Raw genomic sequence first — 72089 nt, 5'->3', positions numbered from 1 at the left:
TGCAACAGTCAAAGCCCTGAGTGCTCACTGGGAGGATAAGGACCCAACATAGGTGCAGCTATTCTCTTTCCCGTGCTTTCTGTCAGCATTGCTAATACATCACAACACTTTTTCCTACTGAGTCAGAATCTCCCATCAACGTTTGGAATTGGCATGGGATACAGAACTGATTGGTCATTCCTATGAAGCCTTAATGCCTGAGGCCCAAATACACCACGCTCTCTTCTTCCTGACTGAGAACACAAGACGAAAGTGCAGAGAGATGACACCCCACAGTGAAATACCCACTTCTTAGTCAACACACACATACACAGCGCAATGCTGGCTCCAATATTTGTTTGTCACATCTGAGTTCATTTTACCGTGAAAAGCAAAGCAAATGTTCAGGGAAATGTTGGCAACAGTACTATTTCTGATAAATCAAAGTGTCTGAAAAGATGTGTAAAAGGGTTTTGGAGAGAACAAAGGCTTTGGGACCAAGGAGCCAATGTTAAAGTTAGGTCTGGAACTGCTGTGAATGGGTACACTGTGTAACAGGATCAATTCCTTAACTGTTCTATGTTTTTCTCTCAAATAGGCTCATTAGAAGACCTTTTTTATTTTCAGTTGGATAAATCCTTTCCTTAGGCTTTGATAAGTCTGCTTATAGAGAACTCAAATTTTGAAATTGAAAGGTCTCCCTTCTTAGTTCCTGGCAAAACGAAGCATTTGTGGGTATGATCACAGGTTGTTTCTGGGCAATCATGATGTCAGCAGACCTACATGAACAGAAGTTGATCTACACATTTCAAGCATCTCCATTTGCATATGGAAAACTAGTTCTTTTATTCAGTCCTGGTGTGAGTTTTCTGGGCATGAGATGACCCGCTCTATTACTTTACTAAGGTCATTTCATGGGAAGGAGCCCTTGCCAGTTACCAAGCTGGATGAAAGGAGCAGCTCTTTGCTGTGTGTCAACTGGGAATATAACCAAACAAAGACTTATGTATAAACATGCTTTTTAATTAAAATAAAAAACATGTTTTATATGAAAAATATTATCAAAGTCTTAGATTTTCACCAACCTAATTTGCAAAGAGGCAATTTACAATCTTTATGTTAATAAATATTTAAGTTCTAGAAGCAACGAAGCTCATAAAAAATATGTTAAGAACTAAAGAAGCAAAAATTCTTTTTCTGAACCTGGAGATTGTTGTTTCTATTTGCCTTAAGGGTTTGGCATTCTGATCCAACACAAGAGACAGATCTTCTATAAAGTGGATCTTTAATTTGGACCAAGGAGATTATAGGTCTTCTTATTAAGTGCTGAACTTTTATTGGCCATCTTTTATTTCAGTGTTGAATAACTAATAGTGCCCTTGTAGTTTATAAAACACTCGTTTTTGCATTTTATGTCTCTCATTTGCTCCTCATATGATAGTTTTAGCAATATCAACACCAGTCCTCTGAGGACATATGAAAACCCAAGTGGCCTGACCAGGTGGTGGTGCAGTGGATAGAGCATTGGACTGGGATGTGGAGGACCCAGGTTCAAAACCCCAAAGTCGCTGGCTTGAATGCAGGCTCCTCTGGCTTGAGCATAGGCTCACCAGCTTGAGTGTGGGGTCTCTGGCTTGAGTGTGGATCATAGACATGACCCCATGGTCACTGGCTTGGGCTTAAGGTCGCTGGCTTGAAGCCCAAGGTCGCTGGCTTAAGCAAGCGGTCATTTGCTCTGCTGTAGCCCCCTGGTCAAGGCACATATGAGAAAGCAATCAATGAACAACTAAGGAGACTAAGGAGCCACAATGAAGAATTGATGCTTCTCATCTCTTTCTTCCTTCCTGTCTGTCTGTCTGTCTGTCTCTCTCTCTCTCTGTCACGAAAGAAAGAAAGAAAGAAAGAAAGAAAGAAAGAAAGAAAGAAAGAAAGAAAGAAAGAAAGAAAGACAAAAGGAGAAAACCCAAATGGGTTAAGCCATTTGGCCAAGACCAAATAGCTAAAAAGAATAAGGCTTGAACCCAGATAAGCTGATTCCTAAAATGGTGTTCTTTGCTGCCACATGCCCAAGTGAATGTAAGATAGTGATGTAAGACAGAGATTCTGTTTTTCCTGAAGCTAGAATAAGGGATTTTATTACCCACTAGAAATGTCTGAGGTTAGGAAAAAAACCAAGGTGGAATCAATATGAGAAATATGAGAATCAAATAGAGAGAAACACATCCAAAGGGACCAAAGATGCGAAGTTTGGTATTGGGTAGAGGAGACATCAAAACAAAAACTGTTGAGAATAAGCAAGACAACTGATTTGCATATCAGCTGGTATTTGCAGTGTACCTTGAAAACTAGTTTTGTGATGCCTGAGTTAGTGGTTAGTTTAAGAGTCCAGAGAAGAGAGGGCAATGTATAATCTCCCCATGCTGGTGGAGGGAATGTCTAAGACCCTTCCACGCTGCACTTGTGCAAACTCTCTGGCTTTGCTGCAATGGACTGGTGGCATTTGTGAGAAACTAAACAGGTCAAGGGCTGCTACTTGGAGCTGAGTGACAGGGACAACGTATCTTAATTTCTTGTTTCCAATAATTCAGAATGTCATAGCACTTAAATTCTAGTTGACATAGGAATGGAAACATCTCTATCCAGGATGGAGATGTTTAAAAATGAAGGGAGCATGTAAGCTTCTGGTAGAAGACAAAGCCAAGTAGTAAAGAGAAGTCACTGCCAAAGCATGAAACAAAAGGATTGACAAATCCATGCAGCTGACCCATGGAGAGAGTCAGCCTGTGACTAGCTCAATAACAGGGCTGCAGAACAGGGCCTGAGCTGGAGCTTGTTCATCATAACAGTGATGGCTATAATTTAGTGTACACTTATCTGTGTTTCAGCATGTAGACAATGACTTATAAATAGGCTTTCATTAATCTTCAAAGTATTAGGAACTGGTTATTTTTTCCCTGACCAGTTGGCCCAGTGGTAGAGTGGTTTGTGGATGTCCTGGGTTTGATTCCTGGTCAGGGCACACAGGAGAAGCACTCATCTGCTTCTCCATCCTTCCCCCTCTCGCTTCTCTCTCTTGTCCTCCTGCAGCATGGTTCAATTGGAGCAACTTGGCCCTGGGCACTGAAGATGGCTCTATGTCTTCCACGTTAGGTGGTAAGAAAAGCTTGGTCATGGAGCAATGAAGCAACACCCCACATGGGCAGAGCATCGCCCCTAGTGGGCTTGCCAGGTGGATCTCAGTCAGGGTGCATGCAGGAGTTTGTCTCTCTGCCTCCCTCCTCTCACTGAATAAAAGAACAAACAAACCTGGTTATCTTTAAGGATATTTTTGTAGGTGAAAAAAATATAATTCAGAGAGATTCAGTGACTTATTCAAAGCCAGACAACTAGTAAGAAGCACAACAGATTTGAGCCAGGAGCCTGGCACCAAAGCCTATACACTAAGCTAGAACACCAAACATTCTCATTACACATTCTGGTTACACAGTACGTTGCTTATGGTAAACCACACGTGATAACTTTGCTTCAAGTATTCTTGAGTCATGTTAAAACATTGTGCCAAATATTTTATTTATGTTTATATATTGCTCTACTGGTTTTTAGCACCACTGGCAATGATTATGACCTCCTCTCCTTTCATCCTGAGCTCTAAGGACCTTCATTTAGTAGCTGACAACTCCCTGAGTACCGGTGTCTAGCTAGCTTGTATAATTTTAGGAAATTTTATTGACCTCATAGTGCATCAGTGACCTCAGTGAGCATCACAGGAACAGGCAGGTCAATGTTTCAAGCACAGCTCTAAGGAGAAACATTCACAAAGATTTATATAGGCCATTGTCCATATTGTAACATCCTTCATATTTCTTTTTGATTCATTCTACTCCTTCCACATCCCATGAAAAGCAACTCAGGATGAAGACAGAGGAGAAAGAGCAGGCTTGCAGATGCAACCTTAATGGACAGTTTGAAGATGGCTATCTTTGGGAGTGTTATTTTGACCTGTGAGTGTTCTTACGGATACTAGGCATCACACTCTGGTAAAGCCCTAAATGAACCTGCTTGTTTTCTCCACATTGGAGCCAAAGGTATATTGCTTCACTAATTTTCCAGAAAACTCCAGAATTACAAAAATGGTAAGTGATTTCTAACTACCCCCAACTAAATGATGGCTGAAATATATTCTAAGACGAAGAGGATTTGGACATCATCAAAAATGAAAGGTTTTGCATTGAACAAAGGAAAGGGGACTGTAAACCAACATGTCCTATGACCCCTAAACTCAGTTTCTATTAGAGCTCACTCCAGTTCTTCTTGCTGAACTCCAAATTTTCCTAACAGTAATATACTTATGGTTTAAAGGGTGGTTATTAGAGTGTAGACAGTGTTTTAGTATCATTCAGTGTTTTTAGTTTTAAGCAAGAGAAACAGGATCTGTCTGATTGAAGCAGAAAAGTAATTCATAAAATAAATATTTAGAAGTTATTAGAAAAGCTGGTGAATTAGACTCAGAAAAAAAGAAAAAACAAGTTTTGTGAGTACGCTGCTGCCATGATGACTACAGGTCACACTAGAGTTCGTGTTATCTGTGGTCACAGGATCTTCAGTACAGTTCCCGACCAGCCAGTGAATGGATTCTCCCTAGGCCATACTTTTTTGCGTCACTGCTTCCTGGTTTGAATTTCCACGTGGGTAGATATGATGGACCAACCTAGACTGCATGTTCGTATTTTAGCTGCAAAGGAGGCTGGGGAAATTATCATGGGGCCCCATTGGTTTACAGAGGGGAAGATTGGCTTTGTTTCTCTTCAAAATTTATAAGGTTGAAAATTTCCTAATCATGGGGTTGGAGATGTTATGATTCTGGCTACCCAAAAGTGTAATACTTTTTGTCTATGCCTCCTCTAACTTTTTTGATGATATTGTCTTCTTCAAACTCTGAAACAGCCTTATGTTTTAAAGACCACTACTTGCATGTTTCATTTATTTCAGGTTTAAAAAAAATTTTCTAAGTTTCAAAATTATTTTAATGCCATTCTTAAAAATCTATTCAAAGATGTTTTCTGAGCAATATACATGATGCTAAGTTAATTTCCCAACCCAATAAACTTTATTTTCCTTTCTGGGTCATTTCTTTTTAGCTCAATCAGTCAAAAAAAGAAAAAGATCCATACTTGCTAAAATAAAATTTAAACAAACAAACAACAAGCAAGCAGATAAAATTGGCAAGATAGAAAGTAGTTAAATATCTACTATGCAGATCTCTTGTTTTGAATGTGTAGTAAAAAATAAACAAATTCAATAGAAATTCCAGAAAGAAATTACTCAGAATAACAGTCTATGCTCTTAAATAATCCCCAGAAGAATCGTTCAGAATAGATTACTCTTTGTTAAATCTCATGAAATCTTTTTAGGATCAAAATGATGGTTACATCTTGATGGAGTCCCTGATTTTTTGTGCATAACTATCTATACTTTGAAATGGAAATCTGTTTCTCATGTGGAATTAAAATTAATATGCATTTCTGTTATGTATACATATTGTTTTTCTCCTGTAAGATTCATAGTTGTATAGATCTTAACTGTGTAGAATTTCTCATACATAAGACAAACAAATGACTGAGTTAAAATATAGTTAGTAAAATTTATTCATCAAAACTTATAGTTAAGGTAGTGAATTGAACACATTCATTTCCACTATTTCCTGAAGCCCTACTTAAAAAAATACAAAAAAAAAAAATTAAAATATAATCTTAAGAGGAGGAATAGAATTGAAAAAGAGAGGACCATAAAAAATTTTGGGAAGCTAGAGGGCACATGTATGAGTTTCTGACCTAGAAAGACAGAAATACCTGAAATAAATCAAGCAGGAGTGAGGTCAGTTAACGGCAAACTGATCTATTTGCATTGCAGAACTCTAAGAAGGTTCAAGAGTGAGAGCAACTTTGAGATGGGAACACAGACAAAACAAATATGTATATACAAAGACTGGTACATGAGGCAATATGCAATTGAAATTGCTAAGTCATGGTGAAATAGGAGACTGGGGTTTCTGGTATGTATGCTAATATTTTAAAAATTGCTATGGCCATATCATTAAACACACGCTAAATAACAAACCTGCTTATATTCCCAGGTTAAAAACATTACCCTGTGAGTTAATGGATTAGTCTAATAGAAAAGACCACAGGTACTAACATTTGGGGTCCCCAACAGAATGGCTAGATCCTGACTAATCACCCTATAATGAAGTCTACTACACACCAAGTTCCTTGCATGCTCATTATTTTCAGCCTGTATTTTAAGATTGTTATTATTATATGAACCACCAAAGATCTCTGGGCATTAGATAAATGTTGCTGTTTTTCTTGAATAAGTTATAGAAAAGGGGAACTGAGAGAAAACAGAAATAATTTAAAGAGTAAAGGAAAATATTTTAAAAGATGACTTTACATTCTCAGAGATATTCATGAAAATATATTTCTATATCATGGTGACAAATATGCTTCCGGGTACTAGAGTTAGAACATTTAACAAAATAGACAAAGACCACTCTTTTGAGGAGCTTCTATAATGTACTGTACTACATCCCACTACATCCTAGTCAATGCACTACAATCATATTACACAGTGATAAGATCAGTGAAGATAATAAAGGAAATGAAAGGAAAAGGAGGGATGAAGCAGATGACAGTGGGCAAGGAGGGCTGTTTCAGATAGTATTTCATATAAATGGTGTTTAAAGTTGTGGGAGCAAAAAAGTAAACAAGTCAGTCAGTAAACAAGGAGAGCATATGACTAGAAAAGAGAAGAGATATGAGGGCTGAGTCCCGTTTCAAATAGTTTATTTAAATATTTAACGCTATTAGACAAGGAAAAAAAATTTAAACAAATAGTTAAATGTTTTAAATAGTTAAAACATGTGGAGGTTGAAAAGAGAAGCAAAGGATATAGAGGAGGAGAGATTGCATCCAGGAAAAGAAAAGAATCTGCGGAGCATTAAAGTCCCTTCAGAAAGGACGCCTGACAGTCAAAAATTGGTGCAGAAATAAAAAGAGCATTAAAGGTTCGGGAGATAAAGTTGAGGAAGTCTCTGAGAAAGGAGAACCAAAGATGAGAGAGAGAGAGAAACAGAAAATAGGAAAGGAAAAGGAAAGATAAGAAATATAGAAAAATTAGATCAGTGGTTCCATTGTCCAAATGGTAGGAGGTTCAAAAAAAAAAAATTAGAAGGGAAGGAAATAAATAAAGAAAGAAGACAATAAAACTGCCCAGCAGTGAAAGACACAAGTTTGCAGATTGGAGGGGTATTCTGGGTCCCCAGCACAATGAATGGATAAAAATCAACATATGTTGAAACAGAAGAATCACGAAATAGCACTATACTCTTATAATTTAGAATAGTGGAGATATGTACTAAAAGAAATATCTAAAACTTATTATTTAAAAAAAAGATTTTATTTATTGATTTTAGAGAGATGGGAGAAGAGAAAGACAGAGGGAGTGAGAAGCATCCACATGTGCCTTGACCGGGCAAACCCGTGGATTCCAACTGGTGACCTCAGCATTTCAGGTTGACGCTCTATCCACTGCACCACCACAGGTCAAGCTAAAAGTATTTCTTAAAAATTGTTTTCTCTGGAGAGTAAGAATCAGTGTGTGGGGGAAGGCATTCAGGTAACTATGCTTTTTATTATAAGCTTTGTAATACTATTTACTTTTAAAATGATGAATGTTAAAAATAAGCACAAAAAGAAATATTCAGTTTGTTGCAATTGCTCAGTGTATTTTAAGTGCAATACAATGTAAATACAGGTCAGAAAACAGCACATGCTGAAATTCATTTTTCTTTATATCTATATTAGTACAAAAATATAGAAGTTTAAAATTTTAAATAGTTATTAATTCTGAGTAATGAAATTCCCAATGCTGTTTGTTTTTTTTCTTTAGAGGCTTCTGAATATTTTGAACATCATTTTAATTACTGGAAGTTCCCAGGTTATGAACGAGAGAGGTTCTGTAGGTTTGTTCTTAAGCTGAATTTGTATGTAAGTTGCAACAGTACATTTACCTATTAAATGCAACTTAGACAGATGTTTGTCTTAACATAGTATTTATTTTTACCTTCCTGTGTTTATAAAAACTTAAGTATTTTCAAACCTATAGAACCTATCTTGTTTGTAACCTAGGGACTTTCTGTATATTTATAAATAGGATGAATAATAAAGCTATTTCAAATAAAATATTTGTCAGATGGCTGATGTTTTCATTATAGTTCATAACTTGACAAAGATATTTACATGTTTAAGATTATTTGTGGCCAGGAAGACAAGATGGCGCTGGAGTAGGCGGACGTACCAACATCCACCTTCCAGAACCAAAGTGGATTACAAAATAATTTTAAGAACTATCATCTGGTAAAACTAACTTTGGTCTAAACTAAGAGGACTCTTCAACCAAGCCACACCGAGACTGCTTAGTGTATCCCAAGGTTCTCTTTACCAAGCCACAGTCGCAGAGCTCCAGGGAAAAGCAACCTGGTCTCATCTCTCCAGGCAGAGGAGAACAGAAGCTCCATCTCCACACATGCTGCAGATGGCTTTTCCAGTCTACCTGAACCATTACCAGCTAGAAGCAGCAGTCATTGGGACTTGGATGTGAGCTGCAAAGTATAGAATTGTGACAACAATTCCAGTGCCATGCGGACTTTTCCTGGATGTGGACTTTTCCTGGACTCCTGCCCCCTGTGACAGTTTCTAACAGACTGAACTGGGGTTGGGTTGCATTTTTCAGGGATTTGGCATGGAGTTGGGGCCAACTTGGACTTGGTGAACATGTTAAGGAACACTACTCTTCTACTCTTTTATGGATTCTTGTTGTATTGGCCAAGAATTTGCTTAAAGGCTTTAATCACTGTAAAAAAAAATAGAAGACTGGATAAAGAAGATGTGGCACATATACACCATGGTATACTATTCAGCCATAAGAAATGATGACATCAGATCACTTACAACAAAATGGTGGGATCTTGATAACATTATATGGAGTGAAATAAGTAAATCAGAAAAAAACAAGAATTGCAGGATTCCATACATTGGTGGGACATAAAAACGAGACTAGCCCTGGCCGGTTGGCTCAGCGGTAGAGCGTCGGCCTAGCATACGGAGGACCCGGGTTCGATTCCCGGCCAGGGCACACAGGAGAAGCACCCATTTGCTTCTCCACCCCTCCGCTGCGCTTTCCTCTCTGTCTCTCTCTTCCCCTCCCGCAGCCAAGGCTCCATTGGAGCAAAGATGGCCCGGGCGCTGGGGATGGCTCTGTGGCCTCTGCCTCAGGTGCTAGAGTGGCTCTGGTCGCAACATGGCAACGCCCAGGATGGGCAGAGCATCGCCCCCTGGTGGGCAGAGCGTCACCCCTGGTGGGCGTGCCGGGTGGATCCTGGTCGGGAGCATGCGGGAGTCTGTCTGACTGTCTCTCCCTGTTTCCAGCTTCAGAAAAATGAAAAAAAAAAAAAAAACGAGACTAAGAGACATGGACAAGAGAGTGGTGGTTATAGGGGGCGGGGGGAGGGAAGGAGGGAGAGGAGGAGGGGTGGAGGAGGGGCACAAAGAAAACTAGATAGAAGGTGATGGAGGATAATCTGACTTTGGGTGATGGGTATGCAAGAGAATTGAATGACAAGATAACCTGGGCATGTTTTCTTTGAATATATGTACCCTGATTTATTGATGTCACCCCATTAAAATTAATAAAAATTTATTTATAAAAACAAACAAACAAAAAAACAAGAAGCAGGCCAGATTTGGCATGCAGGTAATACTTTGCAAATATCACATTCCAACATTCCATTCCAATAACTATTCCTTCCTTGTATGCCAAAAATAAATACTCTCCTGACCTCCAACATCCTAGTTTATTTTTGTTTATAATTTTCATTCAATATAATAAAATATAAAATGATTAATAAAAGTAAAAAAAAAAGATTATTTGTGGCCTTGGCTGGTTGGCTCAGTATTAGAGCATCAGCCCAGCATGTGGAAGTCCTGGGTTTGATACCTGGTCAGGGCACACAGGAGATGTGACCATCTGCTTCTCCATCCCTGCCCCCCTCTTTTCCTCTCATGCAGGGCTCAAATGGTTCAAGCAAAGTTGGCCCCAGGCTCTGAGGATGGCTCCATGGCCTCAGCCTCAGGAGGTAAAATAACTTGATTGCCGAGCAATGGAGCAGTGGCCCCAGATGGGCAGAGCATGGCCTTGTAGGTGCTTACCAGTGGATCCCCATCAGGATGCATGTGAGAGTCTGTCTTTGCCTCCCCACCTCTCACTTAATTTAAAAAAAAGATTCTTTGTTAGTTAAAATGCACTTTAAATCAAAGCCATAATCTGCAACATGCTCTTTAGCTATATATTTTTTTCAGTATATATATATATATATATAGAGAGAGATTTTTCTCTTTATATGCCATTAATTAATTAACTACACATTAATTACTAATTTTATATTACTAGTTATATATATATATATACACACACACACACACAAATAGAAAATATCTATATATATACTGAAAAGATAAAGACCATGTTGGATATTCGACATAAGCTTGTCAAGTTGAAGAACTATAACTGAAACAATTCTTCTTCTTCTACAGGTGAAAGGAATGGCAGACTCCTTCATGTCTGTGATGGTTAATATTATGTGTCAACTTGACTGGGCCCAGCCATCTGTTTAAACATTATTCTGAGTATGTCTGTGGTATGTTTCTGGATAAGATTAACATTTGAAGTGGTAAACCAAGTAAAACAGATTGCTCTCCCTATTGTGAATGGGCTCCACCCTAATAGTCGAAGGCCAGAATAGAAAAAAAGGCTGGCCTTCTCATGGATAAAAGGGAACTCCTTCCATCTGACTGTGCGAGCTGGGACATTGGGCTTTTCTTGTCTTTGCACTTGAACTGAAACACTGGCTTCTCTTGGGTCTCAAGCTGGCCAGCTTTAAGACTGGAAGTTAAAACATTGGCTCTCCTACTTCTTAGATCTTCAGACTAAGTCTGGAGCCACACCAACTCTCTGTGTCTCCCTTTTACTGACTGCAGACCTTGGTGCTTAGCCTCTGTAATCATGTGAGTCATATCTCTCTCTCTCTCATTCTCCAATCTGTTAGTTCTGTTTCTCTGGAGACTCCTGATAGTTCAATGCCTACTAAGTTATGGTCAGTGTTAACTTTTTCTTTGTGACCATGGCCGTTCATGTATCCAGGGCTGAAGCCTGATTGTCAATATAATTCTCACTTTATAGATTGCTCTAAATAGGACAACCCACCCAACCCTTTATTTTTTCAAAGATAACAGCATGAAAGTAACTTGGTGTGTGTAAGTATTTGTAACAAGTAGATGTTACATTTACCCAAGTCTATCTAGAGAGTAGTATGGACACTGAAAAGATAGATAGTTAATCTATGGACTCAACACATAATCAGACATTTATAAATAACCTATTATGTGCAAAGCATTATGTTACGTATTGTGGGGAAAACTGAGATGAGTATTCTCCTGTGTGTGACTGACTGTGTGTGACCACCAAGGCTGAGAATACAGAATCTGATATTATGGTTAGTTATATTATAATTTTTTGAAATGTCATCTTTATAACTTCTCTTTCAATGATACGATTGAAAAATGATTTATTGATGTCTTTCATATCCAGAGGGGAAAAAAGGTTTTTCAGTAAAAAGACAAAAAAAAAACTATGAGTATCAGTTTCTAGGTTAAAATTGAGACATGATGGTCTTATGATTGCAATGGATTTCTGTGTGCTTAAAAATATTGTCTTACTTTTTTTTCAACAAGCACATCACAGTTATGAAAAATCAAAGAAAAATATTTCCCTCAACTACAATAATTTCTGACATACACAGGCAAAAATCAAAACCTTGATTTACAATTTAGAGAGTTAGTATCAATCACATGAATCACTGGGAAACTTACAATTGTGTGTCCAGCTAATTAAAATTCCTAATATAGATAAGGAGTTCATTATCCATGACATGACACATTCTCAAATCTCTTAGATTCCTAGTCATGGTTAAGAAAGTGATCAAATAGTAGCTAATGTTGACATCACTTAATATGTTTCTCAGGAACTATGTATTTGGTTCAAATATAGAGAGACTAAAAGATTCAAAGTTCTAATTAAAATAATAAATAAATAAGCAAACAGGAACAAGATGCACATAAAAATATAAATATAAAGACAAAAGCTGAATTCTGTTCTTTATTACTTTTTATTTGGTTTCAGGCAATTTTCATTTGGAGCTAAAGTATCTCTTTAAGCCAAGTGTGAATATATAACTGGTACAGACAGAGCTCCAACTTCAGGCAATATTGACAAGCCACTCCAGCTTGATGGTAGAATAAAAAGGGGAAAATGAGTTAGGTTGGGGAATTTCCATTTATATTAGCGATGCTGTGTCTACATCTATCTTTCTTTCTCAACTGAATTGTAAATCTTTACTTCCCAAATGTAGGCATGACAATGAATATTTATTTGTTCTGTGCATTTTCTATTTTAATGTGCATTTCATGTACAGAAAAGTAGTCAACAAAATGAGACATCCCTGGTAATAGTTATCTAGGCATATTGAAAAATGGATAACTGTGTTCTACACTTTTAGCAAATGAAAAAAAATTTCTTTAATAAATAGTACAGGTATAACTCTTGACAGTGTATGGCTGTCATTGCATCAGTCCCATTTGCATTCATATTTTTGTAATAAATTCTCCATACACAAAGCACCTCAATTTTCAACAGATTTGAACGTGGGCACCATTATTTCTATATGAAGGTGTTCTGCATACCTCAAAATTAAATCAGAGTTTTACAGACACACTATGTAAAGTTTAGAATATAGATAGGTAGATAGATAGATAGAACAAAAACATGCTTTACTTGATGTATATTTCCAGAGGCTTATGATGTTTATTCATGTCCTTAAAAAGTGTCAGCAAGAACAATTAATCACATGATCTTTTTCAACCCTGTTTTTATCATTTTTGAAATAAGATTTATGCTCGAGTATTGGTTATTTCTTTTGCTGCACTTCACTAACATCACAAATAAGAAGGAGATTTGCACTCAACACTGTGTGACTCTGAAAAAGACCCTTGGCATTTTTTTTATTAATTTTACTAGGGTGACATCAATAAATCAGGGTACATATGTTCAAAGATACATGTCCAGGTTATCTTGTCAATCAATTATGTTGCATACCCATCACCAAAAGTCAGATTGTCCTCCGTCACCTTCTATCTAGTTTTCTTTGTGCCCCTCCCCCTCCCCCTTTTCTTCTCCCTCCCCCCCCCCCCTGTAACCACCACACTCTTATCAATGTCTCTTAGTCTCATTTTTTGTTCCACCTATGTATGGAATAATACAGTTCTTGGTTTTTTCTGATTTACTTATTTCACTTTATATAATGTTATCAAGATCCCACCATTTTGTTGTAAGTGATCTGATGTCATCATTTCTTATGGCTGAGTAGTATTCCATAGTGTATATGTGCCACATCTTCTTTATCCAGTCCTCTATTAAAGGGCTTTTTGGTTGTTTCCATGTCTTGGCCACTGTGAACAATGCTGCAATGAACATGGGGCTGCATGTGTCTTTACGTATCAATGTTTCTGAGTTTTTAGGGTATATATGCAGTAGAGGGATTGCTGGGTCATAAGGTAGTTCTATTTTCAGTTTTGTGAGGAACCACCATACTTTCTTCCATAATGATTGTACTACTTTACATTTCCACCAACAGTGAATGAGGGTTCCTTTTTCTCCACAGCCTCTCCAACATTTGCTATTACCTGTCTTGTTAATAATAGCTAATCTAACAGCGGTGAGGTGGTATCTCATTGCAGTTTTGATTTGCATTTCTCTAATAACTAATGAAGATGAGCATCTTTTCATATATCTGTTGGCAATTTGTATTTCTTCCTGAGAGAAATGTCTGTTCATGTCCTCTTCCCATTTTTATATTGGATTGTTTGTTTGTTTGTTGTTGAGTTTTATGAGTTCTTTGTATATTTTGGATATTAGGCCCTTATCTGAGCTGTTGTTTGAAAATATAATTTCCCATTTAGTTGGCTGTCTGTTTATTTTGTTGTCAGTTTCTCTTGCTGAGCAAAAACTTCTTAGTCTGATGTAGTCCCATTCATTAATTTTTGCCTTCACTTCCCTTGCCTTTGAAGTCAAATTCATAAAATGCTCTTTAAAACCCAGGTCCATGAGTTTAGAACCTATGTCTTCTTCTATGTACTTAGTTGTTTCAGGTCTTATATTTAAGTCTTTGATCCATTTTGAATTAATTTTAGTACAAGGGGAGAAACTGTGGTCGAGTTTTATTCTTTTGCATGTGGCTTTTCAGTTTTCCCAGCACCATTTGTTGAAGAGGCTTTCTTTTCTCCATTGTGTGTTGTTGGCCCCTTTATCAAAAATTATTTGATCATATATACGTAGTTTTATTTCTGAACTTTCTATTCTGTTCCATTGGTTCGAGTGTCTATTTTTCTGCCAATACCATGCTCTTTTGATTGTCGTGGCTCTATAATATAGTTTGAAGTTAGGTATTATAATGCCCCAGCTTCATTCTTTTTCCTAAGGATTGCTTTGGCTATTCAGGGTTTTATATAGTTCCATATAAATCTGATGATTTTTTGCTCTATTTCTTTAAAAAATGTCATTGGAATTTTGATGGGAATTGCATTAAATTTGTATATTTCTTTGGGTAACATGGCCATTTTGATTATATTTATTCTTCCTAACCAAGAACAAGGAATATTCTTCCATCTCATTGTATCTTTTTTGATTTCCCTTAACAATGGTTTGTAGTTTTCATTATATAAGTCCTTTACATTCTTTGTTATGTTTATTCCTAGGTATTTTTTTGTTGCTGTTGCAACTGTGAAGGGCATTATTTTTTTGAGTTCGTTCTCAAATGTTTCATTGTTGGCATATAGAAAGGCTATGGACTTTTGTATGTTAATTTTGTATCCCGCGACCTTACTGTATTGGTTTATTGTTTCTAGTAGTCATTTGGAAATTCTTTGGGGTTTTTGATGTATAGGATTATATCATCTGCAAAAAGTGATACCTTTACTTCTTCTTTTCTGATATGGATGCCTTTTATTTCTTTGTCTTGTCTGATTGCTTTGGCTAGAACCTCTAGCACCACATTAAATAAGAGTGGAGAGAGTGCACAACCCTGTCTTGTTCCTGATTTAAGGGGGAAAGCCTTCAGTTTTGTGCCATTTAATATGATGGTGGCTGATGGTTTATCATATATGGCCTTTATCATGTTGAGATATTTTCCTTCGATAAGCATTTTGTTGAGAGTCTTAAACATAAAATTGTGTTGTATTTTATCAAATGTGTTTTCTGCATCTATTGATAAGATCATGTGGTTTTTGTTCTTTGTTTTGTTGATATGGTGTATTACGTTAACCGTTTTACGTATGTTGAACCATCCTTGAGATTCTGGGATGAATCCCACTTGATTATGATGTATTATTTTTTTTAATATGTTGTTGTATTCGATTTGCTAGTATTTGTATAGTATTTTAGCATCTGTATTCATTAGAGATATTGGTCTGTAGATTTCTTTTTTTGTGTCGTCCTTGCTTGGTTTTGGTATGAGGGTTATGTTGGCCTCATAAAATGTGTTTGGGTATATTGCTTCTTCTTCAATTTTTTGGAAGACTTTGAGTAGAATAGGAACCAAGTCTTCTTTGAATGTTTGATAGAATTCACTAGTATAACCGTCTGGGCCTGGACTTTTATTTTTGGGGAGGTTTTTAATAGTTTTTTCTATTTCTTCCCTACTAATTGGTCTGTTTAGGCTTTCTGCTTCTTCTTGACTAAGTCTAGGAAGGTTGTATTGTTCTAGGAATTTATCCATTTGTTCTAGATTGTTGAATTTAGTGGCATAAAGTTTTTCATAGTATTCTACAATAATTCTTTGTATATCTATGATGTCCGTGGTGGTTTCTTTTCTTTCATTTTGGATTTTGTTTATATGAGTTCTTTCTCTTTTTTCCTTGGTAAGTCTTGCCAAGGGTTTGTCAATTTTGTTGATCTTTTCAAAGAACCAGCTCCTTGTTCTATTAATTTTTTCTATAGTTTTTCTGTTCTCTATTTCATTTATTTCTGCTCTGATTTTTATTATCTCCTTTCTTCGGCTGGTTTTGGGTTGTCTTTGTTTTTCTTTTTCCAGTTCCTTAAGATGTGAAGTTAAGTGGTTCGATTGGGCTCTCTCTTGTTTGTTTATATAGGCCTGAAGTGATATGAACTTCCCTCTTATCACTGCTTTTGCTGCGTCCCATAGGTTCTGATATGTCGTATTGTCATTTTCATTTGTCTGTATATATCTTTTGATCTCTGCGCTTATTTCTTTTTTGACCCATTCCTTTTTTAAAAGTATGTTGTTTAGTTTCCACATTTTTGAGGGTTGTTTTTCCTCTTTTTTGCAGTTGAATTCTAGTTTCAAGGCTTTATGATCAGAAAATATGCTTGGTACAACTTCGATTTTTCTGAATTTGCTGATGTTGTTTTTGTGGCCCAACATATGGTCTATTCTTGAGAATGATCCATGTACACTAGGGAAAAATGTATACTCTGTCACTTTGGGATGAAATGTCCTGTAGATGTCTGTCATATCCAGGTGCTCTAGTGTTTTGTTTAAGGCCAATATATCTTTATTGATTCTCTGTTTGGATGACCGATCTAGAGCCATCAGCAGTGTATTGAGGTCTCCAAGTATGATTGTATTTTTGTCAGTTTTTGTTTTAAGGTCAATAAGTAGCTGTCTTATATATTTTGGTACTCCTTGGTTTGGTGCATATATATTAAGAATTGTTATGTTTTCTTGATTCAGCATCCCCTTAATCATTATGAAATGACCATTTTTGTCTTTGAGTACTTTAGCTGCCTTGTAGTCAGCATTATTAGGTATGAGTATTGCTACGCCTGCTTTTTTTTGGATATTTGCTTGGAGTATTGTTTTCCAGCCTTTCACTTTGAATTTGTTTTTATCCTTGTTGCTTAGATGAGTTTCTTGTAGGCAGCTTACAGTTGGATTTTCTTTTTTAATCTATTCTGCTACTCTGTGCCTTTTTATTGGTGAGTTTAATCCATTTACATTTAGTGTAATTATTGATACTTGTGAGTTCCCTGTTGCCATTTTATACATTGCTTTCTGTTAGTTTTGTGTCTTGTTTGATTCTTCTCTTTCGTTTTTCTATCTTTTGTTTTTATTTGGTTGTATTCCATACATCTTTCCTCTGTTGCTACCTTTTTTAAATCATGTGCTTCTGTGGTATTTTTTTCAATGGTGGTTACCATTAAGTAATGAAAAGGGTTCCTACCCTGTTCATTGTAGTGCACTATCTTGTGAGTACTTTTGCACTTCATCGTCCTTTGCTACTGTTAATCTCTGTCTTCTCCCCCCCCCATTTTTTTACTGTTGTCACAGTTTAAATTTGGTTTTATTGTGTTCTCCTTGGAGCTTTTACTTATGGTTTTGTTTTGTTTTGTTTTTTATATCTGGTTGGAAAACCCTGTTTAGTAATTCCTGGAGTGGGGGTTTTCTGATGATAAATTCCTTCATCTTTTCTGTATCTGTGAATGTTTTTATTTCTCCTTCATATTTGAAGGATAGCTTTGATGGGTATTGTATTCGTGGCTGAAAGTTCCTCTCTTTCAGGACTTTAAATATTGGGGTCTACTCTCTTCTAGTTTGTAGAGTTTCTGTTGAGAAATCTGATGATAATCTAATGGGCCTTCCTTTATATGTTGTATTCTTTTTTCCCCTGGCTGCCTTGAGAATTTTTTCTTTGTTGTTGGTTTGTCCCAATTTCATTATGATGTGCCTTGGAGTAGGTTTGTTGGGGTTAAGAAAACTCAGAGTTCTGTTTGCTTCTTGAATTTGAGGCTTTAGTTCTTTCCACAGGCTTGGGAAGTTCTCATTTATTATTTGTTTGAATATGTTCTCCATTCCATTTTCTCTCTCTTCTCCCTCTGATATACCTATTATTCTTATGTTATTCTTTTTGATGAAGTCAGACAGTTCCTGTAGGGCTTTTTTATTCTTTTAAATTTTTGAGTCTCTTTCTTCTTCTCTCTGTTGTGCCTCAAGTTGTTTGTCTTCTATTTCACTAATCCTACCTTCTCTCTGGCCTGTTCTATTAGCTAAGCTTGTTACCTCATTTTTCAGCTCGTGAATCGAGTTTTTCATCTCTGTTTGATTTGTTTTTATAATTTCAATTTCCTTGGTAATATATTCTTTGTGTTCATTGAGTTGTTTTCTGAGCTCTCTAAATTGCCTTTCTGTGTTTTCTTATATATCTCTGAGTGTTTTTAGGATTTCTATTTTAAATTCTATGTTATTTATCTCCAAGTTTTCCAATATATTAAATTTTTTCTCCATAGATTTTTCCTCATCTATCTGTGCTACCTCTCTGTCTTTTGTATCCATGATATTTGATTTCTTTTTCCTTAATGGCATCTGAGGGTGGTTTTGTTGATAGTATTAATGAGAATTAATAAAGAGTAAAGTGTTAAAAAATAAAAATAAGAAAGAGTAAATAAAAAAAAGTTATTATCGCCCCCCCCCTTTTGTTCCTCTCCTCTCCTCTCCCCTCCTTCTTGAGAAAATCTTGTGGTGAACTGTGAATCATATTGTGCTAAATAGAACAAAAACTACCTATAATGGAGGGCCTGAGTTGGGGAGAAGTGATAAAGGGGCAAAAAAGGGGGTATGGACCCACAAAATGCAAAAAAGGAAAAAATTTGGGTCAAGAATAAAATGATTTGCTTTTAAGTGATGGTTGACTAAGAGATATGGTGAGAGAAATAAGAGGGAAACAGGAAAAAGGGGGAAAATTAAAAAATTACTATTGTATTTAGTGGAGCAAGAACTAGATAAAATGGAGAGCCATGGTTGGGAGCACAGCTAGTGAGTTAAAAAAAACGAAGTAAAAAACCCCCAAAGCACCACAAAGGAAAATTTCAGTTCCAGATAAAGTAATTTGTTCATGATTGAGGATTGAATGAGAGGAAAAGTAAAGGAGAAAAGAAGAAACTAATATAGACAGGGGAAAAAAAAGAAAGAGGAAAACACAAAAAGAAGAAAAAAGAATAAAAGGAGAGAGAGAGAGAGAGAGTTAAGGGTTTTGGAGTGCAACCCTCATAGAGAGAAAGAAAGAAGAAAGAAAAGACAATGGGACATGTAACACTTATGGGTAGTGTAGTTCAAGGAGAGGAGAGAGTAAGACCAGCAGAGAATTTTAGGACCAAATTGGAAGAGGAAGAAAATAATCAGGACATGAAGATAAGAGAAACAAACAAACAAATATAATAAAATGGGGTAGGTTATAAAGTCTGTGGATTATTCTTGATTTTGAGAGGTTATCTTCTTGCTTTTTCTTTTCTCTCCCTCTTCCTGGTCGGTGACTCTGTACCCCGGGTTCTGCCTCTGTGGTATGTTTAGGTAGAGGTTTGCAGTTGATAAGTCTCTATGGCGATGTCATATATTGGGCTTCAGTCTCGTTGGCAGTTGAGGCTAATTAGTATTTGCAGGCTTTGCCAATGAGAGAGTTCGTATTCCCGGAGCCTCTCTCCTAGTCTTTCCTTCCTGAATTAGTAGCCTGATGATCCAGCTATGGGGTTGCTACTGCCTCTGCCTGGAGAGTAAGAGGCTCAAAAAGCTGGCAAATCCCCACTCTATTCCCACTCAGTGCAGGGCTCTGGGTAAAGCTCAATTAGTCAGAACCGCTAGTATAATCAGGCGGGGCTTCGGCCCACACAAAGACCTCTGACTCTGCCCCTCTGTCCGGGAACACAGGCACCCACTCCCAGGGAAATCTCTCGCCCACTATCTGCGCTCGCAGACCAGGATATCCGGCCAGCCACCTCTCACTCCCGGTGAGGTGCCCCGCCCGCATGGAAAAGTTCCAGCGTAAGAAATTTTGCTCCCATTCACTCCCCGCGTGCTGCTTTTCGGGGCACAGGGGTGACCTCTAGACTCTGGTTTCAGCCCACAAAAAGGCCTCTGACTCTGGCCCTCTGTCCGGGAACACGGGCGCCCACTCCCGGGGGAATCTCTCACCCACTCTTCGCGCTCGCCGACCAGGAGATCAGGCCGCTGCCTCTCACTCTAAGTGAAGCGCCCCAACCCTTGGCATTTTTTATTGCTCTCATTCTTTACTTATGGAGATAACTTCAACTCTCATAGTAATTTGAGGCTTGAATGAGTCCATGAGAGTGTTTTGAATATCTTTAGCAATTTCTAATACAGCCAGAGTTATGTCTATTACTTTTATGATGGTAAGTCACCTTGGTCTATTTATAATTAATTAATATCATTTTGTGTCTAGGTATTTTGTATGCTAGATAGTACCCTAACCAGCATTTAGAACAGCCTCTTGGATACTTGCCTCTCTTTACTGTTTCAAGCAGTCAGTATGATTCAAAATCGTAACAATCTGGAGCCAGAAGGGACCTTAGGGACCATTGTGCCTTTTGTGTTGTGGTAAGTATCTCTGCTATAGAATTATGGGTCGATGATTTTGAGGGTGCCTACTTAAATGGATGATTTGTGCCTAAACTTTACATGGTAAGTATCTAATTATTATTATAATATGGCTGCATGGTCATTTTAAAATATGATCATAATTTTCCCTCACTTTTTATAAATGAAACAATGTTCTGAGCAAACAGCTTCAAATTCTTTGACTTCCACTTCCTTACCTCCATGTCCATAACTATTGATATAGGATGGGTTATATGTTTGTTTGTTTCTTTTACCACCAAGACAACTCTGACATTGATTCCAATTATAAATAGCTAGGCACTGACTCTCATATGACTTTTCAAGATTATTTTATAATTATGTGTAATTTTTATTTGGAATGACTTGAGTGAGTAAAATTACTTTCTGATTAATAGAAAAAATAAATTTTAAGCTAAAATTACAGTTAGAAAATATTTTCACACTCTAGCTATTAAGTTATACTATTGAAATAGTGACGACTATATTCTAATCACTGTAAGAAATAGAAAGACCTAGTAGAGCCTGAGTTCCTTGGTTCAAATCATGACTCTACAAGTCCTAGCTCTGTGGTTGTGGTCTCAGTCTCCTAACTAATGACAGTACTAGTTACAGTTTAACGATAATAGTACCTGGCTGACTAAGTTGCTGCAAGGTTAAGTGGGTTAATAAAAGCACTAGGAACATTATTATAATATATGAACTATTTATCATCATCACCATCCTCCTCCTCTTTTGAAAAAAAAAATTTCCAAGTTTACAAGATCCAGACTAACCATTTTATCAAATGTTAGATCAGCTTTTTTCTTTACAAATTGTAGGTCAAGTTTCAACTAAATAACTTTTTTTTTTTTGGTATGTTTCTGAAGCTGGAAATGGGGAGGCAGTCAGACAGACTCCCGCATGCGCCGACCGGGATCCACCCAGCATGCCCACCGGGGAGGATGCTCTGCCCATCTTGGGGCGTCGCTCTGCTGCAATCAGAGCCATTCTACTGCCTGAGGCAGAGGGCACAGAGCCATCCTCAGTGCCCGGGCAAACTTTGCTCCAGTGGAGCCTTGGCTGGAGGGGAAGAGAAAGACAGAGAGGAAGGAGAAGGGGAGGGGTGGAGAAGCAGATGGGCGCTTCTCCTGTGTGCCCAGGCTGGGAATTGAACCTGGGACTCCTGCACGCCAGGCCGATGCTCTACCACTGAGCCAACTGGCCAGGGCTAAATAACTTTTTTATACAGGTTGGAGCAAGAGTAGGTTTACAGTTGTGAGTATGCAAAACAGTTTATTCTTATATTATTGTTTTCCAATTATTTTACTCTTTTCCATATGAACAACTATAACCCTACTTTTGCCCCACTCTGTATACACAAGAAACAGTTGCAAGCATAGCAATGCACCTACTGATCTGTTCACTAAGTTCCAGTACATTGAGAAAGCAGAGTAGTTGTCCTGGCTCATTAATCTGCTATGGTTAAAAACTCCAAAGCAATATACTGACTTGTCTTTAACTAACAAAAACATTTATTTAAAGAACTCAGGCAAAGAATAGGGCCTAGCATGTGACATCTGGAGAACCAGGCAGGCTAAGGAGTAAAAACCTAAGCAGATGTTTTGTCCTGTGGGAAAGTCAGCATCAGGAATCATAAGGAGAGTAGGGAGTGTTGCAAATGGGGACATGGATACCCGGGCTCATTCCTGAGGCCCCAGAATTTTGGGTCAGTTCATGAGGTGCTGGGAGTTTAATGGGTCTGATGAGTCACTAAACAGCCCTTCACTTTCCCTTCAGGCTTCATTCTGGGCTCCTAGCTTCTCCTATGCTGAGGAAGTGATCAGCATTGTACTAGATGATGCTCTAGCAAACAATGCAAGAATTTTTTTTAGTGGCAGAAATACACAAAATATAGATTTTTGAATTGAGAGAGAAAAAGAAGAAGAAGGAGAAGAGAAGGAAAAGAAGGAGGAGGAGGAGAAGAAAGAGGAAGAGGAGGAAGAAGAAGGAGGAGGAGGACAGAATTTTGGATATTTCGTATGTTGCAAACTGCATTTGCAAAAAGGTGGAGAAAGGATCATAAAGGAAGGAGGAAGTCTGAGTGACATTGGAGCTCTTGAGATTCCTGTTCCCTCTGATGTTTAAAGCCCTGAAGACTGTGAGTAGGAGCTTGCAGAGGAATTGTCCCTACAAGGTATCCTCATCGGTCTCACTTGGGTGTCCCTTACCACCTCTCACTTCAGTGCTGCCTCTTGTTTAGATTCTTCAGACTGATTGCTCAGTTGAACTTTCTATAAGCTTTTGAAAATAGTAAACACATCCTTTTCAGGGAACTCTGAGAATTATAATTCAGTACCTCCTAACTCAGCTCGAAACACTAACTTCTACATTGAAGGAGAAGAGTTAAAATTATGAAAAAGAAGTGACAATATAAATAGAAGATTGTTGCATCCTTTGATACATTTGCAGTCACACTTGAATTTAGCATGTTCAGTGGCAGTTAAAATGGCATAATGAACTTACAGCTTTATTATTGGAGCTATAGATGAACAAGACAGATCACCCCGTTGTGTAAGACACAGCACCCAGTCCAACCATGGTTTTCTGCTTACAGAAATCCTCCTCAGAAAGGGAGGCATCACTCCAGGGAGAAGCCATTACTGCTCACCCAAGTGAGAAGAATCTATATCGCGGGGAGGGAAATAGCTCTGGAACACCAGATGTTTGCTAATTATTTTCAAGTGAAAGTGTCTAGGCTAAGTTTTAAACAAAGATTATCTGGGAGAATAAAATAACATTGATTCTTCCCTAGACTTTTAGAAGTAGGGTTAATCAATCATTCTAAAGTACTCATCACTGCCTCTCTATTCACACCTTCCTCCAGGTATGAAGCCTTTCCTTTTGCCACAAAGATCATATTCTATGTGCCTGTAGCTGGATGCTGGTGGGCTCAGGAACTGGGCCTCCCTCCCTTTCATAGCTCCCCTTCTGCTCTCCTCTGTGTCAGCTGTTCCTCATTGTAACTCTCTCATCTGGACCTTCTTTGTTTGAATTTGGTGTAAAATGGCTTAGGACTTCCCACTTCAAGACTGACTAACAGTCACATCAGATGATGGCCTCTAGGAATCTCTGAATGTATTTGTAGGTCCTTGAAGATTTGGGCAAGAGCCCAGTAAATTTTGACAGATGCACCCTCTGCTCTTCCTGGGATATAAGCTAATTCTGGAAAAGCATAGACCTTCTTCTTTATGGAAGTAAACTCACTAAAGGCACAGAACCTGGGAAAAATTAAAAGTTGTCATTCAAAGGAAATGGACCACACAGAGGAATGAGAGTTGCTCTCTGCCTAAAACAGATGGCTTGGAAGAAACAGGCACATTTAGAAACTAATTACATGAGAAAAATACACCTGAAAATGTTCACCTTCACTGCTCATCAGAGAAATGTAAGTCAGCACAACACTGAATGGCTTTTCCTCTGATAAGCTTAAAGTGATTTTAAAAATGACTACTCAAAATGTATTCAAGTTGTAGTAAGAGAGGAAGATTTTCCACCACTGCTAATAGGAATACATTTTATAAACTTTCTAGAATTAAATTAATGATACAGATTGTGGTGGGATGAATTGCATCTCCTCCTGAAGCCCTGACCCCCATTACCTCAGAATATATTTGGAGACAGGCCCCTAAAGAGATAATTAAGTTAAAATGAGGCCATTAGGGTGGGCTATAATTCAGTATGACTGGTGTCTTTGTAAGGAGAGGCAATCTGGACACACACAACAACAGGGATTGTGCACAAAGAGGGAAGATCCTGTGAGGACACAGCAAAAAGGTGGCCATCTGCAAATCAGGGAGGAGACTGTGGAAGAAACAAAACCTCCTGACACCTGATCTCTGATTTCCAGCCTCAAGAACAGTGATAATAAATTTCTGTTGTTTAAGCCATCCTGTCTGTGCTGTTCTGTAATGGTAGCCCTAGAAAACTAGCATACAGACCAGGGGTTGGGAACCTTTTTGGCTGATAAATGCCACAGATTTTAAAATGTAATTCTGTGAGAGCCATACAATATGTTTAACATTAAATGCAAGTAAATGTGTGCATTTTATGTAAGACCAACACTTTTAAAGTACAGTAAGTCTCTGAATTCTTTTTAATAACATTGTTATGCTGTTGCTAACCAATGATGAATAAAATACTTCTTACCATTAATGCGACTTCTGGTGCTGCATGGTTTTGCTGATGGCTTTGTAGTCTGGTTGATACGTGGTGAGGTTAAGCCTCATGCAGGCGTTGAGACTTCCATCCATTAAACGTGATCGTAGGTTGGTCTTAACGTTCTTTAGATGTGAGAAAGACTGCTCACATGCATACGTGGAGCCAAACATTGTCAGTACAGCAATACTCACATGCTGCAGTGTGTGGTATGTGACGGGAAGCATGTTCCAAGTTTTGACAATCAGCTGGTCCACCGGTTGAGGTTTTTTCATTTCTCCCCACTTGTGTTTGCTCACCAACTCTGCTTGCTGTCATGCAAGTCTTTCCAACTCTTCATTCAGTGACTTGAACTTATTCACCCACATGTCTGAGGCCTTCAGGTCAGCAGTTTGTAGCTCAAAATCTCTGACAGAGACACCAGGGATGTAACCCATCCATCGTGTGGATGGGTGATGTACTCAAAAAGACGAGTGCGTTCATGAAATTCTCCAAAGCACGCTTTGAATGACTTTAGGTGATTAGATGTGAAGCCCACTAGCTGCTGAAGATCAAGATGTTGAGCAGGGTCACTTGCTGTGCATGCATCTTTAAACTCTCCCAGTTTTTCCAAGTGTAGTAGACAACCTGCTTCAATGTCAGCGATGGAGAGGTCCAGCTTGTTTTCAAATGCAAACACTGCTTGTTAAAGGGATAAGACTGTATTTCCAATGCCTTGAATTTTCACATTGAGCTGGTTCAGATGTTCAGTCATGTCCACAAGATAGTAGAACTTCAGGAGCCACTCAGTGTTAGCTAACTCAGGATGCTTGACATTTTTCATTTCAAGAAAAGTTCAGATTTTGCTCAGACTGGTTGCGAAACGGCTGAACACCTTTTCTCTTGACAACCAACGCACACTGCTGTGCAGAAGCAGACCAGGATAATTATTCCCAACTTCATCCAGCAGTGTTTTAAACTGGTAATCATTTAAAGCTCGGGCAACAATAAAGTTGACCACCCAAATGACCAGCGATATCACCTCACCAAGCTGCTCGCCACACATCTGAGCACAAAGCGCCTCCTGATGTAGGATGCAGTGAAAACTTAGGATAGGTCTCTTTTCATGTTCATGAAGAAGCGCTACGAATCCTCTGTTTTTCCCCACCATGCACGGAGCACCATCAGTACACACTGAAATAAGTTTATCCATTGGTAGATTTTTTCTTTAGTGAACTCAGTGAAAGACTTGAATAAATTCTCCCCTCTTGTTGTCTCTTTCATAGGCAAAGCACCAAAACTTTCCTCATGTAGTGGGTCACTGACAGCATACCTTGCAATCACGCTGAATGAGAAAAGTGGCTTATGTCTGTTGACTCATCCAAAGTGAGAGAAAAGAATGGTGCTGCATTTATGTCCTTCACTTGTGTTGCCTCAATTTGATTTGCCATCATGATGGTATGATCGTGAACAGTTCTTGCCAACAGAGGAATATCTTTTATTCATTTGATTATATTGTCTTTATCCGAAAAGTCATCAAAAAGTTCATTGGCAACATCAAGCATGAATGTCTTGGCATACTCCCCATCTGTGAATGGCTTTCTGTTTCTCACAATTGCTAAAGCGCCAGCAAAGCTAGCTGAATTCCAGTCACCTCGTTAGGTCCAAACATGGAGTTGCTGCTGACTAGCTTGCACTCTGCACAGTAGCTCTTGACATGCTTTCTTCCTGCTGACCCCCCGCTGGATATTTCGATGCAAATGTAGAATGGCGTGTGTCGAAGTGCCGCTTTATATTTGACCGTTTCATCGATGCAATTTTATCATTGCATATTAGACACACTGTAGAACCTGCTCTCTCCACAAAGGCGAATTCCTCTGTCCATTCCTGCTGAAAAGTACGATATTCCTCATCTTTTTTTCTTTTAGCCATCTTCTTCGCCAATAGGGTTTCTGCAATTACCTAGCTGACTACTTGATTCAAGGGAGGGAAGTTTACTTCCTGACCTCACAATAACCGGTGTACATTATACACTATCCAATAAAAATTTGGTGTTGTCCCAGAGGACAGCTGTGATTGGCTCCAGCCACCTATAACCACGAACAACCATGAACATGAGTGGTAGGAAATGAATGGATTGTAATACATGAGAATGTTTTATATTTTTAAAGTTATTATTATTTTTATTAAAGATTTGTCTGTGAGCCAGATGCAGCCATCAAAAGAGGCACATCTGGCTTGTGAGCCATAGGTTCCCGACCCTTGATATAGACCATGAATATTCAAACATATTGGTCACTACAGTTAGTTCCTTTCATTAACCATCTCACCCTCCTTCCTTATTAATAGGACTCAGGTTGTTGGTTTTTTTGGAGAGTACAGCAATCTGCCCAGTGCTAGGCTATTGGCCATGATTGGTCTCTAAACTAGTACTGAAAATCTTATTCCCTGTTTTCCCAGCACTCCTTGCAAGTAGGGTTGATTATATGACCAAATTATGGCCAGTGAGGCCAAAAGAAAGTCTGTAGTGGACTTCTGAGAAAGCTTTTGCTTTCCTAATTAAAGAAAGAAAAAAAGACAGGTGGAGGTGGCACGTGTGTGCCCGCACCCTTCCTCCTGCTTTCTGCCTCAGTCACGGATCGGATATGGTACCTATCTCTGCAAATCTCAAGCTTTATGTTCTACTGGCTTAGCAATTCCAATGCATCAGAGGTCTTTTCTTCCCATGGCTTTCAACATGTGCTATTGCTATCATTTCACTGGCCTCCCATAGGTAACATGCAAGTTACTGAACCAACCACGAGGACCAGAGGGATACAATACTGGGACGGAGCAGATCTGAACTGTGCTCTGCAACTGTGCAATATATCCTAGAGCAGGGATCCCCAAACTACGGCCGGCCCATGGGCCACATGCGGCCCCCTGAGGCCATTTATCCGGCCCCCGCCGCACTTCCGGAAGGGGCACCTCTTTCATTGGTGGTCAGTGAGAGGAGCATAGTTCCCATGGAAATACTGGTCAGTTTGTTTATTTAAATTTACTTGTTCTTTATTTTAAATATTGTATTTGTTCCTGTTTTGTTTTTTTACTTTAAAGTAAGATATGTGCAGTGTGCATAGGGATTTGTTCATAGTTTTTTTTTATAGTCTGGCCCTCCAACAGTCTGAAGGACAGTGAACTGGCCCCCTGTGTAAAAAGTTTGGGGACCTCTGTCCTAGAGTATGGTGTTGATGCCAGCCTTACTCAAACCACATGAACTAAAAATGGGGAAGGGGTAGTTGCCCAAAGAGAAATCAGGGTAATGTACCTGATGATTGATGAATGGATGCTGATCAGACAAAACAACTGATGTCCCCTATAGTTGACTAACTTCTACTTGTCCTGTAAGTGTCAGCATGGCTATTACTCCACTTAAGTTTTCTTGTCCACCCTCACTGTCATGATCAATTCTACCTTGGTTACCTCTACTCTTTTTCCCCATATCATCCTGGTACTTTTATATTGTATTATAATTGCCTGTTTGCTTCTTTTTATTCCTCATTAGACTACAAAAGCCACGAGGGCAGTGATCTTGATTATCTTATTTACATTGTGTCTCCAATGTCTACTAGGGTGCCCAGCACATAAAACCACTTGATAAATATTTGCTGAATGAATGAATAAATAAATGAATAACTAAACATGCATACCATGGAAGATAAATTGAAAATGCTTCCAAATACATGAAAATGATGGTCAATATAGGGGGAATGGAAACCTTACTCCCCTCCTACCACACTCTTTTCAGAGAGAAAGGGTTAATGCCTTATTCAGAATAATCATCAGGCTACATTTATTAGTATTGCTTAAAGATTAGCGACTCAGTTGCACTCTCTTTGCTTTCCTTTTGCAGATGTAAACAGGCTCTGCATTTTTGATACAGGCTTAACCAGGTTTCTTTCTTCTTTTCTATCCCCATAAATCTACAATTGAATGTATGTCAGAGCTTGCCTTGCGTATTTCTCCTCCTGAAAGTACATAGTAATCTCCGGATTTAGAGTGAAGGTGGAGAATTAAAAACTCCATTCTTATTTCAAGTCAAGCCCAGCTTACGAGACACTGAATTGAGAAGTACGGAGCTCTCACATACTTATTAGAGAAGCAGTATTTTGTTTTCCATCTTTAATATTCTTTGTATCTAGTTTCCTCTTAGGAAAAACCTATAGGTAGCAGTGATCACACTAGCATAGGATTTGTATGTTTTTCCATTTTAGATTGTGGGAACCTCACAATTACCACCCCAACCTCACACTGAGTTCTAAGAGATACCAGCTCACATAGCTTGCCCTTCCTTCCTTCCTTCCTTCCTTCCTTCCTTCCTTCCTTCCTTCCTTCCTTCCTTCCTTCCTTTTCTTTCTTTCTTTCTTTCTTTCTTCCTTTCTTTCACAAAGACAGAGAGAGAGACAGAGAGAGGGACAGATAGGGACAGACAGACAGGAAGGGAGAGAGATGATAAGCATCAATTCTTTCTTGCAGCTCCTTAGTCTCCATAGTTGTTCATTAATTGCTCTCTCATATGTGCCTTGACCGGAGGGCTACAGCAGAGTGAGTGACCCCTTGCTTCAAGCCAGCGACCTTTGGGCTCAAGCCAGTGACCATGGGGTCATGTCTATGATCCCATGTTCAAGCCAGCGACCCTGCGCTCAAGCTGGTGAGCCCGCACTCAAGCTAGATGAACCTGTGCTCAAGCCAGTGACCTCAGGGTCTTGACTCTGAGTCCTCTGCACCCCAGTCTGAATCTCTATCCACTGTGCCTCCACCCAGTCAGGCACACAGCACTTTCTATTTCCTCCTGCAACCCTTTAATGAGGCTCTTCACTGAGCAGAAAGTTCTAGATGAGAAGCATCAGGCCTGAAAAAGAGATAGTCCAATTCTTCCAGCATACTGATTAGTCTTGGTTTTATACCCTTGATGGCCAGTCCAGTGCTTAAGAACCATGACTCTACTCCCATTAAAACACAGAGAACAACGTGGCATTCACTTAGCCTTCACAGAAATAACAGATAGGATTCTTGCATCTTTTAATATTTTAAGGTGTTGGGGTTTTTTTGGTATGCCTTAGTGCAACTTCATCAAGCAACACCTGAGTATAGATTCAAGTGACTTTAAATATTTTTAGGCATCTAATAGTCATCAATTGATTAATCAGCAAACATTTACTGAAAATGCATAATGTACCAGGCTTTTGCTAAAAAATTAATGAGGTATAAAATGTTGCTGTCATGTTGCAAACAGGTGAGCCATGATCTCAATCCCAGAGGAGTTAATATTCAGGTGAAGGAGAAAGACACTTAAATAAATAGTCACAATATACTATGATTTGAGGAATACGCTCAAATTTGTCTCTTACCAGGACCACCTTGCCTTATAAAATCCTACAAATTTCTTAAGGCCAGTTCAAATCCTGTTTCCTCCAAAAATTTTTAGTGCTCTGTTCAGCCAAAATAAGTCTCTTTTTCAACTCTCTCCTCTACTTTACGTATTAACTAATATTTATGTTTGGATCTCTTTTCTCCATTTGATTTATATTCTTGAAGGACAGAAGCTGTATCTTAGCTGTTTTCATATTCCAATTTGGCCAGCACAGTCCTTTTCATGCAAAAAACATGGAATGTTTGTTGAATTAAAATAAACTTTACTACGTTAATCACACTTGTTCTCATGAAGTTTCCAAGTACATATATGATTCCTATATTATAGAACAGAAAGGGCAACCCATGCAACATACAATATTTTGAGTTAATAGTTTTTATTTTGAAAAGAAATTATTTGCCTGGACTCTAGGAAAAAAGTATGTAAGGTTTTAATAGTAACACTGTACTAAGTGTATATTGTTTCTATTGAAAATAAGGTAAATATAAAAAATTTTATTATTATTATTATTATTATTATTATTATTATTTTAAGTGAGAGAAGGGGAGATAGTGAGACAGACTCCCTCATGCACCCTGACTGGGATCCACCTGACAAACTCCATCTGGGACTGATATTTGAATCAACTGAACCATCCTCAGTGCCTGGGGCTGACACTCAAACCATCAGCTGCAGGAGCGGAAGAGAGAAGGAAGGGGGAGACGGAGGGAAAGAGAAGCAGATGATCATTTCTCATGTGTGCCCTGACCAGGGTTCAAACCCTTTAATATAAACATAATTAATATATAGACATTATTTGGTGTCGCTTGATTTTAGAAAGAGAATGGATTATTCTGCATCTCATAGAAGTTGAGTTCAAACTATTCCATAATGTTAATAAACAGAATAAACTCTTTCAATATTTACTATTGATTGCATTTGAAGACATTTAGCTGGAGGTTAATGAAGAAAAGTGAGACTGTTAAAGATAGGAATTGAGATCATAGAAAATAAAATTCAAGATATGCGAGTGGACAAGAGCTTGCAGAAACTTGAAGGAGAGGAAAAATTCAGCAGTAGCTAGGACATGGAACAGGGGGCCATTGTAACTTCTCAGTGAAAATACTAGCTAACTGTGGTTGTGGTCTTTAATCTCACCTCTCTGGGTCTTTATTTATTTAAAAATTTAATAAACTTTTTGGGCCTTAGTTTAAAGTGAAGTTTAGCTTGGGACATTTCCATAAAGAATCCTAACAGGGTTGTTCCTTTTTTAGTCCAAATAATTTTTAAATAAAATTAAGTACGTTTTGGGAAAACGAATAGGGTAGATGAAGAACTAGAAGGAAGAGCTCTTTAAGACAGGCAGTCAGTCTCCGGGAGCAGCTACGTGTGTTGCAGAGGAGGGGGTGAAAGCAGAGAAGCAGAGGTTAGAATGGGAGGACGGGACAGGAAGGGAGAGCACAGCGAGCACAGCTGCACCGTTTGCTAAGATGTCAGGCTACCTCGGAAAGCCTTTTCATTTACCAAAGATTCATTCTCTTTCGAGTTGTCTTTGGACTTTATTTTCCATTTGTTATCACTGATTATAATAATAAAGCACTGATTTAGCACCCTCACCATATGCTAGAGCTTTGAACACAAACATAAATGAAAAAGATGTTTCTTCTTTGAAAACATCTTTGGGATTTTAATTTTTCAGACACTCATAAACTATGTCTGAAAGGGGTGGTGATGAAGATAATTGAGTATTGTTTTGTATCCTGCTCCCTGGGATTTTGAGCATACTTTGACATGGAGTGCGCTGTTTACGGTAATAAGGTATGAAGGATTCAGTACTCTGCAGTAGCTTCTCGGCAATGGCTGGAAAACATGTTCTCATGTGCCAGAACCAAAAGCTTTTACTCTTTTGCTCAGAAAAGCAAATTCGGGATATAAAATAGTACCCAAGAAACGTCGCTTACCTTCTAATGAAGGAGAGGCAATAAGGGACTAAACTTCTTTTACAGTATTTTATAAATTTCACTTTTAGTACCTGATGGCATTAACTTGCCAGAAACGCCTGAACTACAGTTTATTTGAGGAAACATTCTTGGGGTTTTGTTTAGTTCGTTCCTCAGTTATCAGAAAAAAAACGATACTAAAACACAGGAAAAACCGAAAATTCAAGACAACAAACAGAAACAACCAGCTGCATTCAGTTGTGGAACAGGATCAGGAGGAAGGAGTGAAGACAGGGAATATATGAAACGGAGCCACTTTAACCACGCTGCTAAAATTATTAACATTATAAAGATTGTGGCATGAGGACAGACTCTATTATTATTCTAAACACCCTGTGAACTTAAACTTTTTTTGAACTTCCAGTCATGTGTGAATACTTGGATATATATCTGGACATCTACTAGACCTCAATACAACAACCCTCTAGTCATCCCTGAAGGACTCACGTATCCAGGTCACCTGACATCCGTTATTCAGACCACCCAATGTGGCCAGACCTCCTGACCCATTTTGTAGACTTCTAGCATCCATCATCTGGACTACCTGACATCTGGCTGGTAACCATCCTGGACCAGGCTAGGTCTAAGAATGCAGGACTGATTATTCTCAAGAATGTACTTTTTACTAAGAACTCTTAACTTTCTTTCTTGGAACACTTCTGGGCTTTTGCCTCGCTGTGTTCCCAGTGTGCAAACTCTACGACCCTTGAATAAATCTTTGCTTTTTATTATTTATTTTGAAGTGAAGTGAGAGGCAGGGAGGCAGAGAGACAGACTCCCACATGCACCCTTACTGGGATCCACCTGGCAAGCTCCCTATAGGTTGATGCTCTGCCCATCTGGGGCCGCTGCTCTGGTGCTTGGCAAACGAGTCATCTCAGCTCCCGAGGCAAGGCCGTGGAGCCATCCTCAGTGCCCAGGGCCAACTTGCTTGAACCGTTTGAGCTGTGGCTGTGGAAGAAGAGAGAGAGAAAGAAAGAGGAAGAGGAGGGGGAAGGGTGGAGAAGCGGAAGGTTGCTTCCCTTGTGTGCCCTGACTGGTAATTGAACCCAGGACTTTCACATGCCAGGCCAATGCTCTCCCAATGAGCCAACCGGTCAGGGCAAATCTTTATCATTTATTTTTAGTCAAAGACTCTAGACTCTTTTTTAGTTTGTTGGACAATTAAAAAAATAATACAAGCTGTTAAGTTCCAGTTGCTCTTTCAGTACACTGTTGGGAAATAGAGTCTCTGCTTATTAAATCCAGAGCTAAAATTATTTTCAAATAATTATTGTTTCACCATTCACAGCCCACTGACAATATGCTAACATGTCCCTGGTAGCAGAAGGTGCAATGAAAATATTCAATAAAATATAAGCCTGGGAAACATTAAAGAGAAGATATTTGCTTTGCCATTCAGGAGTCCCTATCTTGCACTGATAATTTTCCTCCAGCAAATAGCCGTTGCCTGGGTTCATGGAATGTCCTTCTGCCATTTCACAAGTTGCTAGTGAGTCAATTAAAGCACACAATCTGTGTTGTAAGAGAATCATGTTACTTAGAGAAGGTATATACAAGAGGCAAACTGTCGAGTTGTGCATTTCAAAATTCCACAGTCCATTACTATTTCATCTTATTTTCTTTTTCATTCCAAAGCCAGCACTTTTCTTCTACTAAAATCCAGGCTTAATTTGGATTAAACTTGTCCTGGAATTTCTGGGAATTTGCTTTTCTAGAAAAAGCTCTTTAAAACCTTCCAGAATACAGCCTTTTCAATAACAACTAGTTCCACGTCCTGTTCTCTTTGGCTTTCAGTCTACTTTTCATTTTTCTGAATCTATTTCTCTAAAAATGGCAAACATTTTAATAAACTTTCTTATAATTCTCTTGTCAACTCTTTTAACCCCTCATATTGAATATCACATTTCCCTGAAAGGACAGACTCTTTTATTTCATCTTGGTAAACTATCAAGTTCTTAGAAACCAAAACAGCAAATTTCAGCATATTAAATTTTACTGTTACAACAGTTTAAAAGACTCAGATTTTTTTATTTACTCATCTAGTGATGGACACTTGGGCTGCTTCCAAATCCTGGCTATTGTAAAAAAGCTGCAATGAACAAAGAGGTGCATATATCCTTTCAAATTAATGTGTTGTTTTTTTTTAAGTTTTTCCATTGATTTGAGAGAGAGAGAGAAGCACCAACATATTGTTCCACTTAGTTGTGCATTCATCAGTTGCTTCTTGTTTGTGTCCTGACTGGGAATTGGACCCCAACCTCAGCACTCTGGGACAATGTTCTATCCACTAAGCTAACCGGCCAGGGCCTGGAATTAGTGTTTTGAGTTTCCTTGGATATTCTCAGAAGTGGAATCACTGGGTCATAAAGAAGCTCCATTTTGATTTTTTTTTGATGACCCTGCATACTGCTTGCTATCCACAGTGGCTGCGTCTATCTGCATTCCCACCAACGGTGCACGAGGGCTCCCTTTTCTCCACATCCCTGCCAGCACTTGTTTATTGATTTATGGATGAGCGCCATTCTGAAAGGTGTGAAGTGGTATCTCATTGTGGTTTTAATTTTCATTTTTCTGATGATTAGTGACATTAAGCTCATATACAAAGGAATATTACTCAGCCATAAAAGAATGAAATTTTACCATTTTTGACAGCTTGGATGGACAGATGGATGGCATTTGTCAGAGAAAGACAAATACCAAATTATTTTACTTTTACGTAGATCTAAAGAACAATAAAAATGAACAAACAAAACAGAAACAGACTCATAGACTGCCAGAGAGGGGTGGGGTTGGGAGACTGGGTGAAGACGGTGAAGAGATTGGGAAGGACATACAATAACTATGTATGGTGCCGGTGGGGTACTAGAAATACCAGGGCAAACACTTTGTAAACTATATGATTGACTAACCTCTATGTTGGACACCTGAAACCAATACAATATAATATTATATGTAAACTGCGATTGAAAAAATAAAAAAAATTAGAGGACTCAGGTAACTTTCACTTGTACAGCTCAGTTTGATCTCCCTTTGCAATGCGCAGCCCGGCCGAAAACAGGCAGGCTGCTCAGTCCACTCCAGCAATTTTTCAAGTCAGTACCGGTTAAAGTATTGTCAAGTTTTATTCTCCTTTCCTTCTCCTTCAGGGATGGCATTTGGACTCGAGGAGACTTATATCTTAGGGCCAGGCAGGAGTAGTGAAGACAAGCTTGTGGTCCCTGGCAGCATCTCCATGGTCTGCTACTAACATAACATATGGTCTGTCCCCTACTGCTGGGTCCCGCTTGGTGACCGTTCTGGCAAGGCAAGAATGTGGCCTCCTTCCTTGATTCTGTGCCAGGAGTTATATTTAAAAGATCTCAGCTCTGCATTTTCCAGCAGGTGACTGAGATATCACACCCTTTTCAGTGTAAGCTTTCCTAACCTCTTTTAAGGAACTTTTTGACACGTAATAGCTCTCACCTTCAGCAAATTTCCATATTCAATTTCTGGACATAAAATTTGGGATCTCTTTCTCACTGTTTGTGAGTTACGAGAAAAATTTAGGAAGGCATTGTCCTCAGACCTCTCCTATCTGTATTCTTATTCTGTCACCTGACTTCTTTCTCCATGACCAGGTGGTATGGGGACTGGTGTCAAAAAGGGAATTGTTCTCAAAAACTCTCCACTGGAAGCTGGATCTGGGATTTCCCAAATTTCAAAAGAGAGTTTTCCCCTGTGTCATCTGCCCACTGTTTTTAATCCCTAATTCTTTAAGCACCTGTCCCAGTTCTCAATTCTCTGCTACCTGAGATATATATTAAAGAAAATGAGAAAAAGTAAAAGAAAAAAAATGCTTAAGCTGGATGTTATTTATTTCAAATTCTCTATCTCATACTCAAACCCTCGACTGTTTACTAAAATCCTTCCCCTTCCAAATTTGATGTCTTTCTTTATTAGTCTTGGCAACTTCTCTCGCATCCATTAATCCATCAAAAAGACACACATGCTGCAGGGTTCAGATGTGAGGGTCATGGAGGAAAACTGCAGGCTGATTAGTGTAATCAAATGTATTCTCCAGCCTTAGCTGAGGTTTATGACAGAACCGAGTAAGAGTAACGGTGGAGGGGCCGGCGATGACGAAGGAGTACCACAGGGTTCAGCCAAATGTCTGAGAAGGTAACTGCCTCTCCAGGTAGATGATAAGTTTGGGCTGCACTTCAGTCTAATTTAGGAGAATATAAGTGCAGTTATTGTCTCACACTTAAATTGTGTCTCATACTTAGGAATATTAGGGCAGTAGAAGCTGTTGATTGGAGCACTAAGACATCATTTTATATAGAATGCCAGAGCTGACTCTACTTACAGAAAGGCAGAAAGGCTGTGCCAGGGGACATCATAAATTCATGGGTGCTAATAACAAGTGAAAAGTCCGTTCAGAAGAGAGATTTTGCACACAAAGAGCCTCGAGGGATGATCCAGAGATGGAAACATCCATCAAGTATGGAAAGGGTGTTTAGAAAATCGCTCTTCTGACTCCATCCATCATTCTATCAGACACTGCAGTGTTAATCCATTTACCACCACTGAGCATGAACCCAAACACAAAATGCAGAAGTATTCCTTCGGGAGAGCTTTCAACAAAACTTCTGAGGAGGCTAATGTGGCAGCGGGGATGTTGCCCACGTCACATCTAAGGAATATCGAATGCAACTTACACACCAACATGCAGCTGTGGGTAATTTTCTTTCTTTTTTTTTTTTTTTAAATAAATTTTTATTAATGGTAATGGGATGACATTAATAAATCAGGGTACATATATTCAAAGAAAACATGTCTAGGTTATTTTGTCATCAAATTATGTTGCAAACCCCTCGCCCAAAGTCAGATTGTCCTCCGTCACCCTCTATCTAGTTCTCTGTGCCCCTCCCCCTCCCCCTAACTCTCTCCCTCCCTCCCTCCCATGTCCTCCCTCCCCCCCCACCCTTGGTAACCACCACACTCTTGTCCATGTCTCTTAGTCTCATTTTTATGTTCCACCAATGTATGGAATCATGTAGTTCTTGTTTTTTTCTGATTTACTTATTTCACTCCTTATAATGTTATCAAGATCCCACCATTTTGCTGTAAATGATCTGATGTCATCATTTCTTATGGCTGAGTAGTATTCCATAGTGTATATGTGCCACATCTTCTTTATCCAGTCTTCTATTGAAGGGCTTTTTGGTTGTTTCCATGTCTTGGCCACTGTGAACAGTGCTGCAATGAACATGGGGCTACATGTGTCTTCACGTATCAATGTTTCTGAGGTTTTGGGGTATATACCCAGTAGAGGGATTGCTGGGTCATAAGGTAGTTCTATTTGCAGTTTTTTGAGGAACCACCATACTTTCCTCCATAATGGTTGTACTACTTTACAGTCCCACCAACAGTGAATGAGGGTTCCTTTTTCTCCACAGCCTCTCCAACATTTGCTATTACCTGTCTTGTTGATAATAGCTAATCTAACAGGGGTGAGGTGGTATCTCATTGTAGTTTTGATTTGCATTTCTCTAATAACTAATGAAGCTGAGCATCTTTTCATATATCTGTTGGCCATTTGTATCTCTTCCTGGGAGAAGTGTCTGTTCATGTCCTCTTCCCATTTTTTTATTGGATTGTTTGTTTGTTTGTTGTTGAGTTTCATGAGTTCTTTGTAAATTTTGGATATTAGGCCCTTATCTGAGCTGTCGTTTGAAAATATCAGTTCCCGTATAGTTGGCTGTCTGTTTATTTTGATATCAGTTTCTCTTGCTGAGCAAAAACTTTTAATTCTGATGTAGTCCCATTCATTTATCTTTGCCTTCACTTCTCTTGCCATTGGAGTCAAGTTCATAAAATGTTCTTTAAAACCCAGGTCCATGATTTTAGTACCTATGTCTTCTTCTATGTACTTTATTGTTTCAGGTCTTATATTTAGATCTTTGATCCATTTTGAATTAATTTTAGTACACGGGGACAGGCTGTAGTCGAGTTTCATTCTTTTGCATGTGGCTTTCCAGTTTTCCCAACACCATTTGTTGAAGAGGCTTTCTTTTCTCCATTGTGTGTTGTTGGCCCCTTTATCAAAGATTATTTGACCATATATATGTGGTTTTATTTCTGGGCTTTCTATTCTGTTCCATTGGTTTGAGTGTCTATTTTTCTGCCAATACCATGCTGTTTTGATTATCGTGGCCCTATAATATAGTTTAAAGTCAGGTATTGTAATGCCCCCAGCTTCATTCTTTTTCCTTAGGATTGTTTTGGCTATTCGGGGTTTTTTATAGTTCCATATAAATCTGATGATTTTTTGTTCCATTTCTTTAAAAAATCTCATAGGGATTTTGATGGGAATTGCATTAAATTTGTATATTGCTTTGGGTAATATGGCCATTTTGATTATATTTATTCTTCCTATCCAAGAACAAGGAATATTTTCCATCTCATTGTATCTTTTTCGATTTCCCTTAACAATGCTTTGTAATTTTCATTATATAGGTCCTTTACGTTCTTTGTTATGTTTATTCCTAGGTATTTTTTTTGTTGTTGTTGCAATCGTGAAGGGGATTATTTTTTTGAGTTCGTTTTCTAATATTTCATTGTTGGCATATAGAAAGGCTATGGACTTTTGTATGTTAATTTTGTATCCTGCGACCTTACTGTATTGGTTTATTGTTTCTAGTAGTCTTTTTGTGGAGTCCTTCGGGTTTTCGATGTATAGGATCATATCATCAGCAAAAAGTGATAGCTTTACTTCTTCTTTTCCGATATGGATGCCTTTTATTTCTTTGTCTTGTCTGATTGCTCTGGCCAGAACTTCTAGCACCACGTTGAATAAGAGTGGAGAGAGTGCACAACCCTGTCTTGTTCCTGATTTAAGGTAGAAAGTCCTCAGTTTTATGCCGTTTAATAGGATGTTGGCTGATGGTTTATCATATATGGCCTTTATCATGTTGAGATATTTTCCTTCTATACCCATTTTGTTGAGAGTCTTAAACATAAAATTGTGTTGTATTTTATCAAAAGCCTTTTCTGCATCTATTGATAAGATCATGTGGTTTTTGTTCTTTGTTTTGTTGATATGGTGTATTACGTTAACCGTTTTGCGTATGTTGAACCATCCTTGAGATTCTGGGATGAATCCCACTTGATCATGATGTATTATTTTTTTAATATGTTGTTGTATTCGGTTTGCCAGTATTTTGTTTAGTATTTTAGCATCTGTATTCATTAGAGATATTGGTCTGTAGTTTTCTTTCTTTGTGCCATCCTTGCCAGGTTTTGGTATGAGGGTTATGTTGGCCTCATAAAATGTGTTTGGAAGTATTGCTTCTTCTTCAATTTTTTGGAAGACTTTGAGTAGAATAGGAACCAAGTCTTCTTTGAATGTTTGATAGAATTCACTAGTATAACCGTCTGGGCCTGGACTTTTATTTTTGGGGAGATTTTTAATAGTTTTTTCTATTTCCTCCCTGCTGATTGGTCTGTTTAGGCTTTCTGCTTCTTCATGACTCAGTCTAGGAAGGTTGTATTGTTCTAGGAATTTATCCATTCTTCTAGATTGTTGTATTTGGTGGCATATAATTTTTCATAGTATTCTACAATAATTCTTTGTATATCTATGATGTCTGTGGTGATCTCTCCTCTTTCATTTTGGATTTTATTTATTTGAGTCCTGTGTCTTTTTTCCTTGGTGAGTCTTGCCAAGGGTTTGTCAATTTTGTTGATCTTTTCAAAGAACCAGCTCCTTGTTTTATTGATTTTTTCTATAGTTTTTCTGTTCTCTATTTCATTTATTTCTGCTCTGATTTTTATTATCTCCTTTCTTCGGCTGGTTTTGGGTTGTCTTTGTTCTTCTTTTTCTAGTTCCTTAAGGTGTGAAGTTAAGTGGTTTACTTCGGCTCTCTCTTGTTTGTTCATATAGGCCTGAAGTGATATGAACTTTCCTCTTATTACTGCTTTTGCTGCATCCCAGAGATTCTGATATGTCGTATTTTCATTTTCATTTGTCTGTATATAGCTTTTGATTTCTGCGCTTATTTCTTCTTTGACCCATTCATTTTTTAGAAGTATGTTGTTTAGTTTCCACATTTTTGTGGGTTTTTCCCCCTCTTTTTTGCAGTTGAATTCTAGTTTCAAGGCTTTATGATCAGAAAATATGCTTGGTACAATTTCAATTTTTCTAAATTTGCTGATATTGTCTTTGTGGCCCAACATATGGTCAATTCTTGAGAATGTTCCATGTACACTAGAGAAAAATGTATACTCTGTCGCTTTGGGATGAAGTGTCCTGTAGATGTCTATCATATCCAGGTGTTCTAGTATTTCGTTTAAGGCCACTATATCTTTATTGATTCTCTGTTTGGATGACCGATCTAGAGCCGTCAGCGGTGTATTGAGGTCTCCAAGTATGATTGTATTTTTGTTAGTTTTTGTTTTAAGGTCAATAAGTAGCTGTCTTATATATTTTGGTGCTCCTTGGTTTGGTGCATATATATTAAGGATTGTTATGTCTTCTTGATTCAACTTCCCCTTAATCATTATGAAATGACCATTTTTGTCTCTGAGTACTTTTTCTGTCTTGTAGTCAGCATTATTAGATATGAGTATTGCTACGCCTGCTTTTTTTTGGGTGTTGTTTGCTTGGAGTATTGTTTTCCAGCCTTTCACTTTGAATTTGTTTTTATCCTTGTTGCTTAGATGTGTTTCTTGTAGGCAGCATATAGTTGGATTTTCTTTTTTAATCCATTCTGCTACTCTGTGTCTTTTTATTGGTAAGTTTAATCCATTTACATTTAGTGTAATTATTGACACTTGTGGGTTCCCTACTGCCATTTTATAAATTGCTTTCTGTTAGTTTTGTATCTAGTTTGATTCTTCTCTTTTGTTTTTCTATCATTTGTTTTTGTTTGTTTGTGTTCCATACTTCTTTCCTCTGTTGCTACCTTTTTTAAGTCAAGTGTTTTTGTGGTGGTTTTTTTAAGGGTGGTTACCATTAAGTAATGAAAAGGGTACCTACCTATTCATTGTAGTACCCTATCTTATAAGTATTTCTGCACTTCATCATCCTTTGCTACTGTTAATCTCCATCCTCTCCCCCCTTTTTTTCCTTTGTTGTCACAGTTTAAGTTTGGTTTTATTGCGTTCTTGGTGGAGCTGTTACTTGTGGTGTTGTTTTCTTTTGTTCTTTGAATCTGGTTGGAAAACCCCCTTTAGTATTTCCTGGAGTGGGGGCTTTCTGTTGATAAATTCTCTCATCTTTTCTGTATTTGTGAATGTTTTTATATCTCCTTCATACTTGAAGGATAGCTTTGATGGGTATAGTATTCTTGGCTGAAAGTTCCTCTCTTTCAGGGCTTTAAATATTGGGGTCCACTCTCTTCTAGCTTGTAGAGTTTCTGCTGAGAAATCTGATGATAATCTAATAGGCCTTCCTTTATATGTTGTACTCTTCTTTTCCCTGGCTGCCTTGAGAATTTTTTTTTTGTCATATAATTGGCTTTAGTCTTGCTGGAAGTAAAGGCTTGTTGGCGTTTGCAGGGTCCAACGATGAGAGAGTTTGCTTTCCTGGATTCTCTCTCCTAGTCCCCCCTTTCTGAATTAGCAGCCTGGTGATCCAGCTATAAGGCTGCAACTGCTTCTGCCTGGGGAGTAAGAGGCTCAAAGAGCTGGGAAATCCCCACTCTATCCCCACTCAGTGCAAGGCTTTGGGAAAGGCTCTGACAGTCAGGGCCTCCAGTGTAATCAGGCGGGGGTGGGAGTCAATTGTTGTCAAGGTGACTGTTCAGCGCCTATCATTTAGTTGGACCTCTCAACCCAGGCTTTCCACACTTTGTAGCCTGTTTTTGCAGGGAAGAAGAGGCACTAGTCTCTGCTTATGACTAGTGTAGTATAGACCTTAATATCTGCCAAGTCCTTCTTGTTAGCGTTTATCCCTGAATATGGAGGCTCTATCAATCAGAAGTTGCCCCCGCCCCTTTAGCGAGAGGCACTAAAAAATATCACGCCTCTTGTCTTGGATCGCTGAACTGAGAGAGATCTTATCAAATAGAACTGAGGGTGCGCAGATTTCATGGGTTAGGCTAATTTCAGTGATTGGGCCGCAGCTGTGCTTCCGAAGGTATTTTAGGCTGCCTGCGCGCGCCCCTCCCCCAACGCTTGATTGTTAGCTTGAATGGCTGGGTGAGGTGCCCCGCCCACGGAGAGAATCTAGCAAGCCTCTCCCGCTCGCCCCGCCGCTGGCGGCTGGACCGCACCAGGCGCAGGATAATGGAGCCCCCTGGGTGTGCGGGCCAGCAGGGTGCCCTGGGCGCGTGGAATGCCCAAGGCACGCGCGCGAATGGGGCGCTCCGGGCACTGGTGGCCGGCGACTGTGGGTAATTTTCAAAAATGAGTCTTTTCTTAATACTAATGCCTGGGGAACATTTTTTGTTTGTTTGTTTTACCTTCAAATCTCAAGTTCTGAGTTGGGAATACAAGCTGTACCCTCAGCCCTCCCTCTTCAGTGGTGTAGGAACTTGCTAATATCCTAAGGATTAAAAACAGAAGAAGGTCTTCTTCTCTAATGCTACTGTGGATTGTTGGTTTTCCACAGATGAAGGAAAGGGTACTATTAGAAATGCTGCAGTGATTATGGAAAAATCTTCACAATATTACCTTCTTAGCTTTATAATTTTCTAAAGGAAAAAGGCAAATGCCAAGTACTTACACTGCTATTAAGTGTTATCCATTTCAGCATTAGTACCTTGATAATAAAAGTAATCCTTTTTGTTTTTACAAAGCTTGTATACCTTGTAGCACATTTGATTCATTTATATGAATGCTCTGAAAGTGTACTCTATCAACTAATAATTCACTTAAATAATTGAATAAATGTCTTTGTGTGTGGGGGGGTAAATATAGTATGAAATTATAAGATGGAAATAGTTTTAAGATACATTATTATTTCAATGGTGCCTTAATCATGTGTGACAGTGAGTGAGAGAGAAAGAAGCTATGCTTTGTGAAATGATCGTGAATTGTAACAGTGGCTTCAATAACAATTTGGGCGGCCAGTGTTCAACTTTTAAAATAGATTGTTTCCTATAGAGAATGGTACAGGCAAGTCATTCATTTAATAACAAGTGTCGAGTCCCAGAAAGGAGACCCAGCTTTAAGTCCCTTCAAGAAATGTGTAGGCGACTAAAATTCACTTGTAATAATGATCACGACCTGCTTTGTTAAAGTTAGTGTTTTCAACTTTTTGGAATAGAACCTGTTTTTAATATGATAATACATTTATTTGACCCTTAAACAACACAGGTTTACACTGCATGGGTTTACTTAAACATAGATTTTTAAAAATGAATACCATAAATGTATTTTCTCTTGCTTATGACTTTCTTAATAGCATTTTCTTTTCTCTAGCTTACTTGACTGTGAGAAAACAGTGCATATTATATATGACGCACAAAATATGAGTTAATCAACTGTTCATGTGATCAGAGAGGCTTCTAGTCCAGAGTAGGTTATTAGTAGTTCAGTTTGGGGGAGAGTCAAAAATCTTTGACAGCGTACCCCTCTAACCCCCATATTATTTAAGAATCAACTGTAATTTTGCATTTTTTATTTGGGGACTGGAAAAATTGTAAGGAACATAAATTTTATTAATCTAACAAAATATACTTTTATAAAAATGTTATTTTAAATAATCACACCATGATCTACATATATATATATATATATATTTTTTTTTTTTTGTATTTTTCTGAAGCTGGAAATGGGGAGAGACAGTCAGACAGACTCCTGCATGCGCCCGACCTGGATCCACCCAGAACGACGCTCTGTCCACCAGGAGGCGATGCTCTGCCCCTCCGGGGCGTCGCTCTGCCGCGACCAGAGCCACTCTAGCACCTGGGGCAGAGGCCAAGGAGCCATCCCCAGTGCCCGGGCCATCTTTGCTCCAATGGAGCCTTGGCTGTGGGAGGGGAAGAGAGAGACAGAGAGGAACAGGGGGGGGGGTGGAGAAGCAAATGGGCACTTCTCCTATGTGCCCTGGCCAGGAATCGAACCTGGGTCCCCCGCACACCAGGCTGACACTCTACCGCTGAGCCAACCGGCCAGGGCCGATCTACATATGTTTTGGGTAAAAGCACCAATGTCTATAGCTATTCTTGGTTACCATGTAGATTCTTATTATACTTCCCAACCCTCACTTCATCAGCTTCAAACCTCTATAATTTAACACTACGTTGATATCCACACATCTATTTATTTATTTATTCATTCTTTTTACACTTTTTAAAGCATTTCTCCAGGCATCACATGATACGGGGTGCTATAAAAGACAGAAATAGACTCAGACCTTCTGTAGAGAGACTGGCAGTTTGAGATATATAATAAAACTATAAAAGTTAGTAGAAAGTAATCTCAGCACTTTCATTTTCAGAAAAATGACAGGGTAGATACCCTGTACACCTTCCCTCCTGTGCCAGATAATAAAAATAAAACAAGCCTAGATTTGTTGTTATCCTGTACTTCTGGAAAAGAAAAGAAAATATCTTTCTGGGGGAATTCATTTTTAATCTAATATTTCCACAGATAAAATTCTAGACTTGTAGTCAAAACCATGAAGCCCTCACAGTAAACAAGAGAAACCAAAACGAGCAAAAAATTAACAGACAATTAAATCATAACAATGAAAATTTCAATTATTAAAATTATTACACCTAGATAGGCTAATATTATGTTTAATATTGTAATATAATAAATAAGAAAGGAAGACTCTACTAAGAAAAAAAGAATATAAAATCTATCAGGCAGATTTAAGAAGAAAGAGCAAATAAACTTTAAGGAATAAACAATAGTAATTGATATTTAAATTTTATTATATAAGTTATACATATGTGTATATCTCTGTGACCTTGGATTAGACAATGGCTTCTTTGATATGACACCTAAAGCACAAACAACCAAAGAAAAAGAGATAACTTAAGCCTCATCAAAATTTTAAAACTTTTGCCTGACCAGACAGTGGCGCAGCGAATAGAGCATCAGACTGGTACGCAGAGGACCCAGTTTCAAAGCTCCGAGGTTGCTAGCTTGAGCACTGGCTCATCTGGTTTGAACACAGCTCACCAGCTTGAGCCCACGGTCGCTGCCTTGAACAAGGGGTCAGTCGGTCTGTTGTAGCCCCCCTGGTCAGGGCACATATGGGAAAGCAATCACTGAACAAGTAAGGTGCCACAACAAAGAATTGATGCTTTTCATCTCTCTCCCTTCCTGTCTGTCTGTCCCTATCTGCCTCTCTCTCTGTCTCTGTCACACTGTCACACACACACACACACACACACACACACAAATTTTTAAACTTTTGTGTCTCTTCAACAAATGGTGCTGGGACAACTGGATAGCCAGATACAAAAAAATGGAGTTGGAGCCTTACCTCATACCTTATACAAAGCTGAACTCAAAATGGAACAAAGAAAAAATATAAGAGTGAGTATCTAAATTCTTTAGAGAAAAACATAGGAGTAAATCTTCATGACCTTGGATTTGACAATTGTTTCTTAAATAGGGGACACACACACACACACAGCCATGTAACAACAAAAAAGATAGATTCCATCAATATTAAAGACATTTGTGCATCAAAAAATCAACAAAATGAAAATGTAAAGAATGGGAGAAAATATTTGCCAATCTTATATATGATAAGATTTTAGTATACAGTATATATAAATGAATCTAATAACAAAATGACAAATGACTCAGTTTTAAAAGTGGGCAAAAAGTGGGCAAAACACTTGAATAGACATTTCTTCAAATAACATATAAATGTGGCCAATAGCCACATGAAAATATGCTTGTCATTACTAATCACAAGGAAATGCAAATCAAAACCACATGAAATATCACTTCATGACAAGTAGAATGACTATTTAAAAAGTAGAAAAATAGCTTGACCAGGCGGTGGCACAGTAGATAGAGTGTCTGACTAGGATGTGGAGGACCCAGGTTTGAGACCCCGAGGTCGCCAGCTTGAGCACGAGCTCATCTGGTTTGAGCAAGGCTCACCAGCTTGAGCCCAAGGTCGCTGGCTTGAGCAAGGGGTCACTCGGTCTGCTGTAGCCCCCAGTCAAGGCACATATGAGAAATCAATCAATGAACAACTAAGGAACCACAACAAAAAATTGATGTTTCTCATCTCTCCCTTCCTGTCTGTCTGTCCCTATCTGTCCCTCTCTCCGACTCTGTCTCTTCACAAGAAAAAAAAAAGTAGAAAATTAGAAAATAAAAAAGTGTAGGTAAGGATATGAAGAAATTGAAACACTCATGAACTTCTAGTGGGAATATAATGCTGTGGAAAACAATCTGGCAGTTTCTTAAAAAGTTAAATGTAGAGTTATCATATGACCTAGCATTTGCATTCTTGGGAATATACCCAAGAGAATTGAAAACATAGGTTCATACAGAAACTTGTACATGAATGTTAATAGCAGCATTACTCATAATTGCCACACAAAGTAGAAATAGCCTAAGGGTCCATGCACTGGTAAATGAATAAACACAATGTGATAGATATTATACAATAAAATATTCAACAATCCAAAGAAATAAATACTGATTCATGGTACAACATGGATTCATCATGAAGACATAATGCTAAGTTAAAGAAGTCGGACACAAAAGGCCATACATTGTATGGTTCCATTTATGTGACTTCTTCAGTGTTCCTTGGTTGAAGAGTCCTCTTAGTTTAGTCCAAAGTTGGTTTTTCCAGATGATGGTTCTTAAAATTAGTTTGTAATCCACTTTGGTTCTGGGAGGTGGAAGTTGGTACATCCGCCTACTCCATCGCCATCTTGTCTCTCCTCAGTTCCATTTATGTGAAATGTCCAGAACAGACAGACCCATTCAGATAGAAAGTAGGTTAGTGATTGCTAGAATCTAGGAGGAGGAGAAAAGGGAAGTGAATAATAATGGGTATGAGATTTCTTCTTGGGCAATGAAAATGTTTTGAAATTAGATCATGATTATGCTTGTACTATTTTGGGAATATACTAAAGTCTACTCAATTGTACACTTTAAAATGGTGAATTTATGCTTTGAGAATTATATTTCAATGTTTTAAAACTTTAATATATGCATAATATATATTTGGTTTTCAGCCCTGTTATTGGCACAGAGCTCCAGAAACCCTTGGAATTGATGAGAGGAGGCTTCTCTCATGTTAATGAGGTGACATTTGGGCAGCACGTGAGGCTGAAGGCTGGCTGCCAGAAGAACCAACCTTGGGATTAGGTTTGAATTTTCATCTTCCTGGAAAAGGGAGAGGACTGGAGGTTAAATCAATTGCCAATGCCTTAATCAATTATGCCTAATGAGGCCTCCATAGAAATACCAAATGTCTGGGTGTGGAAAATTTTCTGGATTGGTGACCAGGTGGAGGCACTGGGAGAACAGTGTGCCTGGAGAGGGTGTGGAAGCTCTGCGCCCCTTCCCACAAAGCCCGCCCTGGGCACTTCTTTATGTGCCTGCTCTTGAGTCACTTCCTTTTGTAACAAACCAGTGATCTTAAGTAAAATGTTTCTCTGAGCTCTGTGAGCCACTCTAGGAAATTAATAAAACCCGAGGAGTCTGCAATCTAGAGCCAGTGGCTCAGAAGTCCAGGTTGTAGCCTGGACTTTAGATTGAGATCTGAAGTGGGAGGGAGAAGTTTTCTGAGATTGACCTCTTAACCTATGGAATCCAAAGCTATCTCTAGGTAGATAGTATCACAATTAAATTTAATTGTAGGACACCCAGCTGGTATTGGAGAATTGCTTGGTTTTGTGTGGAACACACCTATAGATATGAAATTGTTGGGTTCAGAATTTCATGTTGTTCCAAATTTAACATAAACGAGGAAAGAACCAGTAAGCTGGAAGGTAGGAAAATTTATTTCAAATGCTTCTCAGAGAGAAAAAGTAATAGAAAGTATGACAGTGAATATAAGCAACATGGAAGAGAGTGGGAAGGCTGGGCCCGGTTTAACTGGAGTAACAGCAAAAGAGCAACAGCCTTCTCCCGGTCAGAGGTGGAAGGAGAGAGTCAGTATGTCAGCGGTTTGTGTCCAAAACTTTTCAAATTTATTAAGAACCCAGTCCTCATTTTAAAGAACTGAACACATTCTGAAGAAAAGTAGAAAAGAAATTTACAAGTAGATGCAGGCTAGCAGGATACAAAGATAAGAAGACAGTAGATAGATTATCCATACGGAGAGCAAAGACAGATTGTTCCAAGAAGAATGAATATTAAAATGGCATCCAGCTTTGCAAGAAAAGATGAAAATGGGAGCCAGAAAGGAATGGAATAATATCTTCAAAGTATTAAAAGAAAATAACTGTCAATCCAGAATTGTTACACAATTAAAGGATCTTCTAATATGAGGGCAAAATTAAACAGATTCAGGTAAAAACTGAGAGGATGTGCCAATAAACAATTCTCACTCAAGAAATTTGAAAAATGGGAAAGTTTGAAGTATAAGAAGGACTAATGGGCAAAGACATAGAAAACATATGGCTAAATCTAAATAAAAATCAACAGTATAAAATAATAATTAATAGTAATAACATATAATTTGTAGAGTAAAATGAAACCAAAATTTTGTACAATAACAGAATTTATGGTAAATTGAGAGTTGGCTGATCGGAGTTAAAGTCATTGTATATAGTTCTTAGATTGTTTATCAGGAAGAAAATATAATGATGAATTTTGAACTTTGCACATAAGAAAATTTTAGACTGAGTACTAACAGAATAAAAATAGAAGGTAATAGTGGTATAATTTTTAATTGCTAGAAGGAAAAATAAAATGAAAAAAAAAAGCCAAAAGAAAACCCTCTGCATTAATTATATAACAAATTATCCTAAAACTCAGCACCTTAAAGAAACAATCCTTTATTACTACTCATGAGCCTGTGAATTATTTAGGCAGTTCTGCTAATCTGAGCAGGTTTAGCTGTTCTCAGAGATGCAATCACCAGTGCAGTGTCATCAGGTGCTTCGTCCCTGGTAGCTCGCCAGTCCAAGCTGCCCTTATCTAGGACAGTTCAGCTCTGCTCCATGTGGTCTCTCATCCTCCAGCTGACTGGCCTGTTCTTCTTAATATGGCTACTGGACATTTCAAGAGAATGAGGGAAAAGCCTCTTGAGGCCTAGACTGGAGGTTGGCAAACTTCTCTGTAAAAGTCCACACAGTATATATTTTGGGATTTGTGGGCCATACTACTGAGAGTTACAACTAATTAACTCTGCCTTTTGCCAAGAAAGCATCCATAACCAATTTGTAAATGGATGAGTGTGGCTCTGTTACAATAAATCTTAACTTAAAAAAACAGATAGCAGGCCGGATTAGGCAGTGCTGAATCCCGGCCTAGACTTAGAATTGGCAGTAGCTTCTCTTTTACTTTTTGGTAGAAGGAAATACAACCAGATGGCCAAAAGAATTTGCTTATAATGGAGGGAAATAATCACGTTTTTGACAAAACACAAACAAACAAAACATACCATAATTTTGATATATCAAAAAAAAAGACAAGAAAACAGGGGGGTTCATTTTGTTCATTAGATTCTATATATGAGTGAAATCATGGTATTTGTCTTTCTCTGACTGGCTTATCTCACTTAGCACAGTGCTCTCCAGACAAAATTGAGACAGACTCATAGATAGAGAATAGGCTGAAAGCTGTCGGGGAGAGGGGTTTGGGGCTTGGGGGGGTGGGGAGCTGTAAGGGGAGAAAGCCTGGGTGAGGGGGGATGGAGGGAATTGAGCAAAAAAGGACAAAAAAAGGAGGAAAAAACTCATGGACACAGACAATAGTGTGGTGATCGCTGGGGGTGGGGGCAGGCCAAGGAGAGTTTGATGGATGAAGACTTGACTTGGGCAGGTGAACACACAATGTGGTGTACAGAGATGTGCTATAGAATTGAGCACCTGAAGCCCTGGCTGGTTGGCGTCAGCCCAGCGTATGAATGTCCCAGGTTTGATTCCTAGTCAGAGCACAAGAGAAGTGCCCCTCTGTTTCTCTTCCCTTCCCTCTTCTGCTCTCTCTCCCTCTTTCCTTTTCACAGCCAGTGGCTTGATTGGCTCGAGTATCGCCCGGGAGCTGAAGATAAGTGGGTTTGTCCCAGCATCGGTCTCAGACAGGGGTTGCCAGGTGGATCCGGTCAGGGCGCATGCAGGAGTCTGTCTCTTGATCTCCCCTCCTCTCACTTAAAAAAAGAATTGGATACCTGAAACCTGTTAACCACTGTCAGCCCAATAAATTCAATTAAAAAATAAATATAAAACATGGGGAAGTCCACAGAATAAGCAAAAAATAAGACAATTAAAGCAATATAAATAAATTAAAATATTATTCACAAATTCACAATAAACGTATAGGGAATCATCTCTCAATTTAAAGCTATAAAGCCAAAATGGTAGACCTGAAAAGAGGAAATTTAAAATTCATCATCGCTGTGGGAGATTTCAGCTCATTTCTCTCAGTAATTGATTAAGCAAATGACATTACGAAGTGCAGCTGAAGATGTGTATAATGAACCACTCTGCAATTTTAGTCCCAGATATAAATTCTGAAGTTATTTTTATACACATGCACCAAGATTCATGTGCAAGGTGGTTCACAGAAGCATTGTACATAAAGAAAAATACCAGAAACAACTAAAATGTCAGTCAAAAGTAGAATGAACAGAGAAAATGTGCATGAGCCCGATAGTAGTACCCTACACACAGTGGCGGGATTCAACTGACTCACACTGGTTCAACAGAACTAATACATAATTTTTGGTTGAGTTTGGTGAACCGGTTGTTAAAGTGACACTTGTAATCAGGGTTCTCTTTAAGGTGGGTGCCCGGGCAGTTGCCCAATGTGGAAATCACAAATTTACTTTCCTTACTCTTTTTTAACGTTCATCTGTGCAATAGTGTATTCTAAGTGCTCGTAGGAATGCTCATTCTGTCCATCAGTGAAAAAAACTTGACGGAACTATGCTTGAAATATTTATTTTATAAAACTCATTGTACCTTTTATGAAACACTACATTTTTAATTCCCTTGCATTTGTTACTTTAGTAAATATATAACATAAAGAGAAAAAGTGCCAAACAACCAGGGAGTGACAAGCTGTCATTGGAAATATCTTAAATTAACAGTTTTATTTTTTTTGTCAGGTATTATTTAATATTTTTCATTAACATTATAAAACTCTTTCTTATAACACAGGGGTAGTCAACCTTTTTATACCTACCGCCCACCTTGTATCTCCGTTAGTAGTAAAATTTTCTAACTGCCCACTGGTTCCACAGTAATGGTGATTTATAAAGTAGGGAAGTAACTTTACTTTATAAAATTTATAAAGCAGAGTTACGGCAAGTTAAAGCATATAATAATAATTACTTACCAAGTACTTTATGTCAGATTTTCGCTAAGTTTGGCAGAATAAATCTTTATAAAACAACTTACTATAGTTAAATCTATCTTTTTATTTATACTTTGGTTGCTTTGCTACCGCCCACCATGAAAGCTGGAACGCTCACTAGTGGGCCGTAGGGACCAGGTTGACTACCACTGTTATAATCTAGTTTTATGTACCTCCTTTATTGTTCTTAAGTATTAAATGCATGAAATTATAAACTACCTTTCAGTATATCATTTTTTAATACTTAAAACAGTCATTAGGGCAGAGAATCAGTTGTTAAATTATTTGAATGCCACCACTGCCTAAATGATAGGAAAAATGAATGAACTCCCATTACACAAAGAAGCTCAGGAAGTGAGGGGCAGTGTACAAGGCTTATTGCTGAAGAGCACATACAATCTGATTTTATTTCCCTAATGTTCCAAACATGCAAAACTAACCAATGTATTTTTTAGGAATAAACACATATATAGTAAGACTATTAAGATGGTGTTTACCTTTGTAGGTTAGGCATAGAAATGGGATAGGGAAAAGCATACAGGGGCTTCAATACTCCTCTTAAGGAGGGTGTCCATTGTATGTGTTCTTTTTCTAATATGAACCAAGTAGGCTTCTCTGATGGAGGGCTGCCACATACAGTGCTCCTCTCACTGACCACCAATGAAAGAGGTGGCCCTTCCGGAAGTGCGGTGGGGGGCTGGATAAATGGCCTCAGGGGGCTGCATGCGGCCCTCGGGCAGTAGTTTGGGGACGCCTGGATACCCTGTGAAATTGAACTCATCTATTGGGGGGGGGCTAAGAGAAAGAGGTTATGCGACATCTGACAGATGAGGCTATGGGTTCTCATATATAAAAACTTCCCTTTGACTTTGTAATTACATTATCCAGAAAGTAGACTTAGTATCTCATTCTATTAAGCAAAACCCCCCCAAAAAACCTTTAAATGACATTTCAAAAATTCTTATTATAAATTATATTTATACTCAGTAACATATAACTCAACTTTTATTTTTTATTAATTCTGGTCTTTATACTTGGTTCTAATAAATGAATATTTATGAATTTTGTGTCGTGTAAAAGACTCCTTACACTAAAGTCTACAAACCACATGTGATTTTTTAATCCACCAAGTAAAGTGTGCTACTGTAAAATTTACTCTGGTGTGGGTATTTTCCCTAAACTGGTGCCTTTCAACCAGGTGGTCCCCCCATGAACCTTGAATCCTACAGTAAAAGAAACTGAGTCTTGGGCACTCCAGCCCTCCTACTCTTATTTGTCAGGGATCCTCTTCTCACTCTTGATTGGATGGGGTGAGAAAAAAAGAGGGAACATTTTCCAATATCAACCAAGTCTTCACCTGCAGAAGTGATCTCCAGGGGAACATGACCTTCTTTTGAGAGTCAGAGAGGAAAACACTATATACCTGTGAGAGAATTAGTATGATAAAGAAAAATAAACCATGAAAAGGTTTTGACCTGTGGACTCCCTGAAATGGTCTGAGGGAACTATGGGATCCATAGATTGCACCCTGAAAATCACTGTGCAGAGCATGTGAGAGGAGAAACAAACAAACAGACTAACTAACAAACAAACTAACAAACATGAGCTTACGAGTTAGGCAAACTGGTTTAAATCCTGGCTTGTCTGCATTTTAGCAATGAGACCGCAGGGCCGTTGTGCTTGCTGGAGCCCCACTTGGAACACTCTACCCCTTGTGTCTTTGCATGGGGGGCCCCTTCTTATTCTTCAGCCTGTAGCTTAAACACCACCTCCTCAAAGAGACAGTCTTTGACTACCTTACTGAAAACAGGCATCCATTGTCATTTTTTAGCATTTTAAAAAATACTTAGCACAAACTGTGATCACATTTATTTGTTTGCCAAGTTTTTTGACTGCCAATCCCATTATAATTTCAGCACGTACTTTGACCCTTTTCTTTTTTTTTTCCTTTTTTCCGAAGCTGGAAACGGGGAGGCAGTCAGACAGACTCCCGCATGTGCCCGACCTGAATCCACCTGGCATGCCCACCAGGGGGCGATGCTCTGCCCCTCTGGGGCATCACTCTGTTGCATCCAGAGCCATTCTAGCACCTGAGGCAGAGGCCACAGAGTCATCCCCAGCGCCCGGGCCATCTTTGCTCCAATGGAGCCTCTGCTGCGGGAGGGGAAGAGAGAGACAGAGAGGAAGGAGAGGGGGAGGGGTGGAGAAGCAGATGGGCGCTTCTCCTGTGTGCCCTGGCCGGGAATCAAACCCAGGACTCCTGCACGCCAGGCCGACGCTCTACCACTGAGCCAACTGACCAGGGCCTACTTTGACCCTTTCTTTCTTTCATACTTCATAATCAATCTATCAGCAAATCCTATAACTCTACCATCAAACTATATACAGAAACAGACCATTTCTTACCCCCTAACCATAGTCCAAAAATATCAAATGGAAAATTCCAGAAATAAATAACTCATAAATTTTAAATTGAGTGCTGTTCTGGATAGTGTGATGAAATCTCGCACTATCTCACTCCATCCTGCCCAGAACATAAATCATTCTTTTGTTCATCATCTCCACCCTGCATATGTGCCCCACCGATTAGTCACTTAGTAGCAGTCTCAGTTATCAGATAGACTGGTTTTGAAATATTTGCATTCAAGTAACCCTTATTTTACTTAATAATAGCCCCAAAGCACAAGAGTCGTGATGCTGGCAACGTAGATATGCCAAGGAGAAGCTGTAAAGTGCTTCCTTTAAGTGAAAATATAAAAGTTCTCAACTTAATAAGAAAAAAAAGTTGTATGCTGAGGTTGCTGAGATCTATGATAAGAACAAATCCCTTATCCATGACATTATGAAGAAGGGAAATTATTTGTGCTAATTTTGCTGTTGCACCTCAAAATGCAAAAGTTACAGTGCATGATAAATGCTTAGTTAAGATGGAAGATGCATTAAATTTGTAGGTGGAAGACGTGAAGAGGAAATACATTCCCATTGCTGGTAACGTGGTGCGTTGGAAAGCATTGAGCCTATAGAAGGAATTTAGCTAGGGAGCCCTGAAATGAGTGACCACATTCAATAAACTTTTATTACAGTATATTGTTGTAATTGTTCTCTTTTATTATTAGTTATTGTTGTTAATAATTGTGCCTAATGTTTTAAATTAAACTTTACAATAGGTATGTATTATAGGAAAAAACATAGTACATATAGGGTTCTGTACTATCTTTGGTTTGGGAAATACATTGGGGACCTCGGAATGTATCCCCCAGGATAAGGGGAGACAGTTGTACTTGTCATTCCCTCTGATGGCAATCCTATTTCTCTAAGTGATTAATGTCTTCACTTCCTTCAGGTCTCAGTTCAAATCTCAGTCATTGTATTAGAAAGACCTTTCACAACTGGTCTCAAGAAGATAGCAAACTCCCCCTACTCATCCACAAATAATCTTATTCTCTATGCATCTTAAGTTGTTTTAGTTTTCTTCCTAGTGTTTATTAATATCTGATCTCTTATGTCTGTATTTGTTTATAGCTTACCTCTCTCATGAAGATGTAAAACTTCCACACAGGAATTTATCTTTTCCGTTCACTGCTGTTTCCTTTGTGCGAAGAACAGTGCCTGATACGTAGCAGAACCTCAAATTTATTGTGTATGAATGAATGAATAAAAAGGTCACTTCAATTAGTTAAATTAGTCTGTAACTGAGAACTGTGTCATAACCCCACTATCTAACTCATGTGCTTTACCACATGGTGAAGGCTCAATCAGAGTTTGATAAATGAATTCATGAATGATTAAACAAATAACACTAAAACCAAGGTATTAAGAAATAATGCATGGTTCTATGCATATTTAGGCTGTTGTATGAGGAAGAGGGGCTAGCTTCTTCTTTCAAATCATACCCAAACTGGAGAAAGTACAGGATAAATAGAGAGCAGATTGACAACATTTCAACTGACAGAAGCCAGAGTAAAAACTAAGAAGAAAGTACGTATGAGCTCCAAACTCTTTCTGGCCCCAGTTATGCAGCTGACTGACCTAGGGCCATGGCAGTTACACTGTGAATAGCAACTGTACCTTTTAGGAGCAAAGCATATTCTTGTGCTTTTAGTTTTTACTTGTTAAAAATAAATTCTTACATATTAAACCCCACAGCAAAATGTCTTGTTCTCAGAAGTATATAATCTTTCCAAATGAATGAACTGGCTAAGTAAGATGCCAACCTGTGCAAACTGACTCTGAACACACTTACATAAGAAAAATCTGGATGGATCCAATGTCAACTGTACTGTGTTATTGACAAAAGATAATATAATTTCCTTAGTCAACAGTTCCCAGCCTATAAAACTAGGAACTCATTTCAAGGAAACATTTGTGAGATCAGCTTTTATTTGTATAAAAGAAGCAATTTTGGGGGAAGTAATAGAATACTAGTCTAGGAAAGATTGTTCTTATCTGGGCTCTGAAACTTACTAGTCAAATGACCTTGGTTTTAAATTACATAACCTTTCTGAGCTACGAGTTCTTCATCCAAAAGTGGGGAAATTGAGCCTGACTAGGCAGTGGAGCAGTGGATAGAGCATTGGACTAGGACATGGAGGACCCAGGTTCGATACCCTGACGTTGCCGACTTGAGCGGAGGCTCTTCCGGCTTGAGCGGAGGCTCACCAGCATGAATGGAGGCTCACTAGCTTGAGCCCAAAGGTCGCTGGCTTGAGCAAGGGGTGCCTTGCTCTGCTGTAGCCCCCTGGTCAAAGCACATATGAGAAAGCAATCAATGAACAAGTAAGGAGCTGCACAAAAAACTGATGCTTCTCATCTCTCTCCCTTCCTGTCTGTCTGTTCCCATCTGTCACTCTCTCTGACTCTCTCTCTCTGTGTCAAAAAAAGTGGGGAAGTTGTAAGAGATGGCTTCTGAAGGTCTCTAGCTCACCTTTCTCTTCCCCTACCACCTAGAAAAGTGCCTGGAGCCTAGAGGGTGCTTGATAACTATTCAAAAGAATTATGATACATGGTACTGAGGAACTATGATCTTTCTGTATTTTGCATTTTCATAAAGTAGCAACTTCTGGCACTTAAGTGGAGATCAATGCATGTTCATTGAAATAGAAACGATGTATTTTTAATAGCAATAAAGACTTTAAAATAATGTAACTCAAATTGTGGCTAATCTATAGTAAAATTTTAAAATAGATTATTTTGAGTGAATAGGTATAAGAAAATCAAATAATTGTAACTTGCCCTTTCCTGATCTTTGCTCGAGAGCCCAGCCATGAGGCTCCTGGTTTGTTGCCTTCACAAAGGGATTTTTTTTTTTCACACAGAAGAGCTCGCCAAGTGAACTCAAATCTGAAGATCTCAAGACATAGTTTTCAACATGGAAGTCAGTGAGAAAATGAGATTTCAGGTTGCTCAGGATGCTTTCAGAGTCAATAATACAAGTATTAAATCAAGAAGTGGCTCTCATACCAGCAATACAGTAAAGAGGTAGCATCTAAGATGCACTCTTTTCCTCCAGGAGAACAGGGACTACTGTGGCACTGATGACAGTCATCCACTGATCAGCCCAACCAGAGAACTTGAGAGCCCTCAGGTGGACACAACATAGCCTAGAGCAGGGGTCCCCAAACTATGGCCTGCAGGCCGCATGTGGCCCCCTGAGGCCATTTATCTGGCCCCCACTGCACTTCCAGAAGGGGCACCTCTTTCATTGGTGGTCATTGAGAGTACTGTATGTGGCGGCGCCGCAAAGTACAGCGTTGCTCATGTACAGTACTACTTCCAGTGACGTGGGACACACACGTCACGGCTCCGGAAGCGCATCATATCACTTGTTACGGCTAGCAGTGACAAAATGGAACCGGACATTGACCATCTCATTAGCCAAAAGCAGTCCCATAGTTACCATTGAAATACTGGTCAGGCCTGACCTGTGGTGGTGCAGTGGATAAAGCGTCGACCTGGAAATGCTGAGGTCGCCAGTTCGAAACCCTGGGCTTGCCTGGTCAAGGCACATATGGGAGTTGATGCTTCCAGCTCCTCCCCACCTTCTCTCTCTGTCTCTCTCTCCTCTCTCTCTCCCTCTCTGTCTCTCTCTCTCCCTTTCTCTCTCCTCTCTAACATGAATAATAAAAAAAAGAAATACTGGTCAGTTTGTTGATTTAAATTTACTTGTTCTTTATTTTAAATATTGTATTTGTTCCCATTTTGTTTTTTTACTTTAAAATAAGATATGTGCAGTGTGCATAGGGATTTGTTCATAGTTTTTTTTATAGTCTGGCTCTCCAACGATCTGAGGGACAGTGAACTGGCCCCCTGTGTAAAAAGTTTGGGGACCCCTGGCCTAGAGAGTTGTGAACAGAACCACTAACTTACAGTGCCTTTGTGGACACGTGACTTTCTTTGTTTTTTGATTTCTTGATATGACATACGGAAGATCTGCGGCTGTAAATCGGTTACACAAACATAGTTTCCCTGTAATGATCTGCTTACTTGCAGATATAAATCAAGTGGAATCAGTGAGGACCTGAGCACAAAACCGTTCATCTTGATGAAAAAAGGATGTGCATTATCTGTAGCGCAAACATATTATCCTCATGGAAGAATAGCACATTTTTGGAATAAACTATTTCTGTATGTCCAACTGTTGCTTATCATTCAAAGTCCGGCTCTCTGGTCAACTCCACTTCATAAAGCCTTCCCTGACCTCCCAGCTGAAAATGAGTTTTCTCCTCTCTTACAACACTGCTTTTCTCTGGTGGTCCTGAGAACTTTTTTTTATAGTCATCTGGACCTGAGTTTTTACTCCTCCACTAGACCAATAAGCAGAGACTGTTGTTACAGTGCTGCTATAACCAAACCTGCACACGCAGCCTAGCAGATAGCCTAGCATAGATTAATTGCTTACAGTTAACAACTTTGCCTTGATTAACCTGAAACCCCACTTGGGTCATCCTAAAGTCTATAAGGTTTGTGTAAAGTTGTAATTTGCTGAAAGTTTCACAGAAAGATCAAGATGTACTCAGATGTTTATCCATTCCTACTCAATCCTTGACACTGAAGATTTCCAGAACTGTTTTTCAGGAACAAGCCCAGATGTTTTGCAGGATCAAGGGTGAACCAGCTGAAACTTCCTGAGACCAGCTGGAGCAGCCCGAAGGACCCTCCAGTGACTTTCTCATGAACTTTCCTCATTATACCCTCATTATATTTCTAAAATATCCACCCAGGGTAGGGATTTTCCATTACTTTTTAATGTGCTATGTGTTCTGGCTGTGCATGTACTGGAATATTCCCGTCTATATGTGTAATGATGAAATTTACCTTGATGTTTATGCATGCTTTGCTTAAGGACACACTGCTCTGGGAGCTATCCCCAGTGCCCTTGCTTGTTGGCTTGCAATAAAGTTCCTTCTCATAAAATCATCTTGGAGCTGTCTTTTCAATGGCAACTACTGAGCATTCAAACCCAGTTTGGTCTGGTAACAATCTGACTCTCATTGCCTCCCCAGCAGAACCCATAGTCATGGGCTCCAAATATCCAAAGAGATATTTGCATGTAGAGAACAATAAAAAGGGAATGAATAAAGTATTAATCTAATACTTCAGAGTTAAAGATTGCCTTTTCATTTAAATAAACTATTTGACTCAGCTTCAGGAATTAATTTATTCAAAAGCCTTGTGGCTCAATAGATGGACTTAGGCCTAGAAGTTGGGAGATAGTTCTTACTGCTCATTTACTAAAGACCCTTGAGACAAAATACTTTACTTATTATTTCTCTCCTGGAAGAATAGAACTGAAAGTGTCCCTAAAGGTCATTGAGTCTATTTCTGGAGATAGACAGAGGAAGAGGGACTTGTGTTGACTGGCACTGTACATTAACGGTCAAGTCAGAGTTGGAGCCTGCTTCCTGTCTAGGCCAATGAGCTAATTCAGCTCATACAAGTCAAAGTGGTGGTTACCTTGGTGGGGAATTTCTTGGGAGGACGTACAATGAAACTCTTAGGTGATAGAAATATTCTCCATCTTGATCCAGATGATGGTTGCTAGAATATACACATAGTTCCACACTTGTCATTTGTATATTTTACTGAGTACAACATTATGCTTTGGGGGGGGGGAAAGAAAGAGAAAGAAAGAAAGAAAGAAAGAAAGAAAGAAAGAAAGAAAGAAAGAGAAAGAAACAAAATAACTAAATGCAGTATTTTAATGAAACAACTTAGTTCCTCATTTGTTATTTTACTATTTCTATTTCTTACACATCTGTGATTATTCTGATTACAAAATAATACATATTTAGTAAAATTTTCAACATAGAAATATAAAGAGTTAGAAAATAAATATCTTTTATAATGTTCTCCAGAGGAAAAAACATTGATAGAAATATACTCTGAACCCTGAGAAAGAAGACACCTACTAAGAACTCCTGCTGGTTAACTGGGCTAAAAATTAACACCCCTCCAAAAAGAATGAAAAAAACAGAAGGATACAGCCATTTCTGCACAGGGGCCTCTCACATGGAGAATCCTGTGCTGGACCGCCTGCCGGCACTGTGTTTCTGCCTATGAGCCAGCCCTTAAAAAGGAGTTTTTGTAATCTTATTTAAAGGAGTTTTTGTAATCTTATTTTAACCAATAGGACTGAGGCTTTCCCCATCTGATTGAAGTTGCCCAGCTCTGACCAATCAGAGTGACTCTATTCTGACCAATCAGGACAGTGTCTTTTGGACTGCAAAGATTTGAAGTCCTCATTTGCAAGAGAACAGACTGATTAAGGATTGGGCCTGAAACAAGCTATCTCTTCTCTGACTGGGAGACCACACTTTCCCTTTCCACAGAAGACTGAAGACAGAGTGGAACAGACGGGACCAGCACAGTGCAGAGCTGACTGAAACGCAGCAGAGCAGAGCAGACCCGCAGGGAGCAAAGCAGAGCTGTTTAGCCTGAGAGCCATGCTGTCCTGTTCTCACTGAGTTTGCACCAGTGACCATTATTAACAATACCTGACAATACCTGGGTTGTTTATATGAGAAAGCAGTGCCTTTGAGAGTATGGAAGAGCTAAGTGTGGTCACCTAGCTCATAATCTCCAGGAAATAGTGAAGCTGTGAGGTGCTGCTATCTGACTCTTATTAAGACTCTTAAACCAGGTGTTCCTTTGGTCCTGAACAAGTTTCGGGTGCTCCGTGTTCGCTTTCCCACAGACTACAGTTTCAGGCTTTCACGTGACTCCTTCAGTCTTTCTTCCCTTTTGTGCTCATCTTCCCAACTGACATTAGAAAAATGTTAAAATGTCACCAGCTCTTCTATTATTGAAGATCCTAAAAGAGGTTCCTGTTACTGCACTGCTTTCTTTCACAGATTTATTGCTGAGCTCTGGCAAGGAATGAACAAAAGGTGTAACATAAGTAACAACCAGGGAACTGATGAAAGTCTCAGAGAGCTGTGAACACAAGTTTCCCTGATTGTAAATATACTGCTCACAAAAATTAGGGGATGTTTCAAAATGAATATGAAGCGATAAAAAGAAGAAGCATTTGATGTTGTTGTTTTTTTTTTTATTAAACAAGAACATCAGAAAAGCAAACAACAAATGAAAGAAAGTTGTTCTGTTATGCAAATGAGATGCAACACCAACTTTCATTTCATTGGTGAAATGCACTATACAAAAGGCTGAAAGTACTGCAGTATCTGCACGTTCCCTGATTCCCTAATTTTTGTGAACAGTGTATGTAGCAAGGTTTAAAATTCCTTCACATCGCACTCATATTAGCAGAGGGGCAGCCATTCATTTGCTTCCTTTTATGTGTCACACATTGGATAGGAATTAATGAGAATAGAAACAATGAGAATAGAAATGAACTGCTTGAGTTTAAAACTTTACCAGCTCTTTCTCTTCCCTTCTCTTTATCTCCTGAACAATTGTGTCCTGGGCTGAGTAAGGAAGATATCAGATCTAGAGCCCCTGGTTGTGCCACAAGACCAAGGAAGTGCTCCAAGAACTATAGAGACATATCAAAAAGACACAGAGCATCAAAAATAAATAATGATAGGAAAGGATTATAACCCACATTTTATACATGTTGACTATGAGTCAATAAATAAACTGAAAATGTAAAGAAGGGTATTTACAAAGTTTCAAAGTACCGCACCTTTTCACAAAACACCTGTTAATTAAAAAGGAAAAAATAGTAACCTTACAGTGCATAAGTCAGGCAGATTTTAATAGAGTGATCAAAGTAAATATCATTAATAATGGAACAAGTTGAAAATCATGTCACTTGATGGGATGAAATCTGAAGAACACAGCATTGCTTTTGTGATGTTCCTGCCAGAGATGAATAATTTACATCTAATTGTGAGGAAAACTCAGGAAACCTAAATCAGGGAATATTCTAAGATAGAGGCTGTCATCTTCAAAAACTTCAAGGCTGTGAAAGTGTTCCAAATAGAAATAATTAAGGCGACACACATTGTGTGCTTCTAAACAACAGTATATCTTTTTGCTATAAAGGACACTATTGTGACAGTTGGTGGAATTTGAATGGAGCCTAAGGATAAAATGATAGCAATTTATCAGCCTGACCTGTGGTGGCACAGTGGATAAAACCATCGACCTGGAATACTGAGGTCGCCGGTTCAAAACCCTGGGCTTGCCCAGTCAAGGCACATATGGGAGTTGAAGCTTCCTGCTCCTCCCCTCCTTCTCTCTCTCTCTCTCTCTCTCTCTCTCTCCCTCCACCCCCCTCTAAAATGAATAAATAAATAAAAATAATTTTTAAAAAATGATAGCAATTTATCAATGCCAATTTCCTGATTTTAATGGTTGTGTTGGGATACAAAATTAACATACAGAAGTCAATATCCTTTCTATATGCCAACAATGAACCAACTGAGAAGGAACTCAAAAGAATAATCCCCTTCACGATTGCAACAAAAAAAAATAAAATACTTAGGAATAAACATAACAAAGAATGTAAAGGACTTATATAATGAAAACTATAAACCATTGTTAAGGGAAATCGAAAAAGATATAATGAGATGGAAGAATATACCTTGTTCTTGGCTAGGAAGAATAAATATAATCAAGATGGCTATATTACCCAAAGCAATATACAAATTTAATGCAATTCCCATCAAACTTCCAATGACATTTTTTAAAGAAATAGAGCAAAAAATCATCAGATTTATATGGAACTATAAAAAACCCCGAATAGCCAAAGCAATCCTAAAGAAAAAGAATGAAGCTGGGGGCATTACAATACCTGACTTCAAACTCTATTATAGGGCCACGACAATCAAAACAGCATGGTATTGGCAGAAAAATAGACACTCAGACCAATGGAACAGAATAGAAAGTCCAGAAATAAAACCACATATATATAGTCAAATAATTTTTGATAAAGGGGCCAACAACACACAATGGAGAAAAGAAAACCTCTTCAATAAATGGTGCTGGGAAAACTGGAAAGCCACATGCAAAAGAATGAAACTGGACTACAGTCTCTCCCCCTGTACAAAAATTAACTCAAAATGGATCAAAGATCTAAACATAAGACCTGAAACAATTAAGTACGTAGAAGAAGACATAGGTACTCAACTCATGGACTTGGGTTTTAAAGAGCATTTTATGAATTTGACTCCAATGGCAAGAGAAGTGAAGGCAAAAATTAATGAATGGGACTACATCAGACTAAGAAGTTTTTGCTCAGCAAGAGAAACTGATAACAAAATAAACAGAAAGCCAACTAAATGGGAAATGATTTTTTCAAACAACAGCTCAGATAAGGGCCTAATATCCAAAATATACAAAGAACTCATAAAACTCAACAACAAACAAACAAACAATCCAATAAAAAAATGGGAAGAGGATATGAATAGACACTTCTCCCAGGAAGAAATACAAATGGCCAACAGATATATGAAAAGATGCTCATCTTCTTTAGCTATTAGAGAAATGCAAATCAAAACGGCAATGAGATACCACCTCACACCTGTTCGATTAGCTGTTATTAGCAAGTCAGGTAATAGCAAATGTTGGAGAGGCTGTGGAGAAAAAGGAACCCTCATACACTGTTGGTGGGAATGTAAAGTAGTACAACCATTATGGAAGAAAGTATGGTGGTTCCTCAAAAAACTGAAAATAGAACTACCTTATGACCCAGCAATCCCTCTACTGGGTATATATCCCAAAAACTCAGAAACATTGATACGTAAAGACACATGCAGCCCCATGTTTATTGCAGCATTGTTCACAGTGGCCAGGACATGGAAACAACCAAAAAGCCCACCAACAGATGACTGGATAAAGAAGATGTGGCACATATACACTATGGAATACTACTCAGCCATAAGAAATGATGACATCGGAACATTTACAACAAAATGGTGGGATCTTGATAACATGATACGAAGTGAAATAAGTAAATCAGAAAAAAACAGGAACTGTATTATTCCATACGTAGGTGGGACATAATAGTGAAACTAAGAGACATTGATAAGAGTGTGGTGGTTACAGGGGGGAGGGGGGAATGGGAGAGGGATAGGGGGTGGGGAGGGGCACAAAGAAAACAAGATAGAAGGTGACAGAGGACAATCTGACTTTGGGTGGTGGGTATGCAACATAATTGAATGACAAGATAACCTGGACTTGTTATCTTTGAATATATGTATCCTGATTTATTGATGTCACCCCATTAAAAAAAATAAAATTATTAAAAAAATTAAAAAAAATTAAAAAAATAAATAAATTAATGGTTGTGTTGTGGTCATGGGGTACAATTTTCTTTCTTCCCTTTTTTGGGGGAAATATGACATGTTAAAACACTTAAGGGTTATGAGGTATCATGTCAACAATTTAGTCTCAAATAGTTCTGGGGGGAGTAGCTTTTGTATTATATTTGTAATTTTTCTGTAAGTTTGAGATTATTTCAAAAGTAAAAAGAAAACAAAACACAGAAAATCCTGCTTCAATGGATTGATTTCTCCCTGGCTGCCTCGATCAATGTTATCTTGGCTCTTGCTTGCCTTTTAGAACCTTCTGAGTCTCTATCATGTCCTCCATCGGGCCCTCGCACAAGCAGTCCAGCTCCAGCCTCTACTGTGGCGTTTCCCCTCCCATTGATGTAAAGCCTTGTGGCAAGTCCTCGCCTCATGAATCAGCCATTTCTGAGACTTCGCTCTGGGAGATAATGCAGGAAAGTCTACACTTACAAACGCCTCTGACTTCATGGTCTATGGGCTTCTTCAGTTCATCTAAAAGTGCTTTACCATTAAGGTAGAAATAATGTAGTGTATTGTAAATGAGGATTTAGAGCTGCTTAAGTAATTTAAATACCAAGGCCTCTTTCTATCTAATGGTGTTGCCAAATTTATTTTGACATAGTTTGTCGTGATAAACTATTTAGTTGGTTATAATTAAGTTATAGCTGGGTTTGTTAGGTAATCCACAATGTAAAATGAAAATAATTAGGAGCCAATTGAGTAGGCAAAGACACTCAAACAAGCTAAATAACATAGACTGTAATTCACTCACAGTTTAAACAAGTGGCCGGCTAAGTCTAGGTCCTTGCTTCAGTGAGGCCGGAACGAACTTGGCTGGATAGCAGCGAGCTTCGCGGAAGTTGCCAAGGGGCCTCCGTGGGTGACACGGAGTCTGCGCTGGAGTCTCAGGAGACTGCCTGAGTCATCACCCCAGCTACCTATATGTGGTTTGGCCCCTCATCACATTATAGGGTTACATTATCACACTTCCAACATAAGTCACACATGGGCTTGCTAAAGTTGACAGATGGAGTTATCAGAAAAGGGAGTAAACCCGTTACACTTTGATAATCGGGGCTTACATAGTGGGCTTTTACATAAAATATAGTTAATCACGTTAATTCACACATGCACTTGAAACAGATGGAGTTATCTCACAAGGATGTAACTGACATTAGATAAACTTTTTGCTACATTTCAAAGTAAAGGCCAGGAAGCCATTAAGTGAGAGAATAACAAGCCAATTAAGTACAACCTCATAGTAGGGGGTCAAACGTTCTATTCTGAGCCCAGATGAGAAGTTGGGTGAGGGGAATTTGAGTTTTAAAGGGGGCTCTGGATTTAAAGGTGCACTGAACCCAAACCGTACAACACCTAACTCACTCTTAGTTTCCTTCTTACATTTTTGTGGGGCAGCTGTGTTAGGCTTGCTCACTGGTTTACCAGCTGCAAGCCCTTTGCCTGATTGGTACCTGAGTGCGTGGCAGTGCCATGTGTATATGGCCTATATAAGCCAATGGGTGCTTGTACTCAGGGGGCTTGCAGATGGTGGAATGCCTGCCTGCCACTGTGAGGGGCCATTCCTGCTGTTTATTTGCCTGAGAAACGGTTTTCCCCTGCCTGTGTGCTTCTCCGCTGTTGTGAGATTTTATTAAACGAAATGATCCAACGCTTTCCGACTCCATAGTTTCTCTACTATCTGCCCAAATCCAATGTGAACATGCCTGGCTGTGGCCACCGGCATTACAATTTTATATTAATTTGATTTCATGCTTACTATAACATGGCTGGTGTGGGGAATTTAGCCCCCCAGGAGATCTCTTTCCAGATCTTAACTGGGAATGGGACCACGTCCTCTCTGTGCTCAAGCTCCACCGCAGTTTATCTAACACGTCTCCTGTCTGCAGTCTGCCACTGCCTCCACCTGTCTCCTTTACCCACCATCCCTCTGGGCTGAGAGAGGAGCAGATTGCCTCCCAGTCACATCCTCCTACCTTCTCACTTTCGCCACAAGACTAGATATTCTCAGTGGGCCAGTCTTTCATCCAGATAAGAGACACTCCAGGTTTAGTTGCTAAACCTTTGGTCTTGATAAAGAGTGAGCTTAACTTCCTGCCTTGAGGCAATTAACTGCAGCTTGATCTAAGATGCAGAAAGTAGCAAAGGAAGGCACCAGAAAATCTAATACAATGTTTATTTTATGACTCTGTTAATTCCAGGGAATAAAACTCAATCACTTTTAAGAACCAATGATCCTGTTAGAGCCCAGAGCGCAGGCTGGCAATGTTGCAGTTCTAGTCTCTGTACTGTCACTCAAATGTCTGCTTTCTGCATGCTGGTCAAAATGCCTGAGCTTTGACTTTCCTGCTGGCTAAATGGAAATATTAAAGATAAAAATCAAAATTAGCAAGATACCTTTCTTTATAGTCTCTATTAAAAGAGGTAATTTACTTGACATATAAATGATGTAGCACAATTCAGTAAAAAGAAAAAACGAAAAAACAAAGTGGTTTCAGAGGAGAGCGAAGTCTAGTCCCCTCACTGTCAAAAATGAACTTTAAGACATTCAACAATCACAATCAGTGTTGTTACATTATGTGTCCACTGAAAATAACAACATCTGTGTCTTGTAAGGCTTTAATAGCGCTAAGGGATTTAAATAAAAGGAATTTTGAAAAATGATTTAGTTGCTATATAAACATAACATTACTAACTTCATTTTTCAATAAAATCATTGGTAGATTCTCTGCATGGGAACATTTAATCTGTTGAGGACAATAAAAATTAGGTTCATATCACACATTAAAGCCCTTGGGGTAAACACAGTCTCTTAAGTCAACCATAGAGCAGAGTGTACGAGCACTATTCTAATCAACTACTTAAAGGATGGCTGGAAAAGTAACAAGCAACATATTCTTGAGTGGCTTATACCATCTGTCTGTGGTAGATGTAGCAATGGGTGAGCAGTGGACGAATTTTAAAGCAATCCATATTAAAACGAAGCAGAAGTCAGTCAACTTTTTCTTATTACCATGTGCGTGATAAGATACCATCCTTTCAGGATGGACCGCCGCTCTGCCCCCCTCCCCCTGGCTATGCAACTGTGTTCAGGGTTCGAGGTGCCCTTGCAAGGAGAATCCACATGCGGTAGGATAGACTAGGATCTCGTAAGACTTCTGACAGAAGCTATTCTGCAAAAGGTGGGGCTCTGCCATGCTGACTTGCAGCTTACTATGGAAAGACCAAATCTAGGGAGGCAAACCTCTCCTGGAAATGTAAAGAACTGGCTTTGATTCAAGACAAAATTATATAAAACTCCTTTCGTGCGGTTGACCATCTTTATCTACGACTGGCTCCTGCTTCACAGTTTAGTTTTGAAACATTTTCTCTCATTGCTTCTCACTAAGGAAACGATTCTTTATGACGCCCCAGAGTTTAACCAGCTATTGACTCTTTTATAACTTTCCATTGACAGCCAAGTTTTACTTTTTATTCTCCAAATATAACTTCTAGGTCTTTCTCAGTCACAGCTCATATTTTTTTTAACTTTGCTGGGGTCCTTTTAAATTTTTATAATCTGTAAAATTCAAGCACAGAATCTAAACATAAAACAAACTTTTATTCTAGAAAGTAACAACTGGATACTTTAAAAGTAGTCTTCAAAAGTAATAACTGGATGCTTTAAAAGTCATTTTCAAAAGGAATAACATGTATTTGAATGCTAATTGGGGTTCTTGGTTTTATTTCAGGTATGTTTTTCAGTTTCTTTCCCTTTTTTCACTCATTATAGCCACTTCCTTTAAATACACACACAAACACACACACGCACACACACGCACACACCACGAGTGATTTTAAGCATTTATTTGCTAATTCTAGTGCCTCAGTCATCTCTGGGCCGGTTCCTATGGGCCTCCAGCCACCACCCCCTGCTATAGTTCACATCTTTTTGGATAGTCAGAGATAAATATCTACTAATTTTATTAATCATATGCTCTACATTGGAAATGGTCTATTTTAAGAGTCTGGATATTTTTCCTCTCAGAAGCAGTGTTGGATTTTGTTACAGCAGGCAATGACTGACTGGCAGACCAGTGGGGTCCCTTTGAGGCTTGTTTTTAAGCTTCATTAGGTGGGATCTAGTGCAACCCTTAGTCTAGAGCCTGGTTTTGCTGGTTCTCAGTGGAAAGCCTGTGGTGTTCTGCAAGGTCTCCTTACACAGGATGCTGGAGCTCCATGTCTCCTCACACTATGGGGAGTCCAGGACCTCCCATATACTCTCATGTACTATTGGATCCACCGGGTACGAGAACAAATGTCGGAGACTTTCAGGAACTTAGATCGTACTTTATTGGCCAAGTTTAACCTGCACAGGGGCGAACTCCCCAGATGTCCTGAGACACCGTACTCCTGGGAGATGCAAATGGGAGTCGCCCCTGGCGCTTACAGCCAGGTCCTTATATATCCTAAGTAAGCAAGCATTATACAGAAGCAGATGTGGCAGTTACCTATTCACTCAGGGGGTCGCACACAGCATAGCAACAGGGGCTGGGTTTAGCTTAGTGGCGAATTTCAAACATAAACTTCTGATAAGGGTCTCTGACCAATGGAATGCAAACGTTTTTCCTCCTTTGTGCTGATCTTCTTTGTTCTCAGCCTCACAGGGGCTCTATCAGCACCTCCCTGTTCTGGCTCCTTCAATAGTTACACTCTGGCAGTCTCAGCACCCCTTCCTGAATCTAACAGTAGCACAATAGTTCTTTTTGGCCAGGCCTCGCTGACTTCCTCTGTGCATAGGCATTGTTTTTGGCCAAAGATGAGAAGGCCGCTACGGATTTCTGGAGCTCTTTCTCTGTGCAGCTCCTTCCTTCTGGTACCTTGGTCCACAAGTCCCAGCTGCCTCAGCATCCCAACCCTGATCTCTGCTCCTCAGTTGAGTGACACTGCCCTGCTTGGGCTGCCCTCCCCACTACCCTCCTCAGACAGTGCCTGGCTAAAGGCCCGCCATCTCTTAGGAGTCATATTACTGAGCTACCTATTGTTCCACATCTGGAAACAGTTTGTGTATTATATCCACTTCTGTATTTATTGAAAACACGAGTCTAGATCTGTCAGTACCAGAAGCTGAAGACTAGTTTTCTTGCTTTTACTCCACCGTTTTAAATGTATTCACAATTTCAAAAAATACTTCTGACTGACCTTTTGAAAAGAATTATCTGTGGCATTAGTTTCTAAAATGTGTTCCATGAAAAATTAAAATGACTCTGTGTTGAAATAGCTCTTTTTTAAATAGCATTTTTCTTGACAGTGGGACACCTCGGAGCCATAAAAAGCTAATAGGGATTTTAAATTTTCAAGGGACTATATTATTGCATTTGTTAAATACCTTTGACCAGAGAATTCATTTTTAACAGGCTGTCATCTGGGAGAACTAGTCAGAGGACCACGGTCAGGGTAAGGCTCCTGTGAAAAGTGACGTGGATGGAGACGTTGTCAAATGGAGCCGGGCAGACTTCCCAGGCGAATGGCATTGCTCCTCGTTCTCTGAACCCGTGGACGGGGCCAAACAGGAGGAAAATGGACATACTGGTCACAAGGACTCTCAGTATAGACTGTCTGCCTGAAGCTAGAATCAGTTAACAGTCATGCATAGCCGAGAATAGGTCAGCTTGTCATCACAAGTATTTTTCCTTCTTTTCATGTCATTATTCTTTCTCTGTTTTTAATGTATTGCTTTGAGAGAGAGAGATAGAAGCATTCACTTGTTGTTCCCCTTAGTGGTGCCTTAGCTGTTCATTCATTGATAGTTTCCCACATGTGCCCTGACTGTGTATTGAACCCGCAACCTTGGTGTTTCTGGATGATGGCCGCTCTACCGATTGAGCTAACGGATAAGGGCTTTTCCTTTTTTTTCCTCATAAATACTTATTGCTTTCACCTTGTTTTCAGCATACTATTTGGGTTTTCGCCTGAATCTGAGCTCCTTGCCTCTCAATTTTTTAAAACTCTAGATAACACTGCTTTTTAGTTGCTATTTATCAATTTTATTAAACATTTATATGTCTGATTAAGAAGCAAGCATGGTTATAACAATCTGAACTTTTTTTTTTCTTCATTTTTTCATTTTTTCCGAAGCTGGAAACAGGGAGGCAGTCAGACAGACTCCCGCATGTACCTGACCGGGATCCACCCGGCATGCCCACCAGGGGGCGATGTTCTGCCCACCTGGGGCGTCACTCTGTTGCATCCAGAGCCATTCTAGCGCCTGAGGCAGAGGCCACAGAGCCATCCTCAGCGCCCGGGCAAACTTTGCTCCAGTGGAGCCTTGGCTGTGGGAGGGGAAGAGAGACAGAGAGGAAGGAGAGGGGGAGGGGTGGAGAAGCAGATGGGTGCTTCTTCTGTGTGCCCTGGCCGGGAATCGAACCCGGGACTCCTGCATGCCAGGCCGATGCTCTACCGCTGAGCCAACTGGCCAGGGCCTGAACTATCTTTTAAATTAAATTTTAGATAGTAAGTTTAGCTTTTTCTTTCTCTTTCTAACACCATTTCATCCAAAGTTATTCCAGAAAGTCCTCGAGAAATGTATGAAACTGTTGGTATACATATATGTAGATTTGCAATGGTAAGTTTGCAGTTGGGCCCTTTCACTATTTTAAGTATCATGGGAGAAGGGGAGTTTTAAAGGCAGAAATGCAATTTTGCAGTATGAAGACATGTATTTCATTTTGACATTTTTTTTTCAAAAGAAAAAGTCAACATTTTTTATCTTATCATGCTGTTTGACAAATGAGGCGTCACTAAAGATGTGAAAATAATGAGGCTTCAGTAGCAGCAGCGCAGCTGTGGGAGCTCTTCCTCCCCGTTAATAATTAAATCACTGTAAGTGCTTCTCACAGAGCAGTCCTCCTCCTCCAACACATCCGCACGGAGCTCTGGGCACAGCTGGTCTGGGCAGCTCCTTGCCGCCACACTCCCAAGAATTGTGTGGAACAACAGCACAGAGGTAACAGACACAAGGACAGTAGTTGACTGAGTGAGATTCCAGGCCCAGGGTGCATTCTGGCTGTTCCGTGAACCTCTGCCCAGTGAGGTTTCTGGACCTCAGTTTCTCCAACAAGACAATGAGTTCTTTGGACCAGGTGATTTCAGAGTTTCCCCTCTAGCTCTTATATTCTACAGATCTTGCTGAATAGCTCTACATTGACTACAAAGTAAGAACGTCATTTTTATAAAGCATTACCTCCCTGGCGGGGAGTAGGAAAGATGTGTTCTGAAAAAGCAACGGGAAAGGTGGCTGTCAAGCAATTTGTCGGTTCATTTTTGCTTAACTCCTGGAAACAGAAATATTCTTACCCTTCCCGTTTGGCCTTCATGACTTAAATAATTCCCCTAATTACAATCAGTTTGTATCTGTCAAAGCCTCACAATGTAGTCCTTGTCAAGTGATAAAGGTGATGGTTTCTCTTCTGGAACTTTATTCCATGTTAGCTGATAGAGAAAGATTATAAAGCAGAAGAGATTTCCTATCCAGAGATACAACAGAATTTTTCAGAGACTTAGAACAAAATGTTTTTCAATCTCTAAATGAACCCAGGAGGGGAAAAAAAAGGCATTATGGTTTTAGTTGCTAACAAAGGCAGAGAGAAAAAAAAATTAGTTGCTATGTTACTTCTTCATAAGCTAAGCTCAGCACAAAGTGAAAAAGGATTTTCTAATACAGCTCTACATTATCTTTAATTGCATTATTGGTTTAGATG

This window comes from Saccopteryx bilineata, chromosome 8 (assembly GCF_036850765.1).
Source record: "Saccopteryx bilineata isolate mSacBil1 chromosome 8, mSacBil1_pri_phased_curated, whole genome shotgun sequence".
Taxonomy (NCBI): domain Eukaryota; kingdom Metazoa; phylum Chordata; class Mammalia; order Chiroptera; family Emballonuridae; genus Saccopteryx; species Saccopteryx bilineata.
Note: the sequence above shows the minus strand (reverse complement) of the source record.